Source organism: Glycine soja, chromosome 18 (genome assembly GCF_004193775.1).
Source record: "Glycine soja cultivar W05 chromosome 18, ASM419377v2, whole genome shotgun sequence".
Classification (NCBI taxonomy): Eukaryota; Viridiplantae; Streptophyta; class Magnoliopsida; order Fabales; family Fabaceae; genus Glycine; species Glycine soja.
This window is the reverse complement of record NC_041019.1, coordinates 45,541,841-45,597,775: the sequence shown is the minus strand read 5'-3', so window position 1 is coordinate 45,597,775 and position 55,935 is coordinate 45,541,841. Positions and strand designations below refer to the sequence as shown.

The 55,935-nt window shown below is 32.7% G+C and overlaps 2 protein-coding genes and 1 long non-coding RNA gene across 3 annotated transcripts; 1 reads left to right on the top strand and 2 right to left on the bottom strand.

The window, feature by feature from the left end:
* Positions 1-8,740: 8,740 nt before the first annotated feature.
* LOC114395375 lies at positions 8,741-9,686 on the bottom strand. The gene is made up of 2 exons (XM_028357136.1): positions 9,457-9,686; positions 8,741-9,082 (listed from the first exon to the last, which is right to left on the bottom strand). Exons 1-2 carry the CDS (start codon positions 9,560-9,562, stop codon positions 8,955-8,957), a joined length of 234 nt encoding a protein of 77 aa, XP_028212937.1. The 5' UTR covers positions 9,563-9,686; the 3' UTR covers positions 8,741-8,954.
* An 11,833-nt stretch (positions 9,687-21,519) lies between these two features.
* LOC114394930 lies at positions 21,520-25,110 on the top strand. Its single transcript, XR_003662881.1, has 8 exons — positions 21,520-21,772; positions 21,891-21,994; positions 22,205-22,407; positions 22,520-22,549; positions 22,726-22,900; positions 23,256-23,375; positions 23,571-23,633; positions 24,773-25,110. It is a non-coding gene; the product is annotated as an uncharacterized LOC114394930 (long non-coding RNA).
* Positions 25,111-40,562: 15,452 nt separating this feature from the next.
* Positions 40,563-47,133, bottom strand: LOC114395534 (BEL1-like homeodomain protein 9). Its single transcript, XM_028357339.1, has 4 exons — positions 45,837-47,133; positions 41,699-42,060; positions 41,430-41,490; positions 40,563-41,334 (listed from the first exon to the last, which is right to left on the bottom strand). The coding sequence occupies exons 1-4, from the start codon at positions 46,614-46,616 to the stop codon at positions 40,816-40,818; spliced, it is 1,722 nt and encodes a 573-aa protein (XP_028213140.1). The 5' UTR covers positions 46,617-47,133; the 3' UTR covers positions 40,563-40,815.
* Positions 47,134-55,935: the final 8,802 nt, after the last annotated feature.

Sequence of the window (55,935 nt, the reverse complement as noted above, 5' to 3'; positions counted from 1 at the left end):
CATTCCATCACAAGACTGTCCCGGGTAGTTGAAGACGTCCTGGTAAAAGTCTGCCAACTCACTTTTCCAGTGGACTTTGTAATCATGGACATTGAAAAAGATGTTGAGATCCCCTTGATTCTGGGTTGACCATTCTTGCTAACTGTGTAGTGTGTTGTGGACATGGGGAATGACAACTTAGAGATGAGTGTGGAGGACCAGAAAGCCACCTTCAACTTGTTTGAGGTGATTGAGCATCCCAATGATAACAATACTTGTTTTAAGGTGGAGGAAATTGAGCAAAAAGCTAACCTTGTTGGGTGACACCTGAATTCTGTGTTTCTAGAAGAAGATGAAGCTAAACCAATTAAGAATCCTTCAGACTCTTCCAGTGTCTGGGGCCAAAACAGGTCAGGGCTCGAGCCACTCTAGACATTCCACCAGCTCTTTCACCAGCGGTCCCTCCTCCAGACGTCTCTCCTCCACTTACCGACCATACTTGTCTTCTCTGTTGGAGCAGCTTCTCCCTATGCTGTATAGCCTCCACCATGGCCAGTACCTACTGATGTAGAGGCTTCACCATCTCTCCATCCAGCAAGCGGTCATGACACTTGAGGCATTCCTAGCCCAGGTCGCTTGGCCAGGAGTCCAACTTCCTTCTATTAAAGGGGGTGACACCTATGGTTTTACTGATGATGACGCCACAGATATCGAAGCTGATGATGATTATGTTGCGGACATCAGTGATGCTCATAGAGCTTGGGATCCTGGGCCCACACAGGATTAAGACCCAGTTTGACCAGGATTTTTTTTCTCTCTTTATTTTTCTTTTCTTTAATTTTTCTTTTTCTTTATTTTAATTTCAGCAATTGATTCAATTATTTTAATTTCATTCATTGAATAAAAAAAATTGCATGATAGAGACATATGAAATTAGTAAGTGGTTGTGACTTATTCTGAATGAATTGATGCATGAGATACATTGTGTACTAATGAGATAATTGTGAAAGTTCTGATTCTTGTGAGCAGACGTTATTGTGAAGTGATGAAGTATGAATCGAAAAACAAGAGTGAAGAGGTTAGCAAGTCTGAACGGAAATCATGGTATGGTAAGCCAAACACTTAATAAATGTCTGATGAGATGTGTGACCTTATAACTGTGAGAGAACGATTGTCCTTAATTTCTTGATTTTGCATGATTCTCAGACTGTTTGAGTACATACATAAGGTGAAAATGATCAAGGCCTTGTTTTGATTTTCTTAGCCACTAAGCCAAAAAGCCAACCTTTTACTAGAATGAATTCCTTGCACCCCATTGAACCTAATATAATAAATTGTTTTTGAAACCTGAGCCAAATGAAATTAATGACCACTTGATCTTATGTTGTAGCAGAGCACAAGTTAAGACAAATTTACCCCTAATTTGGGGGAGGAGGATTTTTGGTCTTGGGTGAAAAAGTTTGTTTCAAGAACATCACTAACAACACAAACTCAAATGTAAAGTGTGATAAGTTGCTACAGTACTGGTTTAATTTTGTATTTTTAAAAAAAACCCTTGTGTTTCAAATAAAGAGCTGATAGCAACTAAGTGCCAAATAAATTTTGTGTGCTGTTAGGAATAGAAGGCAGGAAAGTTGGGGGCTGTGAAATATAAAGTCATGAGTTATCAGAAAAACATGAGGTAGGTGCTCTCTTAGAACCTAACTTTGAATCCAAAGAAAAACAATGAGTTCCTTGTTAGCCCAACCAAGTTACAAGCCTAAAAAGCCCTTAGTGATCCACAATATGTATGTATGATTGCCTTTACTGAGAAGAAGTGCAAAGTTGGGAACATTAGTTCAATTTTTGAATTTAAAAACACTCTTAGCCAAGACACTTGTACGCTGAGAGAAACACTAGTCTTGTGAGGAATGAAGTGTTGTAATTCTGCTGTGATAAAGTTTTTATTAGCTAACCTTTTTCATCTCCATGAGCATTCGGTCATGCTTCCATCATAAGATCAAGACAAATGCAAGCTCAAGATCATTCACTGAAAGAATTGAAAGGATTTACAATTATCTCATGTGTTGATCCTTTTAGAACTTGTCTTTTGCTTGAGGACATGCAAATGTTTTAATTTGGGGGAGTTGATAACTGCGAAATCTGAGTTAATTTGATAGTCAATTTTTGGCTAATAATGATTGCAATTTCTTCACTTTACTATTATTTTTAATGAAATAATGAAGAAATTAGCATCTTTGCAATTTTTGATTAGTAGAAGTCAAAAGAAGAAGAATTCAAGTGCTTTAAAGGGAATTTGGTGCAAAAATTAGAAGAAAAAACCTTGAAGAAAAGTTGGAATAATTGGACAGTTTACTTAGCGCGCAATCCAGGTTGAGCGCACACTCTCGCTTAGTAGGCAAGTTCAAGCTGAGCGCGCACTCCAGGCTTAGCGCGAAGAAAGCCCACAACAAAGCCCAAAGGTGTTCTTACCGTGAAAGCCTGCGCTAAGCGCAAAGTTAGTGTGAAAAGTAAGCTACTTGGAGCCTATATAAGGGTGAGGAAGCAGAAGGGAAAGACACACCGAGCCTCAGAGCTATCCAAAGCCTGAGCCTATCCCTTAGGGGAAACCCTCCTTTTTTAGCCATTCCTCCCTTTCTTTCTTTTAGTCATCTAGCCCCTTCTTCCATCCACATTAGCCCCTAAAGTGTAAAGACTCTCATGAACATGAGAGGCTAAACCCCCATTGTTGGGAGCCTGGCAAGCCAACACCCTTGTAATCTAACTGTTCTTATTATCTATTAAATGTAATTTATGTTTCTATTGCTTTTTTTTTCTGCTCTCCATCTTTATTGTATGATCTAATCATCCATGCATCAGTGTTAGGGGTTATACATTGGGAAATGGTAATTTCTAAAGAATTGGGAAATGACATCTAAACAATTCATTGTTAGGGATAGAGTGACTTTGTTTTGCCTTTGCATACATCTCCATGCTTAATGTGATTTACTATTCAATCATTGCAAAGGGATTTGGGAGAGAGAATAGATAAATTAGACTCTTCATCATGAAGGATCAAGGTTGAGTATCTTAGTAGATGTGAGTGGAAATTGAGAAAACATTTAATCGAGAAAAACATTATTATTGCATCAAGGGTAGTTAGGCATGCTAGGCCCTAACATATTTAAATTCTGAAATTATCTTTTGCATTTACTCTTGTTTATTTTGTTACTCTTGTCTTTTTAATTTCAAATTCTTTCTTTTTTCTTATCTCTATCACAATTTCTTATCTCTTGCACAAATTGGGTATACATCAACTCAAGTACAAACAAAGTCCTCATGACAAATTGGTACATTTGCCAACCAGTTAACAGTACCCAAACTTTAAATTTCTTGATTTTATTGTCTCATATATTTTTATTTTTTTTTATTATATTATCTATCGTTAATTGATGATTTAACTAACTCAGAGTTTTGACATCAAAGTGCAAATCATTTAAAAGTTATTGACTTAGGATATCTTTTTCAAAAGTAAAAATTTGTCAAAAATCAAACAAAGATAAAGGTTAAGTGGAGTGTATTTAATTAGGATTTGGAAAGATTTTGAAAGTCTTTTTATTTGATAAAAACTTGTGTAATTGAATCAATAATTTTTTTTAACTTAAAAAAAGACTCCTTATCATTTATTTGTTATCTTTTTCATCGACTCTAATAATTTTAAATATTTTCTAAAAGTCCATATAGTCTTTTAAAATCTTATGAATACATAAAGTCCTTTTTTAATCATATGAATTCATATTTTATAAATCCATTAAATTATATTTAAACTATAAAATTTTAAAGTATGATATATAATTATTCAACTATTGTTAAGTCAAAAGACATTCATGTCTTAAAGACAAATCATGACTCCTAATTATTTTGATTAGATGCAACTAAATACAAATGATAAAAGTTATGTTTGGTGTGTTATCAGATCATGATCTATATTTTTATGTTTGAGTTTTCTGACGATACGTCAATACAAGATGTACGTTTTGGCATAACATTAAGTAGTGCACTTAAGACATTTAATACTTTGTGTTTGAGATTCTTTGTTGCAAAAAATATTCTCCTAGGATCTGTTGAATCCTATGAAGAATAAATAAAGTCCACAATCTGGCAATGTTGATCTTCATCAAAAGATGCGCTTTGCTAGTGCAAACTTGCTTTGATGGAATAAGTGACTTTTTTTTTTGTTGAAGTATTAGATATCAAAACCTATTAGCATGGACTTTGCATGAAGAAGGGACATGCATTTATTGCAAGAATTAAATGCTTCAACAACCAGAAGAATTCAGACGAAGGACATGGTAGAGAATCCATCCGTTGAGAGACAACAAATACTTAAAGATGAGGGCTATAAATAGAAGAAGCTTTGTAGATACAAAACACAAACAACTTATGTGATTTATTCTTTCATTCTTTCTTGTGAAAAACTCTTTGTAAATCTCTTTATAGATACTAAGCTCTCAAAACACCATGTAAATCTTTAGAGAAAAGACTAAAGTGTTCAATGATATATCCGTTTGTAAGACGATCACATATTAGTCATTGTGTAAACTTCCAATAAATCTTATTGATTTGTTTAGAGCCAATAGTGGCTTGGTAGAACAAAGAATACTGGGTCAAAGTCAAGCTTGGGATAAAGCTTATCTTTGTAAGAGGTAGAAGTGACAGTGAAGAATACTTGTAACTTTTGATAAGTTAGTGAAATCTTGGTAGGCTGCTAAGAACTGAACGTAGTCTCGGTGTAGAAAGTATAACTTCATGTGTGTTATTCTTTATTGTTTTTCTTTGTGTGTTGATTGACGAAGGATTTGAATTTTCTTTTTATATCTTATATTTGTTTTTGATCTGTTAAGAAAATTGTTTTCTCATTGTCTGATAAAGTCTTTCTTAAATATATCTTTTCTTTTATTTTAGTTAAATTTGCATGAGACGATAAAAGTGTTTTTAGTCTAAGAAAAATTTTAAAATTTCTAAAATTACAATTAAACCCCTTTTGTTGTGTTATTAGCTTCTACAACTATTAAGCTAATTGGTTTATATTTTCAAAAATTATAACAATTAAATCTATAATATGTATTGTGTGTGTGCTATATAATTATAAAAAAATGTAATGGTGGTGGGTATCTGTATGTTGGAGTTAGCCTTAATGATCAATTAATTTCAAACTATATTTGCATGAAGACCTTTGATTTATATATTTTATATATACATGATGCATGTCAATTATTATGTTATTAATTGTATAGCGTAATAATGTCTTTAGAATAAGTTTCATTGGCAGATCAAGTGAGACTTGATTGTGACTTTCATTAAATAGTGAAATGTTGTTCTAAAAGTATCTGTAGTCAAGTGTTATTGTTGATTAAGATGACAACAATGAATTAAGGCTATTGTATGAATAGATTGATGACCATGTCTCACAAGTGAGTGTTTGGCATCTAGCAATGCATCGCTACCACCCATCCCATGAGAAAATACAGTGATTCGATTTCAACCTTACTGGTTACTGCAAAATTTCCATCACGTAGCATTTTTCCCTTCATCCAAATGTCTTGATCGAACACGAGGCATAAGAATATCATCCTTGTTAGGTCGGATCATCGATTTCTCAATACTCGAGTGGATGTGTAAACACAAACAGGTCCAATGTCTCATATTAATCCATTTTCGTGTGGCCACACATATAGCGTGTCACACTCTATCTAGAGGCCCATAGTGAATCTATCCAGTATAAAAATCACTCCTAATATTTATACATGTGTGCCAACTATATATCTCATACCCATGACCTGTGAGACATGATCATCAGTCTATTCACACAATGGCCTAAATGCAATGTTGTCGTCCTAGTCAACAATAATACTTGACTATGGGTACTTTTAGAACAACATTTTATTATTTAATGAAAGTCACAATCAAGTCCTACTTGATTTGCCATTAAACGAATAGCTTATTCTAAGAATATTATTACGTCATACAATTAATAACATAATAATTGACATGACTCATGAATATACAAAATATATAAATCAAAGTCATGATACATTAAGTTTTTTAAATACATAATAGTTGTTATAATTTTTAAAAATGTAAATCATATAACTTAATAGTTAAATAATTAAATAAAAAACTTAAAGATTTTTCAATTTAGATATAATTTAATGGATTTATAAAATATGAATTTAGATAATTTTAAAGGACTTTATGTATTTATAAGATTTTAAAAGACTCTATAAATTTTTAGAAAACATTTAAAATGATTATATTTGATGAAAAAGATAACAAATAAATGATAAAGAGTCTTCTTTTAAGTTGAAAAAAAATCTTGATTGAATAATACAGTATTTTTTTTATCAAATAAAAAGTCTTTTAAAATCTTTTCAAATCCTAATTAAATATATCTTTCTTAACATTTATTTTTGTTTGATTTTATTATCTAATGACATTACATTCTTTTAGTCAAATCAGCCATTAACAATAAATAGTTAAATAAAATAAAAATAAAAATATATGAGATACTAAAATTGAAAAATTTAAAGTTTGGGTACCAAAATCAAAACAATCTATTTTACAGGTACTAAAAAACTATAAGCTTAACTTTAATGTTATGTAAAATATTTAACTTAATGTTGCATGCTCAAATAAATATTAAACATCTAATTTAACATAATCTATAGCTAATTAAAACTGATCAAATAATTTATAATTATTTTTAAGTGCAATTTAACATATTAGATAACATTTATAATTATTTAATTGGTTATTGAAGGGTGATAATTTAATGTTAATGGCCAGGAGAGCTTTCGCTCGGTGCAAAAGTTCTTTAGATTCCATCTAAACTTCCCTAGATGATGTAAGCCAGTGAAAGGGGCGAATTCTAGGGTACGAAAGTGAAACTACTTTCGCACCCAACGAAAGTTGCTGGAAAAAAAAAAGTAATTGCTATCGTCCGTGTTTAAAATAAGAAAATCAAACGGTGGAGATCGGTTAAACTACAATAGAATCGTTTACACCAGATAAAATAAAAAAAATATGAGATTTTTTCTTCTTTTCTCTCTCTCCTTCGAGCTTCTTCGAGCTGCCTTTGGTGTCCGACCACCTCTCTCTCTCTCCTCCGAGCTTCCCCCTTGTCAACCCCAAAGACATCGGCATCCTTGTCGTCAACTGCAGCCTCTTCAACCGCACCCCTTCCCTCTCCTCCATGATCGTCAACAAGTACAAGCTCTGCGGTAATGTCAAAAGCTTCAACCTTGGCGGCATGGGCTGCAGCGCCGACATCATCGCCGTTGAGCTCGCAAAAGACATGCTTTAGGTTCACCCCAACACCTACGCCGTCATCGTCAATACCAAGAACATAACCCAGAATTGGTACTTCGGGAACAACAAGGCCATGCTCATACCCAATTGCCTTTTCCGCGTTGGTGGGGCCGTGATTCTTCTCTCCAACAAAAGCTCCGACAGAGCAAGAGCCAAAGCTGGTGCATGTGGTTAGGACTCAGAAGGGGGCAGATGACAAGGCATTTAGGTGCGTGTACCAGGTACGAGCCGCGCAGCAGCGCGTGGGAGAGTTGGACCATGGGTAGAGGGGGAGGGGACGTCATAGATGGTGTCGGAGAAAGAGGGGTGATCGGAGGAGACGAAAGGCAGAAGCTCGGAGGCAGAAGCTCAAAGGAGAGAGAAAAGAAAAAAAATCTCATATTTTTTTATTTTATCTGGTGTAAACAATTCCATCGTAGCTTAATCGATCTTCACCGTTTAATTTGCTAATTTTAAAATCGGACGGACACGATACATTTTTTTTTAACCAAACTTGCGTTGGATGCGAAAGTAGTTTTACTTTGACACCTAGTAGCCGTCAGTGAAAGGAAAAGGAAAAAATTACTTGTTAATTCTGTCATATAACTCTATTTCAAGATATAGTCTTAATTCAGAGCCATTCAGGCTCGGAGCCTTATATGAATCATTCCTAGTCAAAAAACACTAGAACGCCATAGTTTTCACTTTCTGAGTTCGAACCGTGTTTCCTTACATTTCTTCATTTATTCATCAAAATTGGTTTCAAATACATCATTGACTGATGTTGACAAGCAATGTAGTAATTTGTTATGTATTTTTTGTGCTATTTTTTTTAATCACTACTGCAGTTTCCCTTAGGAATCTATGCTAACATTTAGCATAAACATTTATTACATGAATTTCAAAGTATAGCTCCAATGACTGGGGAACACTAAAAACGCGTAAAGAATGCATCTAAATTTTATCCCATTTAATTCACGTCTTCAATTCAATATGGACAAAAATTAAAGTCCTCTTTCCCAGGGAACAAGTGTGATCTAAAACATACTGAAAAAAATACTTCGTTATTTTCATTCAAACAAAAACAAACTAGAAACCAGCTCCAATGTTTGTTGATTTGCAAAAGAGCCAAATCAGAGATAACACGATGACCTGAAAAGAAAACATAAAACCCTTCTCATTTCAATGTAGCAAATTGAAACACCATTTGTTTTTTCCCCAGACAATTTTTTCTATGTTCACATGCCATGGTCAGTATAGTAAAATATCACTCATATCATCATTCAGTCAAAGCCTTCTTCTGTTATTATCCTATTAGGCTCTAAAAGTCATAGTCAACCACATTTTAAGAGTCTTCAACATCCCTTATCATCAATTAAAACTGATAACAACCCTTCACCTGTTTATTTTGAACAAAATTTTAAAGCACAAACTATACAACGGGTATGTGGTGATCATATATCCATATATTATTGTTATTGATTTGCCTCACATTATAAACCATGGATACTTCTCAAAGTTCATCACAAAGTCAAACTGTTCACATTACCCAGAACAGAACACCAACTACATAATTATACTATATATTATAATTTCAAAACTCAATATACAGCTGATGGAAGACAAGGAAAGATACAGAAAATAATTAACTAGTGTGATTTCCAAGGAAAACATTGTAGGTTATTGCAAGATTCTGTCCATTTACTAGTGCAGGCGCCTCCAACCCCATCACAACACTTGCATACAACTCCAAGCGTTGCAAAAATCTTCGAGTACCCTGCAATTACATCACATATATAAATCAATAAACAGCCAAAAAAGAATTTAAGTAGAATGAACTAATAAAATCATAGATTGTTATATATAGTAATAACTTTTTTATATGAAAAAATTTGTTGGAGATATTAAAAAATCTAACTAATCATTTTTAGTGGAATTTATTTCTAAACAGGTACCTTACTTCAGGGAATGAGAACTAATGACATATTGGTATACATAATAAGAGTATATTAATTTTTATGATAATTATTTTAAAAATTATATCTAAGAGAAATTCTAATTAGTTAATGGTATAATTATCTTTGTATTAAAAATTGGACACCGCAACAAAATCAACAAGCACTGAACAAATAAGAGAGGGAGTAAAATTACCTTGACCAGATATTAAGGAAAGTGCCCTTCCTTCTATAACTGATGGTTTCTCTGCAATTGAGACAACCATGATGATCAGCAGCATAAGCACGTGAGACTTAGTCATACCTATATGATATATCTATAGCCGAATTAAACTCTCTATTGTGCTTAGCTGAGCTTCTAAAACCTGAGAGGTTCAAGAGCCATGGATCACAAAGAAATTGGGAGATTTAAAGGACAAAACTTGGAGGAAAGGGAGTTGCGTAGAAAGTATGAGAGCCACATGATTGGTATTATTATAATTCCTAAAGTATGAAAAAAGAGAAGTAATAGTGGATGTGACGTGCATAGTGTTGTTATTGTAACGTTTAATATATGCAGTGTCTGGAAGAAAAGGTTGGCATTAGGTCTTCTTGGTGTATTGGCTGGGTTAGGAGCTTAATTAAGACGTTGAATTGGGCCCATTGGGATCCGAGAAGACGTATTCAAATCTTCCATCTTCTTACATTATAGTAGTATATGATATTTAATTCCAAAACAGTAATTTTAGAATATTTGTTAAAGAATTAAAAAAATAAAATATTTATTGTATAAACTATAGGAAAACATAAAAAGATTATCAACATCATAATTTTTCATCTTCCAATAATAGTATTTCTACTATAAATTTCTTAATCAATAGCCTTTAGGATTTACCATAAATTCATACATTTCAGATCTGGTTTTTCTGAAACGAATTAATGTATTTTACTAGTAATATAAGATAAGGTACAACAACAGTTATTAATTAAAAAAGTAATACATGCAATTTTAATAATTATATATATATATATATATATATATATATAATCATTTCACATCATGACTTACACGAAATTTATATTGTTAATATATGTTAATCATGTAATTTATAATATCTTAATAAATATACTAGCTTTAATATATTTTATTAGTTAACTATAATCAATAAATTATTTGAGACACACACTCACATATGTGTATATAATTTATTATAATTTCATCGGTTGATTTTTTAATAATGACTATAACTCATTTTATTATTTTGTATACTATATATTTGTTAATTTTATCTGGTTTCAAAATAAAAACATATATTTCGTGTGTACCGGGCAAAAGCTTCTTAATTATTTTAAAAATATATATTGTAAATATTTTTTCTATTACTAATCTTAGAAATTGACTTTTTCTAAAGAGATTATTAGTAAAATAATCTTATTCAATGATAAAATTAATAATTAATATTATAGTATATCAATTATTTGCTATCCATATATCTATAATTAATACCGATTTGATTTTCTCATTAATAATTAAAATTTATTATTTTATCATCTAAAATGAATTGTACAATACACTTTAGAAGACTCAAATACTTAGATATGTTTGATAAAACATTTTAGTAGTTTATAAATTACTTTTGGTTGTTGAAGGTTGAGTGTCAACTTAATTGGGATTGCTCTCTTCGATTGGCTTTAGTATATCTCTAAATTTCATGGAAAAAAAAGTGTTTAAAAAGACATTTTAATAATTTATAAGTTATTTTCTTTAGTTATTGACAAAATCTGTAATATATTATATCAATAACATGACAAATAAAAATATTAACTCTTGGGTTTTGTGGAAAGATATAGTAGTATTAATCAAGAAAGATATTATACCAACTTAAAAAAAAAATATAATCCCTCTATGTTAGTATTGATGGACTCTCTTAATTAAGTGTATTTTAAGAAGATTTTTTTATCTGTAGTGTATTTTAAGAAAATGTGGACAAGGAAAACAAATTCATTGAAAAGAAGAAGACAAAGGACGACAAAGGATTTGAATTGCCGGAAAGAAGACTCAGGGAGCATGTCACACGTTTTCCAGTTTGTTACATCTCCTGTGAGCTCGTCGTGACTGAGAAGGTGGATGCCACTTTCCTTGTAACCTTTTCGGTTTCAGTCCACATTAAGTCAAGTATTTCTTTTCACTCTTCAGTATAAGTGAAATGACAAAAGTTAATGGTGAAAGATTGCGATTATTTTTCACTTAGCACGACCACTTCAAACAAAATGGAACGTTTCTAACTTAAATTCTACTTTTTTTTTCCTGGTATATCCATTATTTTGCTACTGAATTGAATAAATGATACGAGAAAAATAAAAACCCATGAAATTATATAATTCCTTACTGATATTTTTTACTCGAATATTGCTTTTTTTCTTCGGATGTTTTACTCGGATATATTTTCAATCTTTTATAATTACGATTAACATGTTATTTTGATTGTTTGATAATTGTTCACGTCAACAAACACTCGGGAGAGAAGACCGTGAACTCTAGCTCAAAGGCAACATCAATTTCTTTTTTTCTTCGGGATTATTTACTCAAATATATTTTCAATCTTTTATAATTATGATTAAGATGTTGTTTTGATTGTTTGATAATTATTCACGTCAATGAACACCAGGGAGAGAGGATGGTGAACTCTAGCTCAAATTCAATATCAACGTCTTTCCCTAACTCTGTATAATCATAAGTTTGAGGTGAGTCATTTAGCTCACTTCCTATTTATACACGGTGTCCTCTGACAACATCATCCACGTGTTGTAGTCTTATTAGTTCCTTTTCTCCACGCCGCTGTGCGGCTTTAGTCTTGTCCCCCTTTTACACGGTACGAGGTGTGTGCTTGTGTGTGTTTGACATGTCAGTTCGTAGTGATAATCCTGCCGCCATGTCTCTAGGGTACCACACTGTATTGTACTTCCAATCGTTTCACCTTCTCGGCCATGGAGTGAGTCAAGCGCCGTTCCGACTGCTTGGTGTTATCAAGATGAATCAGTCATCCAGGAGTTCATTTTGGGGATGTACAAATCCACAAGCATTAAACTAGTGGCATAGACGCACAAGGGTGAGTCACTCCTTTTGCTAGAGTTGACACTCTTGAGATATTTATTCCGGACTGTGTACAACCCCTCAAGCGTTGAGGTTTATGGCGTAAATGCTTAAGGCCAAGTTATTTTCCAATAAAGTCGGCACTTCCGAGATATCTATCTTGGGCGATGTATAACCCCTCAAGCATTGAACCTTGTGACGTAAATGCTTAAGGCAATGTTATCTTCTCAATAGAATCGATCAAAACTTTATTGTTGCTGAAGTAAAAAATCAAGAATGTGATTGAACTTCCTAAGGCGTGACAGTCAATATCCTAAAAGGTTTATCCATGGTATCTCATGCAAACCTCCAAGGATACACTAGAAACGTCTTAGCAGAGCTACGGTTACATAACTTGCAAAGAAAAATGATTGACCCAGGAGTAAAGAGGGAAAGGGCTTAATAGATGCAAAGAGAAGCAAAGAAGAATCAAAGAAGAAGCAGAGAAGAAACAAAGAAGAAAAACTAAGAAAAAGCCAATGGCCTCATTTCCTTTTAAAATCATTTAAAAAAAAACTTCAGCCAATTATTTTTTTGTCCTTTATCACCAATTACGAGCCTATAATGTCATTGTCCCCCTCTTGATTTTCACTTTTATTGGCATTAATAGAAAAATTGAATTTCAAATTTGAATTTAAATGTCATAACTTGTCCATTTAATTAAATATTTTTTTAAGAAAATTCTTTTGAAAATATTAAAATTATAACAATCCCCCACATATTTCAAAAGAATAAATAACATTTAATGAATAAAAGAAAATTCCTGGGTCAACATGAGGTATAATGCATCGGACCTGGTATAGTAAGCTATATGAACCAGACCTAGACTGATAGGACTTAACACACAGTGTAGTTGGTGTAGCAAACTATATGAACCAAAGACACTTGGCGTGTGAGAGTGGTCTACTAATCACAAGACACCGCCATAATCTTTGCTGTTATTGTTGTGTTGTGCTACTAGGTCATGCGTGTGTCCGATATTCATGAGTGTTCTAGAGATCTCACCAATATCTCATGCAAGCGGCCCCACTTGACACTCATATAGGTGATTTCATCAAGTGCATGCTGCAAATCATACACCACTTATAAGAGATATGGAAATCATTAAAAACATTATAAGAAGTAAAGCTTTCTCTAACATATAAAGTTTATCCTCTCATTAATACAGCTCTAACAGTTTCTCACACCCTAGGAAGTAACTAAAAGCAAATTGATAGAAATCAATTTGAGTGTTAGCAGAATTGACAAGTAACTTGTTTTTACCCATATGAACCTTCTTCATAGGATCTCCAATAGAAAAGGTTAGGTTACCATTACTTGTTTGTTTTCAAGTGGCTTAAGTCCCATTCCCCTTGATGTTTCTAATATCATATTCCTCCCTAAGGGTTTTGTCAAAGGATCTGCCAAGTTTCCTTCTTACTTCACATAATTTATGGAAATTGTTCCATCTTTTAGCAGATGCTTAACCACATTATGTCTCAGTTGTATATGTCTATTTTTCCCATTGAATACTTTATTCTTAGCCACAACTATCGCTAACTGGGAATCACAATGCATAGATATTGATGGGTCTGTTTCATTCCCAAAGGAATGTTAACTAAGAAGTTTTTCAACCACTCAGCCTCACTACCAACCATTTCTAGAGCAACAAACTTTGACTCCATTGTTGATTTAGCAACAATAGTTTTTCTGGTTGATCTCCAAGCTACTACACCACCACCAAGAGTAAACACATAACTACTAATGGATTTTGTCTCATCTGAATCAGAGATCTAGTTAGCATTGCTATACCATTCAAGTATCGTGGGAAATCCACTGTATTCAATATCATAATCCATGATACCTCTCAAATATCTCACGAATATAAAAAGTGCATCCCAATGGTTCTGATTAGGACTATGGGTATATCTACTCAATCTTCCTACTGCATATGCAATATCAGGTCTAGAAAATTTCATCAAATGCAGTAAGCTCCTGATGCTTTGGGCATATTGAGTTTAAGCAATTGGTTATCCTCTATTTTTCTTTAATTGAGAGTTAGCATCATAAGGGGTACTCGCTGACTTAAAATCATAATATTTATACTTCCTAAGAAGTTTCTCAACATAATGCTCTTGGGATAGTAATATACTACCTCCTTTCCTTATAATTTTAACTCCCAAAATAACACTTGCTTCACCCATGTCTTTCATATCAAATTTAGATGCTAAGAAAGATTTAGTTTTAAAAACTATATCATTTCATGTACCAAAAATAAGCATGTCATCCACATACAAGCATATAATAACATGATCATTGTTCACAGACTTTGTATACACGCATTTATCAACATCACTACTAGAAAAACCACCAACAAGTAAAGTCTCATTAAATTTTTCATGCCATTGTTTAGGCATTTGTTTTAAACCATATAAGGATTTCAAAATTTTGCACACTTTGTTCTCTTGACCATCCACCACACACCCCTCAGGTTGAGTCATATATATCTCTTCCTCTAATCACCATTCAAGAAAGTAGTCTTAACATCCATCTGATGAATCACTAACTTAGGGATTGCAACTAAGGCTATTTGAATCCTAATGGAGGAAATCCTTGTAACAGGTGCAAAGGTATAAAAAAATCTATGTTAGGTTGATGAGTAAACCCTTTAGCAACCAACCTTGCCTTGTACTTATCTATAGATCCATCAGGGTTATACTTCCTCTTAAAGATCGATTTACATCCAACAGGATTTGCACCCTTAGGTAGATCTACTAAAGTCCATGTATTATTGTTTTTAATTGAGTCAATTTCAGTCCCAATGGCTTGCTCCCAAAGGTTTGCATATGAAGAACTAATAGCTTCTAAAAAACTTAAGGGATCATCCTTAATAAGATATGTATAAAAGTCATCTCCAAAATATTTTTCTGTCCTATGTCTTTTACTTCTCCTCAAATCCTCGCTTATAGGTTCACTATAGGTTTCAACTAGTTGTTCAAGACTATAAACAGTACTGGAACTAGCCTTAGACCTCAAAGGGAAAACATCCTCAAAGAATTCGACATTCTTAGTCTCCATAATGGTGTCACACTCAATCATATCACTCTTAAGAACTAGAAATCAATAGGTTTTGATGAGCCAATAATGCCATTGTCTCCTTCTTGATTATCACTTTTATTTATGAATCATGCAGGTTTTGATGATGTAAAAAAAATTCACTTGATAATGATTTTCATCATAAAAAAGGGGACGAATGTGAATGTATGAATACATGATTTTGATGATAGCAAAGAATAATCAAACAAGGTTGCATTCAAGATTACTTCAACAAACAAGCATTGCTTCAAGATTAATTCATGAACAAGCTTTGCCTCAAAACAAAGTGTTTCCAAGAAATCCAAGGCTCTGGTAATTGATTACCAGGCAGTGTAATTGATTACCAGAAGACAATATGAAAAATCAGTTTTTAAAAAGGATTTTGAATTTGAATTTTGAATCATGTAATCGATTTTCAGATGTTTGTAATCGATTACCAGCAATGACACTTTAGAAAACACTTTGAAAAGTTATGACCTTTCAAAATATAACTGTGCAATCGATTACTAGCAACTTGTAATCGATTACTAGTGAAGAATTTCAGAAAAAACTTTTCGAAAAGACACATCTCTTCAAACCATTTTGAAAAGGCACGAAGGGCCTATATATGTGTGTGTTGACTTCGAAAAAAAAGAGAGAGATATTCTAAGAGAACTTCATTTCCAAATGCTCTCTCAACAACTCTTGGGCAAACACTTACAAATCTATAGAGAGTTCATCCAGAAATTTCAAATTGTATTATCATCTCTAAAAGAGAGAAATTCCTCTAGAAACTTCAATTTGTATCATCCACTCTAAAGAAGAGAAATCTTTCTGTTCATCAGAAAGTTAGTTATAATCAAGAGACTGGTTGTCTCTTGAATTGTGAAGTTTCCTGAACACAAGGGAAAGGGATTCCTCGGGTGTTCAGAAGTTGTAAAAAGAATTTTTACAAAGTTAGTGAAAATCTCAAGTGGGTTGCTTGAGGACTGGACGTAGGCACGAGAAGTGGCCGAACCAATATAAATCGAGTCTGCATTTATCTCTTCCCTTATCTCATTTATGTTATTGCATTCAATTTTGTCTTGCATGTATAAAGAACATTATTAAATTAATTGTTGCTTCTTCTCCTGCATTTTGAGCCTATCATTTAGAAGGGGGTTAAAAGTTTGTAAGTGAAAAATTTTGAAACTTAATTCACCCCCCTCTTAAGTTATTGAGGCCACTTGTTTAACATTATTGACATTAATAAAAAAATTTAATTTAAATGTCATAACTTGTCCATTTAGTTAAATATTTTTTTAAAGAAAATTCTTTAGAAATAAATATTAAAACTACAACAAACTTATATTTTTTATCATTTTATTAAACTGTGCATGTGCACGGGTCCAACACTAGTTTTTATAATTGCTCAAGTCTTTCAATTAATTTCTTTTTGCAAATTACTCTAACATCTTATTTTGTGGTCAAATCATTTAAGGTATTGAATCAAATCATATATACAATGATTTAAAAGAATTAAAATGTTAGTGGTTATTGAAAGGAGAAGAAAGAAAGAGAAGAGGAAGAGGTCGCAGATTTGAATTCTCCCAACTAACATTTCTAACAAAATTAATATTTTTCTGTTAAAAAAAAGAATTAATACTAAAAAAATTCATAATTTTTTTTTACCTAGGGGGCATTTGTTTTATGGAATCTTGTAAGATTCTTGGGAATGTTTTTCATAGGAATATTAGATGGGAATAACATTCATATGTCTTTGAACAAAAATACGTTTGTTTAACTATTAAAATTAGTTGAAATCTTTTTTATATTCCCAAGAATATTTAAAAAATGTGTTTGGTTTATATTTTTTTCTAGGAATATATGTTATATTACTAAAATATACTTTTTGTATCAAAGAACTTATTATATGAACCTACACAACAAGACACAAGGCTATACACTGCAATTTGCAAATAACAGTGAAAAATCTTACCAAATTTTTCTAAACTTGGCTTATAAATCACCATGGGTGAATAAAATTTGATTTAAGTGGGAATATACATTAGCATGAAATTGTAGAGATTCCCATAAAAAAAATCGTAGACACATCGGATAATAGGTGTCATACCCTAATTTTGCCTGGACAAATTAAAAAAAACAAAAAAATGAAAAAAAGAAAACAAAAAAAGGAAAGAAAGAATAGAAAAAGAAAATAAAAAATAAAAAAGGAAAGAAAGAACAGAAAAAGAAAAAAAAAAGGAAAGAAAGTAAAAAAAAGAAAGAGAAAAGAAGAGGAAAGAAAAATAAAACGAAAAAAGAAAAAAAAAGGAAGAAAGAACAGGAAAAATAAAAAAATTAAAAAAAGGCAGATAGAAAATAAGGAAAAAATGAAAAAAGGAAAGGAAGAACAAAAATAAAACAAGAAAAAATAGGATTAAAAAGGGAAAGAATTATAAAGAAAGAAAGGAGAAAAAAAATTATAAAAGGAGAAGGTATGAACACAATTACACACAATTAGAGACAAAAAAGAATTACATGGAAACGCATAAAGAACATGTTGAAAATAAGAAGAGACACGAATCCGAAAGAGGCAAAAGAAGCTCATTGCATTGCATTGTTTGACACTACAATCAAGAAAGGGGGAGGAACCTCCTGGTATCCCCTTATTCCTTTCATCTCATCTATTTCTTTCTTTTTCTTTCATTCACTCTTCCTCCCCTCCCTCCTCTTTTTTTGTCTCTTGCTTGATTCATTTCAACTCCTAGGTGAACCCCTAGTCGCTTGTGAGACTTTTAGATTTTTATTTTTTGGTAAATATTTTTTGTCCATTTTTTTATAATAAAAAGAAAAAAAAATGAAAACAAAATAAAAATTGCTATTAACACCATCTTTTTCACATATACAACTTTTCTTTCATTTTGGGCCTGACTCATTTTTTCAAAAAAACAATTGCACATAAAATAAATACCATTAGTCACCCTTTCATTTATATGCACACCCCCACTCCTTTCAGGCATAGCCCAAATGAAGTAAAAACTTCTATTTACACCACCCTTTTTCTTATTTGGCTTTATTATTCTTTTTTTTTTATCTTTACAATTGTTTGGTTAGTTCATAGTGTATCGTAAATATTATGTCACTTATTTATTTTCCCCATGTTTTAACCCTGCACCCTTAATTACTAAGTGTATTTCCCGCTTCTATTCTATCCCTTTCTATTCTCATTCGATATATTTCTGCATGTCTCGTCTATTGTTTGCTTAACACTACGTTAATCATTTTGAAATTCTTTGTTAATACTCTCTAGTACATGCTTACATTTTGTGCACTCCATGCTGGGTCTTCGACTTGCTTGGTGGTGTTTTAATAAACGTGTGGGTAAATTTAACGAATGTCATGTTAGGTTTCCGACTTACTTGACTTCGCAAAATTTACCACAAACCTGAAGTCTTTTTTTCACATTCTGTGCCCTCCATGCTGGGTCTCCGACTTGCATGGTGGTGTTTTAATAATATGTGAGTAAAATTTCGTGAAAGTCATCCTAGGTCTCCGACTTGCTTGACTTTACAAAGTATACTTGAGATTCTTCCTTTTCTCCAAAAACAAATAATCACTCAATTCTCCTTTTTTTTCTCCACTAAATTTGCACATTACTCGAGATCGCTTCAAGGTCCAATGCCTTAAGGAATTATCTCCGTTGTTTTCTTAAAATTCAACGTCGTTTCAAGGTCCAATGTCTTAACGACTCTTTGCCACGCAATCAAAACAAATCTTTCAAAAAAAAAAATCAACCCAACACACAACTTGTTTTCTACTCAAAAGAATTACGTGAGTCTGATTTCCTTATTCAATCTGAGGATACGTAGGAGTGAGGGCAAACCCCTTGTCGACCTAAAAAACTTAAAAACATAAAATTCTCTTTTTTTTGCCTAAAAAAATAAATTTTGCTTTCTTATTCTAAATAAACAAAAAAATATAACAAACATAATTCATGTTCTCAAGGGAAAATATATAATTAAAGAGTCTCTTTATTTTTAGCACACTTAATTAAAGGTTTTTGTCTTCATGAAAGGTGCATGGGGTGCTAACACCTTTCCCGTGCGTAAACGAATCGTGAATCATTTTTCTCAAATCGTAGACCATTACTTATCTTTTTTGGTTCTCATGACCTTTTCCTTAAATAAACGTTGGTTGCGAGTCCCCTAGTTTTCCTTTTTGGAAGACCTCTTTTTATATTTTTTATCGTCAACCCGTCATGGCCCACATTGCGAAAATAGGTATTGATGTTAGGGGTATAATAGGGTTTTTACATAATTAATATGATTCCCACCACATAGGAATCCATATTCCCAAGAAAGTGAAGTTCACATGTGTATGCTGATTATGTATTGAATTAATTCGCATGAAACGAGGGTGGGAATATTTTCCAACTACAAGATACAACGAAATATTTTTCGATTAGTTTCAAACAAACATGATAATATATATATTCTCATTTCCACAATAACAAGAATCCTACAAGATTTTATGAAACTAACACCCCTAAGTTATAGGCGAAGATGATTTAAAATATTTCAATTACTTTAAATTGCAGAGAATAAGTACAAAATAAAAACATAACAATCTATTCCTTGATTTCTTCTACACTGTCAACCGAATGTTGTAAAAGAAGCCAAAGTCTTAAGTCATTTCAAATTGTCCTTTCATGATCACAACCAACAAATGCATGTCAATCAATTTATGGGTGAAATTCACAAAAAGAACAAGTAATTGGACATTGAACTCCCTTTGTTTGAATTCAATGCCCAGTGGGAAGACAACCTCTAGCTATTCTCCAAATTAACAACTTCATTTTTGTGGGATTTTATGGCACTAAATCAACAACCAATCACCATTTCACAATAAGTTTCATTGTCTCCATAATGTGATAGTAAGTGGATTTAACAAAAAAAATTGTCATCTTTTTATGATTCAAAAAATCACTTCATCCTCATCGTTGCTCAAGAAACTGGCAAGGAAGTTTTGGATGAAGCTAGGAGGAAGAAAAAAAAGTGTATGATCTTTAAAATGGACTTTGAAAAGGCATGTGATTCAGTATGTTGGAGCTTTCTTCTATATATGTTGAAAAGACTAGGATTCCATGACAAATGGATTCATTGGATCCATGAGTGTCTAGTCTCTAGCTCGGTATCCATCCTATTTAATGAAAGTATTTCTAAAGAATTCATGATGCAAAGAGGGCTTTGACAAGGTGATCCTCTAGCACCTTTTCTTTATTCTATTATAGCGGAAGGGTTAAGTGGGCTAATAAGGGGGGCAATAAGAAAAAACATATATAGAGGGTTCAAAGTGAAGGCTAAGGAGGTGGAGGTGAACTTGTTGCAATATATGGACGACACAATTTTTGTTGGAGAGTTCAACATGGACAATGTGGTTGTTGTAAAAAGTGTGTTGAGGTGCTTTGAACTTGTATCTAGATTGAAAGTCAATTTTCACAAAAGTAGATTTAGGGGTATTGGGGTGGATAGGGAAGATATTGAACGTTTTTCATCATTCTTGAATTGTAGAATATTATCTTTCTCATTTATCTACTTGGGAATTCCTATTGGTGCAAATCTGAGGAGGTTGGAAATGTGGGATCCCATCAAAGCTAAATTTGAATAGAAGCTTGCTTTGTGGAAGCATAAGCATCTCTCTTTTGCCAGAAATAATTGCTTAATCAACTCAGTACTTATCCTTTTACCAAAAGGTATTTCTAGGAAATTAAGTTGCATTCAGAGGAAATTTTTATGGGGTTATGATGATGGGAGAGAGAAGATTTCTAGGGTAGGGTGGGAAAAAATTTGTTCACTGAAGAAGCATGGAGGTTTAGGGCACTACTAAATAAAACATTTATTACGACGCGTGAATTACGACGGTCCACAAAAACCGTTTTAAAAAAATATCCAAAATAATATTATAATAAATTTATTAATAATAAAAATGGTTATTTAAAAAACCGTCATAATTCCTTTTATATTTACACTTTTTTTTGCTTTTTCTCTCTCATTACAGCTGTTAATTGGCTTTTTCTTGTTATTGTGATTTTCTCTCTCTCGCATCGGGCAGCGCACTGGTCATGCTTCTTCCCTCTCTCTCTCTGCTCTTCTCCGCCTCTTTGTCTTCCCTCTCTTTGCCTCTTCTCTGAGTCTTTCTCTTCCCTCTCTCTACCTCTTTCTCTTCTCTTCATTTCCGACGTTGCCTCAATTCTCAGTAAACGGAGTTGGTTGGTACCACACATACAAACGACGCATCCTTCTGTTTCTTTCGGCTTCGATTTCTCTCTCCTCTTCCTCCTCAACTTGATCCCAATTCCACTAGGGTTAGGGTTCCATCACCCTTTTCCCCTTCTCAATTCTTGCTTTCCTCTTTTATCCGCTATTGTTTTCATTTATTAATTGATCATTCTTTCTCGTTTTGTTCTTTTTTGGTGAATCCAGGATTCAATTCTGATGCGATTCCAAGCTTGTTAGATCCACGACAAGGTTTCATTTCCCAGATTTTTTTGTAAAAAAAATTCTTCCTCTGTCTCAACTTTCTTACGGTAAGTCATCAAACTCTCAATTTTTTGGTATATTCCACTGTCGCTTTCTCTTCACTCTCCTGAGAAGCTAAGTTTAGTGTCATTATCATAGTAGTGGAAAGTTGATAGTTGAAACCCCTTCATGGTTGCTGAAGTTCATTCAATAATCACCCAAGTGAGTTTAATAATAATTAATGTTATTGAAGCTATATGTTTCGTGTTCATTTACAGCATTTGGAGGAAGCAAAAAAGTGTTGGTAGTTGAAATTGACGCTCACAAGAACAAGACTTTGCCTTAAAATAAAGAATCAAACGCTTCCTGGATTGGGTTCTCGGAAAATTAGGATCTGTTGCTTCAGTGCTTCACTATTTTTTTTGTCTTGAGGAGCACTTGGTGCAACTTTTCTTGTTCTACACAAGATTGAAAACAAGAGGTTGGGCACTGTTTCCTTTGTGTGTGTGTGTGTGTTATGTGTAAATGTAATTGCTGGAATCATGCAGCATGGACTCTTAATGAATTTAATTTCGCTTATTGAAATCTTGTAGGTCCTCTGCTTCTTATCAATGTCTTTTGAGGTACTAATCAGATTTCTACTCCAAAGTAGAAGACATTTGATTTTATGAATTTAGTATTCTTACAAAATGCTATGAGCACCATGTGATGTGGCATTTTATTTGAGCTTAATTCCATCTGAATTATGAAGCTATTTTTGTAAGTCTAAATCATGGAATACTACGTTCTTCTGGAGCAGGGCTACGAATATAAAGAAAGCTCGGGGATCTTATTTTTCGGAGGAGGTAACTAATAAGGCTTTGTGTCCCATTCCTTGGTCTTCCATTTTCGGGGATCTTATATTTCGGGGATCTTATCAATAAAATAAATAGATCCTCCATTTCTCCACTGCCAATTGTTTACTCTTCCACACTGTAAGTAACTTGTTTTTACTTTTTAAATTGTGACAATGTTAAAAAAATTTTAATCATTAGCTTCAAGGGAAGTGTTTGAATTTATACAAAATATCTCAGAATATATTTAATGTGTCTTAAAATATTTTAGAATATCTCTAAATATTATGTAATCAAATAGACATCATACTAAGGAAGTAATCTTGAGACTTGTTTCATAATTTTATTATGTTTCCTTATTTAGTCATTGTAAGCAATTTTATTTTATTAGCTTGTGTTGTGTGCTTGGGCTTGTTCTAGCAGTGCTTGGGCTTGTTCTAGCAGTGCTTGGGCTTGTCTCTTGACTGTTTTTACATATATTGAAATTATTACTTAGACATGATAGTTCAAATGGCAAAAGGAAGATAGAAGAGAAGAACCTGGGATTTTTGGTGTGTATTGGGAGGGGCAAGGACTCAGAAAGCATTAATCTGGTTCACACGCTACTGCACCTGAAGTTAATATTTCTTATTCATTCTTTTATTATTATTATTATTATTATTATTATTATTATCATTATTATTATTATTATTATTATTATTATTATTATTATTATTATTATTATTATTATTATACTGTATTAAACTTTCCATATGTTATTTTATATTGATTATTGTATGTGAATTTTTGGTGGGTTGATGATTTATTTCAGTATTGGAAGCTAATGGTCCGAAAAATCCAAGGAATTTGTTTCAGAAATACGAGTGAATATGAGGTATGCTTCCAATTCTTCAATTTTTCATTTTTTATACCACTGTTGATGTTTTTAGCAATATCTTTGTTATTTATTTCAAACATGCTATTATATTAATCTATAATATTACTAGCTTAAGTGAGAGAATTGTTTAAAATCTATAGTATTAATCTAGCGTGGCAAATTAATTTATAATATTACTAGCTTATTAAGTTATTCTAGCATGGCAAATTAATCTATAGTATTTATTTTACACTCTCCAGGCCCACTAGCTTTAGTCTAGCCATTTCCACACAATTAAATCACGTTGACATTATATAAAAAAAAAATTCTTTTTTAGTTTTCTCTGATTTTTTTTAATCTTTTCAAACAATTTAAAACTAAAAGAATCTAAAATATGATTAAAATTAAAAGAGATTTTGAATAACTCTTCAAAAAAGTCAGTTTTTTATAAAACTATTTATTACTATATTATAATAAACACACATGGCTTATTATTTTACTAATAATATAAAGTATTTTGACTTATTTTTTATATTTAATTAAAATATTTAAAATAAACGAAAAGTTCAAGACATTAATTCAGTGTTGTTAATATAACCATACCTTTATTGAATATGTAATTATTTTTACAGTGTTAATAGTTGGTTTAGGACTTGTTTGGGTAAATAGTTCAATAAAATATTTATTTCTCAAGTTTTTGTCTAATAGGAATATATTTAATCTTTTATTGACAGACTTATTAGAATAAATTCAAAGAGAAGCTTGTTTTGATATAGATTTTTATAAACTTTTTAAATGAGTTTAAATGAAAGCCTATATAAAGACCATAAATCACTATAGTATTGAATATGCTCTTTTATATTTGTAGCTGATGTATACATGCATAGATAAAATAAAAATCCATATTTGCAGATAATTGCTTAAACAACACCCTTGATGTTTAAATATTTTAATGGATGTAGCTTTTACTTTTAAAATTTATCTCAACTTCCTCTCTAGTCATCAATATTTTATTTCACCATTAGCTGCATTGCTTCCATTTCTGATATCACGCGAGTGTGTATCCCCTTTTAGTTTTCAAGCGAAAACAAGTTAATGCAGTTTATCTATTTTTGACAACTTTCAAAATTCTAATCAAATATATGTAAACTTACCAGGTACCACTTGATTTCCCAATGCATTTGAAGAGCTTCGCCAAGAATTAGCCAAGGTTTATAGTCTCCAAGTTTGGCTGCCAAGTGCAATGCACTGTTTCCCTTGTTATCCACTTTTTCGAATATATTACTTTTCTTTAGATTTTTCTTGTTGAGCAAGAAGTTATATAAGTAAGTTTGTCTGTTCTCTACTGTCAATAGCACTATATTTTTTTTTCTTGGCATCCATATCATGAACAGCTACTAGAAACGAGTCAATGATTTTCTCTACCATTTCTGTCACACCGTTCTTTGCAGCTATTAATATCGGTGTCTCCAACACCTTCTTCTTTTTGGTGTTAATCTTTTCATTTTTCATTACAAAAAAATGTTTTCATTTTTCTCATCTTTTTTTGATGTACAATCACAACAACAAATATTGAACACCTTCTTAAAGCTTTTACCTCTTTATTATGAAGCATGCTTAACAAAAAAATATTACTAAAACAATTTTAAAGACGGTTCTCGGTAAACCGTCTTAAAAAATCTTTACATTTTAAGACGGTTATTACCGTCTTAAAATGTATAATTTTTTTAACACGGTTTCTAAAAAACCATCGTAAAAAATTTTAACTTTCTACGACATTGGCAACAAAGACGGTTTAAAACCGTCGTAAAAAATGCTTTAGAACCGATGTAAAATGATCTTTTTGTAGTAGTGGGGGTCAAGGATATCTTTGTTTAATTGTGCTTTACTTGTTGAATAGCGATGGAATTTGTATCATTGTAGAGGGGACTTATGGGAAATGGTGTTAGATTCAAAATATTTGGGTTGACAAGGTTTGTGTGAGGGTATTGTAAAAGCTAACAACTCCTTTTGGTGGAGAGACCTTATTTTGTGTGTTGGAGAGAGAGTAATAGTTGGTTTGAAGAAGCCATGGAGTGGAAAGTAGGTAATGGGTCACACACTAGATTATGGAAGGATAAGTGGCTTGGGGAAAAAGTCATCAAAATAAGTTACCAAGGTTGTTGCTCAAGTCGGAACAAAAAGATAAATGTGTGGATAAATTTGGTAGATGGGTTGATGGTAGGTAGGTTTAGGAATTCAAGTGGAGGAAAGGGTGGTTTGAGTGGGAAAAGGGTATGGTGGATGAACTTTTTTCTTTGATTAACAATGTTATAATTGAAAGTCAAGGCAATGATCATTGGCTTTAGTTGGTGGATCCTTCCCTTAACTTCTCGGTGAAGTCTACATATTTTGCACTGCACAACTTGAGGGTTGGAACATAAATGAACAAGGTTTATAAAACCTTATGGCACATTAAAATTCTTTACAAAGTATCATTTATGATTTGGCGTTTGTTTTATGATACCTACAAAGGTTAACCTACATAGTAGGAGCGTTCAATTACAGGAAGGAAGCATCTCTTGTGTGTTTTGTAATGAGAATGATGAAGATACATCTCATGTTTTCTTTTCATGCAAAATCGCACAAAGGATTTGGTGGATATGGTATAGGTAGCTGGGTATCTCAACGATATCTCCGATTACAGCTATTGAGCATTTTTGGCATAATTCTCATGGTCTTCTATGTGAAAAGGCTAATCGGTGGTGGCCTGTGGGGTGGTGCTCAATCGTTTGGAACTTATGGCAGTTCAGAAATCTGATGGCTTTTAAGGGACAACCTTATGATGAGGAAAAATTATTTTCAACCAGTGGGTGTGGCTAAAGACTTATCAAGGAGATTTCGCTCTCTCATTCCATCAATGGCAAGTGGATCCAGGGTGCTATATGTCTCTCAATTGAGGAGTTGCGGAAGTTTTTGTTGGTCATATGTATAAGTGTAGAGTTGAATCTCTTCTTATACAGGATTTAGCTGTATAAGTTAAGATTTGATGTTCTACAGGGTGGCTTTGCTTTGCGGTTTAGGTAATGATATTAGTAAGGGGGGAGTCTGGTCATGTAGTGTTATATGAATTGTTTTTACGGGATCGTTCTTCGATCTTCTCCCGAGAGCTAGGCTTTAGCCTTGATTCTATTGGTGTACATTTCTTCCTTATTTGCTCTCGGGGTTCCCTTCTGAACTTTGATGTAATTGTTTATGCACTTCTTGTGCGTTTAATATTTGCTTTTTGCTGATAAAAACAACAACTAGGTAAGGACATAATTTGTTGAGCAACAAGAATGTTAAAATATCATGAATAATGCTTGCACATCAAGTTCTAGTTGATTGGTTTATCAAATCATATACCTTTAAATTTTCCAAACCAACAGTAGGAATAGTTCGGACTTAGGGGGTATCATTTGCTCATGCAATGTGAAAGATTTGCTTGAGCAGCAAACTTTATGAGAACCTCTTTGCTAGCTTTAGATATATATTTTCCACACCAGTGATGAATCTTCCTCCAAATTCTATCTCTCAATTAATTAAAAATAGCATTCTTCTTCCTACTCATATAAGCCATGCCAAAAGAGTTTCCCGTTCCAAGACAATTAGTGACTCCCAAGATGGATGAAATATTGTCTTTGTTTCTTTGAGAAGTATTTTTTCTAAAATAAATCTCAGACTTCAAGAAGTTCATGCTAACCCAGAGGAATGTTCAAAGGCACTCAAGATGGCATGCATAACTTCAACCTCCTTATCATTAACCTAACAAAAAAGAAAACAATTGTGAGCAAAAAGTAAGTGTGTGAGGAGATGAACAATCTTATGCACACTTTGATGCCAATAATATTTATATTTTCTCCAGCTTTTTTCAAAAGAGTAGTAAAGCATTCTAGCATAAGATAAAGAGATAAGGTGATAGTGGGTCACCTTATCCAAGATCTATTCATGAAAAAATTGGGCCAACACCTTCATCATTAACCAAAATACTAAAATCTACTAATTCAACACATTCCCATCCACCTACCCATTTAGCATCAAAGCCCATCTTAAGTAAGAGGACACTTAAATACCTATTCAACTTTATCAAATGCTTTGTTCATATCAATTTTATGGGTAAACTTACAAAATGTACCTCTAGTCTTACATTTTGATTACTATTATAAATAGTAACTTTTGTCATAATTTATTCAATTTTAATTAAAAAGGTAATTTATATCATACTTAATTCAACTACTATTGAAAAGGATATATTGTATCGTAATTAAATTAATTTCAATTAAGAAAAGATAATTCATATGACCATCAATTTGATTAGTTTAAAAAAAAGTATGTATATAAAATGGAAACATGTTTTTGTTTTATATTGTGAAAATACAAAATGGAAACTCGTGTTGTGAACCAATACAAAATGAAAATGTTTGTTTTGAATAGGAAACACACACCATAATACAAAATGGAAATAGGTTTTCATGTGTTTTGTGATCAACAAAAATGCATTTCCGTTAGGTGTGTTTTTGTAAAAAATAAACTAAAGCAGGGTGGTGCACTTAGCGATATAGGTGTGCTAATAATAATTCCTAGAAAAGGAAAAGGAGAAGCTAACCCAATAAAACAGGCCCATGACCCTTACTTGGTTGCTAGCCCAAAAAGTCGTTCATTAAGGGTCTGTTTGGATATAAGGTATAAATGCTTTTGAGAGCTTCTTTACTGGAAATATAGAACTTTTTTCAATAGAGAAACTCCCAAAAGTTGGCAAAAGGACTTTTTAGTCTTGGATCCAAACAAACTCTAAGGAGTTACTATTGGTCCCATGATAATTGCTCTTGACCCTTATCTAGGGACTGTGACTTTTTTATTCTAGAAATACTCTACCCATGGAATCACGATTCCTTTATACAAAACACACAACTGAATCGTGATTATGTTACCAATCATTTTTCACCCCCCACCTCTCCTTATACACAACAAAATCGTGATTCCATTGTATTCATATACAACGGAATCATGATTTCGTTGTATTTTTTTCCACCCCAAACATAACAATGGAATCGTGATTGCGTTGTTATATTTTGGGGTACCCTCTAACAAAATGGAATTATGATTCTGTTGTGAATAATTTTTTTAACACAACGAAATCATGATTCCATTGGGATAAAAAATATCCACAACAGTATCTTGATTACGTTGTGATGTCTTTTGAAAAAAAGAAGAAAAAACACATTTGAGTGAAGCTTAAATGTGTTTTTTTTATTGAACACTGCAATGTTACATTTATTGACTAAGACTAAGACTGTTTTTTTTCCCGAAACATATTGATTGGACACCACTTTTTCCAAGAAATATTTAGTGAACAATCATTTTTCCCAATATGCATACCAACCCTATTAAATATAGATGCAATCTAAGTCCTTTATGTTTTTGGTGTCATCTAAACTATTGATATGATATGGGTCACGAGAAAAATAGATCATCTAATATAAATAGCAGTAGAGGTTTGATGTAACTCAACACTTTTGCTTGATATTCACCATACTGCATAAAACACCAAGATTGTATCTACTCATGTGTATTGTGATGGTGACATGATTCCATCATCTAAACGGATATTGTTTGAATGTCCTAGTGGTCCTCAAATTGTCACAATAAGTGACCACATGGCACTTGATGCCTAAAAGAAAACAATTATTGATGCCATCGGAGGTTGCAAAATTTTACTTGATCTTTTTTACCATCAACAAATTTATGTTGATGATGGTTGTGTTGAATACGAGAGTATGAAGCTTAAACATGAAGATGATGTGGGAAAAATATTTTTCATCTTTTTGGAATTTAGTAACAAAGTTCCAATTGAGTTTAATGCAAATTTTGGTCGGTTTTCAGATGAAATCCTAGCCCTGATACGCAAACTAATGAAACCAAGATCTGCTAAGGAAATCATTGCTCTGATGATTGTTAAATTTATGTAGTCATGTTTTTACATTATCAAAATCATATGTTTTTTGTTTTTTTTTTTTGAAAAAAAGTTTGTATTATTATTGTTTATTTAGTTGGTGTTTATCCATATGTTTGTTTTATGAATCAATTGAAGAGTTGTTGTTACTACTAGGCGTGTGTTGTTTAAACAGTTAACGAACACAAAAATTAAGTAAATAAAACACACCATCAACTAAAAAAATGTCAAAACAATAAAAATCTGTACAAATAATAATAATAATTAAAAAATTAATGACCTACCTCTGCCACCCTTCCTGTTGCCCTTGGCAGCCATCTTCCTTTGCCTTTATAAGCTGCACCCAACTTCGAAGCCCTCCTGCAGCAATTGGAGAGCTTGTTATATGGTCTGATGATGACTTGTGCCCTCTAGTATAGCTTTGAGGTTCAACAAGCTCTGCATTGCGCCTAGCACTATCTAGAATCGATCATGCAAAAACAATTTGAATTAGTAACTATTTTTAAAGTGAAAATTTAAGGGGAAAATTGAGAAAATCAATTTTGCTTTACCTAGCAAATGTAGTCTCCACTTGGTACATACTCTGCCAGTGGCTGCCCAAGCGGTAGCTACATTGGGATGGATAGTAAATGTACAAGAGGACATGGTGGCTCTCCCTCCTCTGGTGGAATGGCATAAAGGTGGGAAACCCAGTAAAACCAAGGCAAATAGTTAGGGGTGTAAGCCTAAGGACCCCAGGGTGGCACAACATCACCTAACCGAATGACATGTTGTTGCCACTCTGCCCACATCATTTCAAATGCCTCATACGTGAGATGTTGCAGTGGATTGCATGAGATGCGCTGAACATGACCAAACTACCTTAACACCTTCTCTGCAAGATAAAGCCACACCTCCCTCCCACACTTGATGAAGCAAGAGAAACGGGCTTGCTAAGGGAAAGGCCTGACACCCCTGTGGCGCTTATAAGGACATCAAACGAAAACATTCATCTAGAGCTCATCTAGCTTCTCCGTCATCAAATGAGTTGGTCTGATGCCTCGTGTTGGCTTCCATCTGGTGGCTATTGGGTTGTTCTGAGCAACGGTCCCAGGCTCAAAATAGCCAACACTGAGTAGATGCATAAATGCCCAAGATTATAAAAAAAACATGGTCAAACAAATTAATTATAGTAATAAAGAAAAAATACAAATAATCACAATTAAAAAGTTATTTACTTACCATGACTAACATCATGTAACCTCTAACCTGCTTTCCAGTGCACTAGCTCACATAGGATAGATGGTCATATAGGTACGCCAGTGCAACAACTCCCTAGGCATACTGGTGGCAGTCATCCAGGTTGTTGAGGTAGAGAAGGTAAGCGGTATAGACGTGAGTCGAGGACTTGGCGAAAAATATCATACTACCAACCAAGTGCAAAAGGTAAGTTATGGTAGCTCATATGTACGATCCTGATTGGACATACCAATGATATAGGTCTGCCAACCACGTTAACCTAACCCTAGCACTTGTAGTGGTCGCCGCTATAGCCTCTTCCTCTGTTGGAATGCCAAGGCGAGTCATGAGCAGAACCCTCATGGCCTCTTTAGTGATGGTGGAGAGGACATGATCAATGTCCCTGAATGTCACAGGTAGGTGTAGGAGACATGACACATCATCCAGAGTGATTGTTATCTCTCTGATAGGTAGGTGGAAGGACAAGGTCTCTTGGTGTCACTTTTCCACAAGGCCATTCACGAAGCCCTTGTTTGTCGTAACTAGGCCGATAACCTTCATTGCAACACATAAGTCTTCACTGTCGGCTCAGTGGGGAGTGGTAAGACCTGGCCACCGTGGCTGACCAGCTTCATCTTTGGTCACAACTATTGGACTTATACATGACCAACAAAGTGGTCCTATAAGATCGGATCAATGACACATCAACTGGGCCTCTTCCAAATGGAGGTACAATGATCCTATCATATGCATGTGTCACTGTTTGTGGCTTTGGCTCTAGCTCTGGCTCTATAGGTGGATGTTGATGGCCACGTGCTGACACAGTTAGCCTTCGATGCCTCTCCCTAGGATCCTTCCTTTCATGTGAGGGGCCCAGGCCATCTAAAATTAAAGGGAAAACAAATAAACTATTAGTATAAAAATAACAATATAAATTAATTATTAAACATAATAACAAAATAAAAAAACTTTAATAACAACAATAAAATCATGATTTCGTTGTGTGTTTTGACATGAACTACAATGAAATCGTGATTCTGGTTTGGGTTTTGCCAGAACACACAATAAAACCATGATTTCATTGTCGTTTTTGGTAAAACCCACAATGAAATTGCAATTTCATTGTGGTTCATGTTAGAACACACAACAAAATCGTGATTCCATTGTAGATTTCTCTCAACAGAATCGAGATTTCATTTGTCATTCAAAACCAAAAAAAGTAACGGAATCAGGATTCCATAGTAGATCTCTACAATGGAATCGCGATACTAAATCAGAGGTATGCGCATAAAAAAGGAGAAGGGAAGGGTTCATTCGTTTGGGTTGGGAAGAGAAGGTTTGTTGGGGAGGAGGAAGGAGAATGAGAAAGAGAAAGAAAAGGGAAAAAAGAAGGAAGGAGAAATGGAAGGAAAAAGGGGTGCCAAAAAGGGGAAGAGGAAGAGTGGGAAATTTTGAAGTTGGGATAAAAGAATAATTTCAAGAGAAAATAAGGGCCAATAACAATTTGGGTAAGAATCAATACTAACATCAATTTTTAAAAAGGAAAATTAAAAGAAAAGGTACATTAGTTTATTCAACTCGGATATGTACCCGTCTCAACCAAAAAGAAAAAGTTGTCACGGCATCCATCAATCATCATATGCATCTTACGTAATGATAAGCAGTATAAATCTGAGGTCTAAATAGGAATGCAGGGCTTTATCAAACTTGTTGCATATCAATCACCGAATATAACCAATACGCATAGTAACAAACTCGAAAATGAATCAATCTCCTCTAGCACTATCCCTCACGGCCTACTAGACATGCACAAAGCACAAAGACATTAATCAAATGTTGTTTCCAATCCAACATTTAACACAAATACTAAGGCCCAATATATTTAAGAGCAAATACTAATAAGTGTCTACACATTAATAAAAAATTTAAAGTAAAAATATTTTTATCGAAAGACTAAAAATTATGTTGTTCATAATCTTTTTTACATTCTCCTCTAATTTACAAAATAAATACTTTTCTTTTTTAATTCCTTAATCAATATCCTAAAAATACTAATTAACAATACCCTACATTTAACCATGCAAAAATACGGATACAAAGACAGCGCTACGATGCTGTTAGAGAAGTGTAAGAATAAAATAAAATAAAAACTATAAAGGCTCATAGTACTAACATGGATCACTAAGCTAGTGATTGATGGTGTATGCCCAAGATTACTTAGTAGAGAGTGATTATTTGTGGCAGTTGTTAAATACACCCCCATATTACTACTACACTCCCTCTTCCCCTTTCTTTAAAATTTTTCTCCAAAATACCCTTATAGATACATTTCCTTTCCTCACTTCCTCGCTTGGGTACGATCCCTTTTTTTTTTCAAGAAAAACCTAATCTACTCCATTCAATTGTTTCTGCAATGTCGGAGTGCACATTACTCCTCCCATCCTTGTTAGACTTCGTCAATTTCATATGTGAATAATTGTATATCGAGATGCTTGATGCTTTTTGATGTTCAACAGGAAGAGTTTGGCAAATCTTAACTATATACCAAGCCGCTCCAAGGACCCATAGAGGAAAAGGTTGCTCCAAAGACTTCAAATTATTATTGAATAAATACTAATAAATACAATAATGTCAACACATAAATATCATATATAACCTAAGATTTACATAAATCTAACATTTGCAAAATTTCTTAAACACTACTTAGTGCTTCATTTTTAAGTTTTAGAAAACATCTTGCCCACTAAATGTGAATTGCATTTATTCTCTCTGGTTCCAATGGTCTTGGATCAGTAAAATATTGTATGATATAATAAAACATAACTTAATCGGTGTAAATAATAACAACTATAACAAATGAAATTAGTTTTGAAGTAAACAATTACCGTTTCCCACTTATCCTTGAAATCTCCTAGGACTATGGTTGACATCCAATGCATGACGTAATAATCGCACTCAGTGTTTTCTCTTTGTTTATTACACTAAATTCAATAAGATATTCAAAGTTATCCCAAAATTAGTGTACACAGTATAAAATGTCATTTTGAAAAGATCAAACAATGTTTAAATGACTTACTCTCATTGGAATCCATTTAGAAGTTGCCTTGGATATACTTCCATGGTTATCATTTAATCTCTTCAAAGCACTGATTAAGAGAAACATGCATACATATTGTACAACTAAAATATTAATGTCAAATACTAATAATAAAGTAAATGTGTTACAAATTACAACTGACTTGTTAACCATTTCTTTTAAGTAGTTGTTGGGCTTATTGTGCAAGGAACAAAACTAGGCAACAACATTGTTCTTAGGACATACAACCATCGGTTGTCAATGTCCATTGAATTGGAGAACATTAACACTACTAAAAAAATGTATTCAACAACGCGAAAACGATGACGGTTCCAAAAAACCGTCTTAGAAGCTAAGGCGATGACAATTTTGTAAATAGAGACAATGCAAACCACAAGGGTTTTATGAAAAAACGTCTTGGAATGTTGGGTTCTACAACGGTTATACAAATAACCATCATAGAATGCAACGTTCCATGACATTTTTCGTAAAACCGTCGTGGTTTATGGATGCCCTCTATTTACAAAATTTCCATTATGCATTTGATTCCCTCCCTCACTACCCTGATGACCTAGTCTCCCTCACTCAACTCGTGCACATACACCCTCACTCACCTCTAGTCATTTTCTACCAGGATTTCTTTCGTAACTCATCAGCCTTCGAAGAATCGTCTCTTGTGTGTCTTGCCGCCATTGTGTGTCGCGTTTGTCGTACAGGTAAGAACCCGTCCTACTATATTTTCCAGTTAGAGAACCCTCATTTTCATCAGTTTTTTAAATTTGAATAAATACATTGAGTGAAGGTAAAGAATAGAGGAGAACATTTGAAAAAATAGATATCCAATGAATGCTTCAATTAGGAGATTGACATGAGTTTTACCAAATAAGAATCTGTTGAAGCTTTTATTGAACAATGCACAAAGGGTCTTCTTAGAATTTGAAAATTACCTTGTTAACCATCTGGCTTATGTTTATGCTTTGTTGTCTTATGTGAAACTGTGTATCCCAATCTATTGATTGGTATTTTCGGTTATAAATAGCAGCAGGATTTTTTTCATTTCTGTAGCGCCATTTTTTTCGTAAACTTTCTGTCACTTAATGTAATTTGTTTTCGTTAAGGGTAGTTTGGAAGTGTATTTGGTCTCTAGTGGTGTACGTGCGTTTGTTAGGAGTATATGGTAATTTTTTGCCAGTTTTTGTCATTGGAGAAGAAAAGGTAAGCAAAAAAAAAATGGCATGCACATACGGATCAACAATCTGTATGACCCATACAGATTGGAGGTCCAATACGAATTAGCAATCCGTAGGCCCAATATACGGATCACCAATAATGGTCCAAGAAGGGATCGAACTTGTGTCACCTACATGATTAATAGAACACTCAAAGCAACTGAACTAATAAACACATTATGTTATAAACAAATAGTGTCGCTATATATAACACTAAAATTTCTAGTTTATATATAAATTTACATAATAAATTTTGTGATGATTATTTTTTATATAATAACTAATTTGTTTACATATATAAATTATAAATAAAAATGATAGGTTTAATAAGTATTTACATATGTAAAAAAATATCAAATTTATTTAATTATCAATTGTTATAAAAAAAACATCTAAATACATCATTCAATTAAATATCATATTTATTTAATTTTTAATAATTATAATAAACATCTAAATACATCATTCAATTAGATATCAAATTTGTTTAATTATCAAATTTAGTAAATAAATTAAATGGATATAAAATTTCTAAAAAAATAATTTTAAAAAAATTAAAACATATGGATTCATAAATAAATTTTAAATCTTAAATTTTGGTTTCAATATTTTTTATAACTACCAAATTTAATATATTTTTAAATTTGATTTCACTCATTATCTTAAACTAACAAACTTATCATATTTTAAATTTTAAATTTTGGTTTCAATATTTTTTATAACTACAAAATCAAATATATTTTTAAATTTGATTTCAATCATTATCTAAAACTAACAATCTTATAATATTTTAAATTTTGGTTTCAATATTTTTATAACTACAAAATCAAATATATTTTTAAATTTAATTTCAATCATTACATTAAACTAATAATCTTATCATATTTTAAATTTTGGTTTCCATATTTCTTATAACTAACAAATTTAATATATTTTTAAATTTGATTTCCATCATTATCTTAAACTGAGAATCGTATCATATTTTAAATTTTAAATTTTGGTTTCAATATTTTTTATAACTACTAAATTAAATATATTTTTAAATTTGATTCCAATCATTATTTTAAACTAACAATCTTATCATATTTTAAATTTTGGTTTCAATATCTTTTATAACTACTAAATCAAATATATTTTTAAATTTGATATCAATCATTATCTTAAACTAAAAATCTTATCATATTTTAAATTTTAAATTTTGGTTTCATAATTTTTATAACTAACGGATTTATTGTACAATTAAAAATTATGTTTCAATATTTTTATGACAAATTTTAATTATTAAGAATTTTTGTTTAAATATTTATTGTAACTAAATTTTTTTAATTATTTTTAATTATGATTTCAATATTTTCATAAGTAACAAATTCAATATCTTTTAAATATTTGTTTCAAGTTTTTAAAAAATTTAGACAAATATAATATAACAACATTGAAAATTAATTGTTTCACCAATCTAATCTTAATTTTAGAAATCTAGTCTAATCTTAGTAATAACTAATATATTTTTGATAAATAAAATCAATACTTAACATATAAATCAAAAAAGATTATAAAATTTCATTAACATTACAAAATAACATTACACTACGAAACAATTTAAATAATAACTGACAAGTAAAAGATTTCCAAAAAAAAACAAATTTTGAAGAAGAAAAATTGGAAAAAAAATTTCAACAAAAAAAATCCATATGGGTCAACAATCCGTATGGGTCAAATTCGTATGACACATACAGATTGTCAATCCGTATGATTCATACGGATTGTTGATCCGTATGATTCATACGGATTGTTGATCCGTATGATTCATACGGATTGCCAATCCGTATGAACCATACAGATTGATGATCCATATGAGTTTTTTCCAGAAAAATGTCATTTTTTTTGTTGGAGACGATGAAGAAGAATCACAGCGGCGCGGGAAGCGGAGGAAGAAGAAGAACCGCAAGGAACAACCATGAACACAAACGGTGACAAGAAGAAGAAGCGCCGTAGGAAGAGGAAGACGAACAAGAAGCGAAAGAGGAAGAGGAAGAAGAAGATGAATGGGCCAGCGGTGGCCGTAGGAACAGGAACATGAAGAAGAAGGTCGTAGGAACAAGAAGAAGAAGGATGCGCATGCAGTGGCCGTAGGTACAGTAACAGGAGGAAGAAGAAGGTCGAACAACATTGTAGCTTTATTTATATTATTAGGGTGAAGGGCATTTTTGCCATTTCACCCTACGTGTTGGGTGCCCCAGCAAAAATGTTGAGTGCACCAAGTAACTCCCCGAACCTGGGAATAATACCTCCAATGCTTTTTAAGTATACCTTCCTTTTTATTTTATTTTTCCCAAAACACCTTTTTGTAACCACACCCATCAGAGATCGGCAACCTTAACCATTATTGGCTATGCATCATAAAGCCATTGTGCACTAGAGGTATGCACCCCATAACCACAAGTCATGCAACACCACCCATGGCATCCATCATAGTTAGAGAATGGATATACCCACCCAAGCCACCCTTACACATAGATAGCAAACTCTCTCTTAATTTTTTCATGGAAACATTAGAGAAAAGGAGCATAAGTATGCATTGATACAACATTTCTAGTGGCATTTTGAAGGCATTTCGCTTTCTTGAACTTTGCCTCACTCTCTTCTTCCTTTCATGGTTCCTCACATGCCTCCTTTTCGGCCTTTGACTCTTTATTGACTACCTTTGCAACCCTATCGTTGTCTTCACCGTTTCTAGAGTCATCATTGCTACCCTCCTCAGTCAGTCTTGTTGATTCACCCAATCCAATTTTGTTGTTTCTTCGATACCAGAGTACTACCAGATCAATGACACATGTACCAAAAATGATTCAAGCAGGTGCTGCAATAGCTGATTTATGATATTGTCGATGTTTGTTGGAGAGAAATGGCAAGGATAGGAATAAGACATAGATGGGGAATGACATGGGTTGTGTTGCATTCATCTTCAAAGGTCATATTTATGTTCAACAATAAAAAAAAATATATGATCAGTTCAATGTTTTTCTTATCATGTAATCATATTACATTGGTTATCAATGGATGCCATGGTGGTGTTATGTGACTCATGGTTGTGGCGCATGCCTCTTGTGGATGCCAATGATGGTTGTGGTTTCTGGCATGTGATGGACATGGTTGCAAAAGGGTATTTTTGAAAATAAAAATAAAAGGTGAGGTATACATAATTTTTAGGGTATATTTAACAATTGCCCATAAAATACTCTACTATAAATCTTTTTCTGATTTAAGGTTCATAATCATATTATATTATTGAAAGAGGATTGTCTCCTATAGTATAGTCCTACTAGATTCAAACAAGATTGTCTTAGATGGAGGATACCTGTGGTTCAGAAAAACAATTATTATAAAAAAAAGTTCTTCTCCCTAAACCCTTTTTTATATCTTTTTATATCTTAAACCCTTTTTAGTTTTCATTCTATTCTTTGCTACTAAAACTTTAATTTGTGTTTCGATAAGGAATTTAGAATGTTTAGAATTTGAATTGTTTTTATTTTAGTTTTCTTCATTTTCCAAATGCCTTATTTGGATAAATCAATTAAAATTTCTTAAATTTTAAATTCTTTATTTGGATATGACAATTCAATTTTCTTCATATGCAAAATTTCATTTTTATATTTCAAATAGATTAAGTTTTAATATTAAATTTTATAGAAAATAAACATTATCTAATTTTGAAATATTTAATTAAAAAATATTTTTAAATATTTAATAATTTAAAAACACAAATATCAATAATTTTGACTAAGTTTTCTCGACTGACCACAATCAATGATGGTTTTAGACCGACATCAATCGGGATTATTTTTCAACTGATGTCGACTAGGTTTATTTTACCAAAGTATGTTAGAAATATTTTTCAGCTGATGTGGGTTGGGGCTATTTTTCAGCCGACATCATTCGAGACTATTTTTTTGCTAACGTAATCAAGGTTTTCCAACAAATGTCAGTCATTGATGTTTTTCAATCGACATCGATAAAAAAAATAGCTTGTGCTAGACGACTCCGGCCAAAAAATCCCTACCCAACGTTGGCCGAAAAAATAATCCTGGTCAATGTCGACTAAAAAGCCCTAATCATCATCAATCAAAAAAATTCTAGTTAATGTCGGCTAAAAAATAGACCTAGTTGATGTCGGAAAAAAAAAACATAATTGGCATCAGCCGAATAAACCGTAACCAACGTCAATAAAAAAATTACTATAGAGCGTCAGCTAGAAAATAGCCTTAGCCGATGTTGGTCCAAAAAACCTAGCCGACATTGATAAAAAAATATCATTGGACGATGTCAATCAAAAAAACCAGAACAACATCGCCCAAAAAAAATCCTTGGTCGATATTGGCAAAAAATTCCCATCACCAATGATAGTGAGAAAATAACCTTGATCAATGTTGGTTGAAAAAAATTCTAGCCAACATCAATCAAAAAATAGCCTTGATCATCGTCATATGAAAAAAATACTAAAAGAAAAAATCTTGATCAACATCAATGAAACATAGCTAACAAGGTCGATGTTGACCATAAAAACGTTGGAAATAGGTACTTGTGTGTGAGAGAATGTGAAAGTGAAAGTGAGAACAAGAGTCTCTAATTTATTTTTTTTGAAAGAATTTAAAATTTCATTATTTTAATTAATCAAAATGGTTCCTAAAAATATTAAGATTTCAATTTACTTTCAAAAATTCTATCAAAATAAGTTATTTTTATCATGAATCATTTAAATTTTCTTAAAAATAATGAATTCTCGAACTCTATTGTTCCATTGAAACACATTAATGTATTCTATACCTAAATCCTTTTTGTTCTAGAGGTATTTCAATTGGGTGAATTCCAAGGTGAAGTACTAATTTTTCTGCCTCATCAGTGAAACGTCAAAATTTATCGTAGGATATAATATTAAAAAATTAGACGGATCAAATTTATTACTGGAACCGATTAGTAATTTTACTTCCATTTATGAATTTAATTTGTTTATAATTTGCAACAGTTACAATTACAATTTGATAACTAGTTAGTAATATCAATTTATCGTTAAAAGAATACTTATTTCTATTTTTTCAACAAAAATATTAAAAGATGTTTGCTTAGAATTACGTTAATTTTAGAATATTTTACGGTATTTCCTTAAAAAATCATGGGATTTATAGAAATTGAATAAATCATTTAGACTATTCAAGCTAATTCATTACTTCCCTGATTAAAATTTATTGTATTAATTATTTACGAAAATTATTAACAAAATTTTTATTTTTTACAAAAAGAAACTAAAAATACTGATATATGTGTGCCATTTTGTGTGCCAAATTTAACATATTTTAGAAAATATAACTTAAAAAGGTTGACCTGATGGTAAAAAAAAAGTTGTCCGTTCAAATTTTACAAACAAAATTAACAAACTAACTACTTTGAGGATAATAAAAATAAAAACTTCGGCACAATATTTCTCCCCCTAAAATGAATTTACAATGACTTTACAGTCTTGTTGGCTTAATAATTATAAGACCACTTAATCACAAACTTAGTAGCACCATCGAAGGCCAATATTTCAATCACTTTCCTTTTTCCTAATTTCCGATGATTGATTACAGCAACAACAGAAATATGGTTAGTATAATATAATATCACCGAATCAAATGATGTCCAAGCAAGGTGAGTAGATTGAAGACATCTTCAGCATGCAAAATCATGCAACAATTGCCCTCCTCCAATAACATCTCTTCCAAAATGTCGATTTTGTGATTCAAAACTACTAAGAACATAGCCCTCAGGCTGAAGGGCAACGCCAAAACGTTGAGCTGCACTCATTCCAAAGGGCTCAAACAACCCAATACCGTGATGATTTTGGTGAAGACCAAGTGTGAGAGACACCCCATTATTGCTCACTCCAACACCCATGACTTGCTGATTGCCTGTGTTGGTCTGATTCAGCTGCTCCTGACTCCTCACTTGCTTGTTAGCAAGTTCATTTCTAGGGTGTTTATAAGGGGCATCATGAAACTTCTCCATGGAGGTGGATGGATTCTCAGTAACAACAGAGTTGTGATCTGAAGGTAAATGATCACTTAGGTTTTTCTTACTTCTTTCTTCCCAATGTGACCTCTTTTGACCTTGTTGTGATTCTAGCATATGTATTTCCTCCACCATTGGTTTCCAAAGCCTTACTCTTGCATTAATAAACCAATTAGACACCTGTTAAAAAGATATAGTCAAGAAACAATTGTAGAATCCATCAACAAGTACATTTGAGATTTACAAGAGATGGATCATTTATCTTGAATCTTCACCTGGTTGCGAGATAGACCGGTTTGTTTAGCCAACATTAACTTGTCAGTATCAGTAGGATAACTGTATCAAGAGAACAATAATTGAGTAACATAGACACCTTAGTCTCATGAAATTAAGGGTGGGGGGGTCCATATGCATGTAAGCATTCATGTATTAGTTGTTTAGGTGAGGAATGAAGGAAACAGTGAAAAACCAACATGTCCATGAAGTTTATATCAAACACAAGGCATTACTCGATTCGTGTTAATAAAATTTAAATAGTACTTACGGGTGCAGAAAGTGTTCAAACAACCAGGCTCGGAGAACACTCACAGCTCGCTCAGGGAGTCCTCTTTGAGGTCGCCAAACTGGTTGTTGGTGCTCAAGAAACCCTGGCCTTTGGCTGTGAGTGCCCCTATCACTGCTGTGGAACCTTGGAGATTCATCCTTTCTGTTGCTTATCTGAAAAGGAGCCTTGTTGATGAACTGAAGCTGGTCAGTAATAGCATTCTTCAAGCATCTAAATGGTTTCGACATGGCATTTATAGCCAAACTTGCGTACGGGGCCACATTACCAAGGCCTGCAACATACTCAAATGAAGTTATCACTGCATGCATCTGTTGATAATACTGCCTGTACCTCCTGTGAACCTGTTTGTGATTAACAAAAAAGATTTCATATAATTAAGATCAAATACTGAGATTCTCTGCACTTGTATCAGTAGCAGCAGGGACTACTTAATTACCAACTATATAATGTTGAAGGACTTAGGCAATGAAGTTCTGTAATTAATCATAGAATTCCCCAACTTTTAACATCTAATTGGGCTCTATACATTCAGGTTTCAGATAATCCATCACAACGGTAAGGGAAGAATAGAGCAATTTTATGCACCATCCAATGAAAAATGAGAACTAAGATTGTGTTCCATTACCATAAACCTATACATTCTTAAGATAGAGATGGAGTACAAGACTTGTGATAGTCATACATGAAACTCCACAGAAATCCTTATTCATCGTAGCATCTTACATTAATAGATTTACAAACAAATTCAAGAATATAAAAATAGCAAGCAAATAAATTTGAACTTTCTACGCAACCTCACATTCTATACCTTGAATCCAATAAATTTGAACTTCAAAGCGATAACATAATCATGGGTTGATGTCCAGGTGTTTTGTACAACAGCGAGATAGGTAGAAGTCCCCATCTTGTGTCCAGTAAAATTTTAATTCTGTGAACTTTGCAATTTTATATATTAGGAAAATTTAAATTCAGAAGTTAGAGTTTGCTGGAAGTGCTTGGTGCATTAAGGGTAAGAAAATCTTCCTCCCATGCGCAAATTTACAACACTGAGAGAAAAAAAATGAATCAAGCAAGCTACAGTTCAAATTGTCAAATGATAAGAAACAAAATAAAACCGCAACGGATAACTAGAGTTTAATTAGCAAGATCAATTTGGAAGGAATCACTATGATGACAACTATAAAATTCAAATAAGGAGTAAAGTGAATATCAACAACTGCGCGCTTAATAAAACCACTAAAAAGAAAGAAAAATAATACTCAGTATAACTTGATTTCATTGTAATTTGTAAACAATTTCTTCCACCTCAAAATGTATAAATATAATTATAGTTGTATTAGTTTTAGTTTACATGGTGTAACGTTTTCATGTTATATATATATATATATATATATATATATATATATATATATATATATATATATATATATATATATATATATATATATATATATTAATATTTAGAGTTATAAGTTGTGCACATCATTTTAATTTACATAAGATTTTACAACAATTCAATCATTGCACAAGAGCAAGGACCCACAGGTATGTATGTTGGTCTTCCACAGGAACCAATCCCTGTCCAGGAACTGTGGTAAAAGAAATATAGGGACCAAACAGTGTTCAGGAAACATTTTCCTTGTAGCTTATAAAGAAAATACAGTATTTGAACTAGTGAACATTCTTATTCCATTTCCCTTCTATTCTTTCACTTTTCAATCATGTTTTCTTTACTCTTTTAACAAAAGATTAAAACCAATATATTGATTTACGCACGTCAGACTGCTTACAAGGTTTACACACATATAATTGAGGAATTGACCTGACCAAATAGGTATTGGTTATATTCCACCGTTGATTCCACCCCCTCTCCCCATGTTCCCAAAGGTTTGCCACTAGGTTCAATGCTTTTGAAAGGAAATACAAGGCGTGGATTTTTTATTTTTTTTTATATCAACTTCAATAAATATCTATTTAAGGGGTTAAAAACATGTCCATGCCTTGTATTTCCTTCCAAAAAATTGAACTCTGGTATAAATGACTGCTTAAGCAAGAATAGGTTCCACCTAAAGAAAAATCATAAAGCATACTCAAACATGACAACTACCAAATGGTACAACATACACCACCAATCTTAATGACAAGTCACATACTCTAATGCCACATAGATAGTACCATTTTATTATTCATCGCCTTTTTCACTTTTCAAGGCTATATTTATTCTCTGAAGGAACTGATTGGGGCACAATGCATGTGTATATTGATGCCCTACATTTGACAATATAAGACCACTGAGCGCTCACATAGTACGTCTGTGCCTACGGGCATTATGATTGTTTAGAAGAGGCATATTTGTGGCATTGCATGGTATTACAATAATTTTATACTGCAGCTAGCTTACTAAGAAAAGTAAAAGTTAATTCATAATGAATGTAAAATTAATATTTAGTATCCACTATAAAATATATAAGATTTGCATCCTAATCTTTTATAATTAAACATAACAAGCCATGTATCGGCTAAATATGCATGGCCTATCAGAAATTATTAGTACCAATTTCATGTGAGAAGATCAGTTTCATTTCATAGAACCAATCTGCAACTAATAATTGTCAAACATAAAGTGAAAAATTATATTCTATCATGACATGACATGCAACTACTATAGCATCCAGAATTTTAATAGTTTTGTTGTCAGAGTAAAACCCCAATAACACAATCATAGTTACTTTAATCCCAATCTAAAGCCAATCCTAGATAAAGGTAAAAAAAAAACCCTTGTCATATGTAAGTTTCTTTAATCCTAGAACAACAAGATCATATCAAATACTCACTTTTTCGGAGTATAAATCTTTTCCAATGGATTCCTTCAATCACTTTATATGCACATTAATTACCCAAACCAATCTGGATGACGTCCCTTACTAGAAAATATTTCTATACATGTCAGACACTTTACACTCCCAATCTTGCTGTGCATATATTCCCTCCCAATAACTTTTCCAAAAAGACAACCAAGTTCACCAAGGCCACCAATATCTCACCGAATACAGGCATCATCTTTAAGCAAATAAAATATACTACCTTTTTCCCTCCTATTTATAAGATCCAAAATTTTAAATTTATTTAATCTTTTATAAAAGACTAAATCTGTATTAAGTATTTTTAAATTAAAAATATTCTCAATTAAATAAAAGAGAAAGAGATTATATTAGCAAGCAAGAGAAACATTATTAACAATGACATTTTAAAAATAATATATAAATTTAAGATAAATTTATTATTATTAATTGCATTAACTATTTTTAAAATCTTAATGAATTAGGTAATTAATTGGTCTTAGTAAATAAAAGCCTATGCCCACACGTACAAACTAAAAAAAAAAAAACTACGCGATTCCTTCATGTAATCCAAAATATGGAATGCTAGTTCAGAAGTGACTAGCAAACCCCTTAATGCAATCATTAAGTACACATTGATGATAACTTAGGACTTAATTTTTAAGGCCAGAAAGAAAACCCTGACAAACTAAAATCAAGAATCCACTCCTGCACAAAATTTATCTAAAATAGTGTAACACCACTGAGACTTATCAGAATGAAACACACAATTCACACACACACACAAAAAACAAAAACAAAAAAATTATATGAATTACTCTCTGCTCTATTTAATCATTCGACCTCATTTATTTAATTTTAATTTTGTTTTTAATCACTCCATTTTATTCATGATAAAAAATTCTAATGAAAGGGTCGTTTTCCCTAAAATTTTACGTAAATTTCTTTGAGATAAATAATCTTTTCCGGGCAATTCAAAATGTGAAGTAAGTCTTCGTAATTTAAATATTGGTAAATTTGAATATTTGAAATTCAATCGATCCCAATTTTTTTTTTTGTAAAATAACAGGTATAAAATCATAAAAAAGTTTCATTTTAAAAATAAATTTATTTTTTAGTTGAGATTAAAAAATAAAATAATATCAGCTAACTTAAACTTTCTTAATTAAGATGAAATTAGTTATTATTTTATCTTATATAATCATGAAACCCCATTACATGAAATCTTTAATTTACCATAACTCAGATCCGAAATGAAAAAAAAAAAAAAAACATACCTCGTCAAGCATGGTTAATAGTCTACACTTCTTCATCCTACCATAATTTTGATATTCCCCAAGTGGATCATCCCCACCAACAACTTCACTAGCACTAAAACCCTCACGAGGAGGTTCCATCAACGATGCATCAGGAGCAATAATCTTCTCGGTGGTGTAAATTCCACGAACCCCAACATCACATAACTCTTCCAATAATTGCTGTGCGGGTTTCAAGAACCTCGATCCCTTCAATATCGAAGCATACCCCGTAAAGGGTCCAAGTGGAACAGAATTCCTCGAAACCTCACTGTTACCTCCAACCAAACCCGGATTAACAGCCCCATATTGCTGAAGATTCAGTTCCAGAGGGTAATGATGAGTGCTGTTACTGTGGGAAGACAAGGACAAAGACAAAGGCTCAGGCTTGAACACCATCATTTCACTCCCATCATTGTAGGTGTCACCATATTCCCTAAGGTTCTGAAGCTGGTATAAAGGGTTGTTGTTGTTGATGATGACTTGAATTGCATCACCATTCACAACCGCTCCTTTAACAAACCCCATCATCAAATTGGAACCTTCTTGTTCCTTAGCAGCAGCACCACCACCACCTTGTTGGGTGGCACAAGCTAACAAATCAGAAGGAATAATAAGCGAAGGATCGTAGAGAGAGGCTAAAGTAGGGCAAGTGGAGGAAGATTCAACGAAACAATAAGGTTGGTGCTCAGGGAAAACTCTCAGCTTGTTCCTTCTACTTTGTTGTGGGACATGGTAGTGCTCAAAACCCTCCTCAGCCATAGTGCAGAAAAGAAAAGTGAGCCGTTTTGATGATGAAGAGAGAAAGAGAGTGGAAGAGCAGAAGAGCTGCAGAGAAGAACAGTGGAAGTGATAGTGACTGTGAAAGGAAAGGATATAATAATTATGATCATGATCTTATGCAGAGAAAGTGGCGCAGGTTGTCACAGAGATACGTGAACTGAACTGGTTTTAGGAGAAGTTGGTGTGTGGTCTCTACACGCATCTGAACTGAAACCACTGCACACCAACTCACAAGAAAACACGGTGTTTTTTTTTCCTCTCTCTCTCTCTCTGTATGAACTATGAAGTGTTGTTTTCTACAGTTAATAACTGTGGCTTGTTCACTTCTCTTTCTCTTTTCTCTCTTGAAAATTGAAACTCCAAAGGGAAGGGTGCAAGGTGCTCATGATACACCTTGGGGCTCGAAAAGAGACCGGCTATTTCCGGTAATAATCGAACAGCGCTGCTTCTGTGTGTTGCAGATACTATTTCTGACAACTGGGTTTTGAGTCCTGTCGTTTTGTGAACCCTCTTGTGTCGTGTGTCTTTGTGAGCTTTAGTATTTTATATTATTTACTGAACACTAAGATTAGAAAATTATTTAAAATTATAATTTTATAGAGTATATAATAAAGTAAAATGAAATAGAATACAAGTAATTTAAGTTAAAAGTTTTAAATTAAAATAAAATATAAAAGTGTGATTTTTTATCGTGTTTTATTGCTTATTTTATTATTTTTAGTTTCATTTCTTATAATATTTCGTCGTATTTAAATTGTCTGTGAAACAGTGAAAGATTTTATTCGTCGCTGGATGACAATTGTACTTTAAATCATCTCGTAGGGCTAAATTGCAAACAAACACAAAGTTAATCTTTATATTTTATGTGATTAATTTATATTTTTATATAATTGAAAATTATAATAAATTTAGTTTTAATTAAAAGTTTTAATGAATAAATATAAATTGTATTTAGGATTATAAATGATAATTTAAATTATTATATAAAGCTATTATTAATTATTCACAATTTTATAATTATTGAAATTTAATTTAAAAAATAAAAAATTGAAAATAATAATAATAATAATAAATGAAAATATTAAATATAAAAAAGTAATAATAAAAATAAAAGACTAACTTTTTTATACATACCTTCTAGTCCCAAAATATAAGAAAAAATATAATTTTTATAAATAAGAAAATTTAAATAATTAATTTTATCTTATTTAATATTATCATTTCTAAAATATGTTTAATTGAGATTTTAGTTTTAATAATTCTTTTTTATTGCTAATAAAATATAAGTTGAGAAAAATTAGTATTTAATTAAAATTGATATAATTAAATATGATTAACTAAATTTTTTTTAATTAGTGTTAAACAATTTTTTTCTGTGAGACCAAAAAATAGAATTATAAGAATCAATTTCATAAAAACATCAAATAATTTATACATATTTTAAAATCAATTAGTCTCTTTGAAAATAAAAGATGAGTATAAAAATAAGTATAATAGAGCTTAAAATAGTAGGAAAAAAATGTTAATAATATTTAATTGAAAAAATAAAATAAAATATCAATCTTTATGAATTTTAATTTATAAGAAAAATATATAAAATAAAATGACTTTGTTTATAGTATTTAATAGTAGTAATAATGATAATATGATTTAAGTATATAAGTAATTAACAAAAGTTATGGTGGATTGGTGGTGATAGATACTTACGGTGATAGGGTGACGCACATGAGAACAGAGGAACAGAGCGGTGAATGAAAGAAAGGTTTTTGTCGTTCTCAACACTCATCTCCTCTCTCTTTACGAGGTTTATTAATTAATTAATGGCCTCCTCTTTTGGTACTCCTATTTTTTTTTAGAGAATTTTTCAATTAACGGTACTTCGATGGAACAAGAAACGGGATTAAAGAAACAAAGTGGATTCTAAGTAATTGAAGTTAAAATAAGAAAGATTATTCTTTTGTTAAAAAAAAATTATTCATCCGCATTATAAAATGTATCGACGGATATATTTAATTATCTTTTTTTTATCTAAATCAAATAATGAAAATAATATAATTGAGTTAGATAATTGTAAATTTTTATTTGCACCTATAAAATAAATGTAAATTTAATGGGGATGACATACGGTTGAAATCGTTATAAATGTGATTAAGTTTGTCATGGGCCACGAATGTTTTTTTTTCCAGAACACACAAGTAAAATTTTTTTTTTTACCAAAGCATACCACTTCTCCCAATATTTACACAAACATAATAAATGCTATTCATAGTGAACATTCGGATGGGGGAATCCAAATTTCCATTGTGATTTGTAAATTTTTTTTTTTTTGAAAAACCAGTTGAGAATTCAGGTTCATCTATCTCGAATTCTCAACGTGGTTTTTGTTAATTTTAAAAAAATAATTTTTAAGATATTTTTTAAAAATATAAATAAAGAAAATTAATAAAATTAGAGAAGATTATGAAGTTAAAGAAAATTAGTTAAAAATAGTGCATTGTAAATTAGTTTGGAAGATCTACATTAGTTAAAAATAATACAGTTAAATAATGATTTTGAATTTATGAATGATGTGAAATGAAATACATTAATAGGAAAAAATAATAATTTTCTTGACTAGAACTTTCGGGATGGTGGAGGTACCTATTTTTTGAATGACCAATTAGCTTGTAGATTGAACAACGTTTTGGTTGACCTTTTTTCTCTCTCATCCATATTAGTTCGTATTCTTGTAGATTTTGGTCAACCTTTTTTGTTTCTCCTCATGGCTAGATTGACACATAATTGTGGTCCTTCATATGGTGGTCAATATTCATGATGACGCATGTCTGATAACGGGACTTTGTAGACACTTGACACATAATCCAATGTGTATATTGAACTAACATATTGCAAATAATCTATATTGATGTGCTTACATGTAGCAATGACATGTACACATGACATATGTAGCTTTTGAGGCTCCCTACAATCACATGTTCTTTGATCCATCCTGATAGTGAATTTCCTTATTCGACGCCTCTTTCTCGTATTCACTCTTTCCTCAACTTGAAATTGAAATCTTTGGCGGTCAAACTATTGAACGAAGTGAGTGTTGGACTTAGTTTCTTCTTCGATGATGAACTTCACTACAATGAGTGTGTAAACTTGTCCTGAGGCGATCATTGCATCAGCCAGATTCTCACGATCAACAAAATATTTGTTTAACTTCTCATACGTGGCTCTGACCAAAGTAGTGATTGGAAAATTTTGAATTTTTTTTAGCACCGAGTTTAGTGACTCTACCAAATTAGTGGTCATGTGTCCCCACCGTTTTCCCTCATCCCATGCTAAGGTCTATTGCTCCCTTGGTATTTGATCAACCTAGGTAGTGTCGTGTGGGTTGTCTCCTTGTAACTCCTGGTAGTGACGAAAAAACTTTGGTTGAGTCATGACATACCCTGTAGTTTGAAAAAAAATGTAAATCTGAATGTTAGTTTAATGATAAATAATAAAATATTGTGAATTAGAATATAAACAAGATATCTTACCCATACTCAAGACGCTTTTTCTTTCGTCCTCATTTTTGAATTGTTTTTTATAATTTTGACCAATGTGTCGAATACAGAACACATGTGACAAGTTGTCTACTGTCCACCCATTGTCAGGTCGTCTGTATGCACTTTTGATTGACTCATACCTGTCAGAGATTAAGCATATACCATGTTGTGGTGTCACATGTGTTCTCAAGTTTTGCAAAAAAAAAAAAAAAAGAAGTGTCAACCATCTGCTGTCTCACCCTCGACAATGGCAAATACCAATGGAAATATGTTTTTAGCCTCATCTTATGTAACTGCAATTAATAGCATCCCTTTGTATCTTCCATATAACCATGTTCCATCGATTTGCACAATGGGTTTACAAAATGCAAACGCATCAATGCATGCCTTCAATGACCAAAAAAGTCAATGGAATATGACCTTGTTTGGAATTGGTTGGTTCGACTCGTCCAGTGCAGGAATAGTTTGAATCCTGACAATTGTGCTAGGGACGAAAAGTTGCAAAGCTTGTAGGTATTTGGGAAGTATGTTGTATGACTCTTCCCAATTACCATATACTTGCTTGAGGGCCCATTGTTTTGCTAGTCATGCTTTACGATATGTGATGGTCTATCCAAACTCTTGTCCAACGAATGTGATGAATGTAGGAATGTTAGTTGCTCATTTTCTTCAACCATCGCAAGGATATTTTTGCCTACAAGTTTCAATTCCATCTTATTGTGATCTTGTGAAATGGTCGACATAACGCATGTGTGAGGCCCTTTTATCATTCTAATTTCCCAAACTTTTAGATTTTTTCTTTCAAACGCTCTAAGTTTCCATTGACACCCCTCAATTGGGAAACATAAGACCCATGTATCCTTTGCACACCTCTTGTGTTTGAAAGTGACATGGTTCTTAATGTGTCACATTTTTACTGCGTGTTTGAGGTCCTCCAATTAACAGAATCACTGACCAACATACAACTCACCATCCTGTGAGTTAGATTTTTGTTGTTGGTCCAAAAAATGTCTATAGTCGGGGTTGTCAGCCACTTAGTTGTCACCAACATCAATGCTATTTGGATATGGACAATAGACATTTTCAGTTGATGTTGGTTGGAAAGGGAATTGTATGCCATTATCGTTGTTGTCGTTAATGTTGTTGTTGTTCACCAAAATTTTGTCTTCGTCGTCACTGAAGTCACCAACTACTTCATCCGGCAACCCATTTTGAGCATGATAGTCATGTGACATTTCATTGCTTTGAGACTGAGCAACATGGATATCAATAGTTGGCTCGACATTTAGGTGGGAAGACTCATTTAGTTGAGGAGTCATCTCACAGTAGTTTGACGATCCACTAAGCAGTTGTGTGTATGAGCTAATGTGGGTATCAAATTCAATGGGTTCAAAATAAGGGATGTAATAATCATTTGTGAGCCTATATGGGATTGGTGTGTAGAAAATGGGCCTTCATGGTAGGTTTAAGTATGGTAGTTAGTGTATGGTATTTTGTGAATTATGGTGATTGAATGATTGTTTCGACATTGGTGGTAGAAGAAGGTTGTTGTTCGTATTGTACGAGCAACTGAAAGCCACTTAAGCATTGATGTCAGTTATAGACATCGAATATGCCATCAATATCCTCATCGTCACTGATGGTAACAACCTAGTAATTTAACATGTCAGACCTAACAAAAACGTGGTATTGATAAATGACTGCGGTTATGGTTTGACCTCAGTTTAGGCCCATCTTACGTTGGATTTTTGTTTTCAAGGCATTGAGGGTCATGCCTCTCTTCATTGAAACAAGTATATTGTTTCCTCCCTTAAGCTTTACGCCATCATCATAGTCGGCTACATAGGCATCATAGTAGACTACGATAGGGACGTTTTCGTTTATGCTTGCCATGGTGATAATATGGTGTGTTGTATATGAATAAGGTTTGGAGACGGAGAGTGATTTGAAACTTCTGTCGTGAAGTGTTTTCTGTGTGTAAAAGAATACATTTGGAGACTAATTTATAGTGTTGTGGTATGAGAATTTGTTAGGGATAGATCCAATGGTCATCATCGCACAACAATTTTAACAGTCAAGATTGCCTCTACAATGACATGAACAGTGCACCAACATTTTTGCAGTGAAAATTGTGGGAATAGTCCCGTGAACAATGCACCGACAATTTTTGCAGTAAAAAATGGGTCTACATTAACGTGAACAATAATTGAACAGTATACTGACACGCACAGTGACATGAACAATGTCTCTACAGGATTCATGATGCATCAATGACGTGTACAGTGACATGAACAATATACTGACATGCACAATGATGTGGCAGTGTGTTTGTAGGATTCCTAACACACATAGTGATGTGAACATTATTGCTAACGCGTACAATGACGCTGCAGGATTCCTGATGTGAATAGTGACACGCGCAATTTTTCCACACCTATAAAAACCATCTCAAATGGCTTATTCCATACAGCTTATCACACACACCTGTTCTTTTTTAATATTAACAACTAAATTTTCAATCATTTGATTGTGAAAAAGGAGAATGGAGGCGGCAACATTATTATGGAAACAAGATTGTCGCCGAGCTTCAAAGATACAAAACATGGTAAGTACTAATTAAATAATATTATAACCTTTTATTGTCCTGACAATTATAAAATAATAACTTGTTTTATAGGGACAACCACCAATAATCATTTTCTATTGTCATTTGATGTCCCTCCTCCTCCTTTAATTGAGTCGTTGCTTGCTCATATTGGGTTTGTTGATGTTGCAAAATTACGCACTTCAAAATTGATCACCATCTAGTGACTGCACTTGTTGAGCGATGGAGACCAAAGACTCTCACACTTTTCATCTTCCTGTTTGAGAATGCATAATTACACTGGAGGATGTAGCACTACAGCTTGACATAAGGGTGGACGGTAGGCCAGTCACTGGTGCAACGTACTATGATTGGGAGGAAATGTGTGAACAATATTTGGGTGTGGTTCAACCAAAGGGAGAATCAATAGTAGGCTTTGCCATTAAGCTTAAGTGGTTGCAAGAAAATATGTCGCTGCTTCTCGCAAAACCAATACAACAAAAGTTAGAAACACATTGTAGAGCTTACATTTTACAACTAATTGGTGGGGTTTTAATGCCAGACAAGATGAGAAATTGCGTTCATTTGATGTACCTCATTGTGTTGGCTGATCTCGAATGAGTCAAACACTATAGTTAGGGCTCTGCTTGTCTAGCAATGCTATACAGGGAAATGTGTAGGTCCACTAACCCTGATGCCAAAACCATGGGCGGCTATAAGTCATTGTTGCAATCTTGGGCATGGTATTACATGCTCTTCATTGCAACAAGAGTTAATCAGATAGCATTGTATCCATTGGTTATGAGGTAATATGAATCTCAAATTCATTGTTATATGATTAGCATAGTATGTATTAAATTAATAATTTTTCATTTATTAGATGGAGTGGCGGTGGATTAAGCTTTTCTGGTACACCACATGGAGATGTCATCAGTTATAGAATGAGATTAGACCATATGACAGCTGAACAGGTAATAAATAAACTATGGGTTACGTAAAAATAATGTTGAGTTTTGTGTTTTTAATAATTAATTATTCCTTTTTTATTATTTCAATTCTTGTGGAATCCATATCTCTACTTTTTGGATGCTTTGGAGTGGACAACTTTCATAGACTCCTCTATATGGACAGCTTGCACCCCTCTAATTTATTTCTCGATAGTAGAATGTTACCAAGAGGATAGAGTTAAACTTCAATTCGACCTCCAACAAGGCATACCATATCCCCCAAAAAACACGGACAAACTTCACAAAATCGACATGCGAGGTCGAACTGACACAAATTGGGCAGAAAAACATGCAAAGTGGATAAGGTATTGACAACAATGTCAATCAATGGTTTTATAGGGACAACCGATTATAGGGCATGCAAAGCATTCTTAGGAATACATGGTGTGGTATCAAAGTAATACTATTATTTTTTTAAATATGCAACTGCCAAGTGGATCGTCAATGAATTTTGAAACTAGTCAATCCTCAAGGGCAACAAACATCGTGCAACCATAATGTAATCCTACATACACACCAACTCCCCCCATGACATATTACGTTCCACCCACATAAACACTGATTCCTCCCATGACAAATTACATTTTTCCTAGTCCTTCAAACATAGACTGCACTCCACCAATTGTCCAACCAAATGATTTCCCGAGCAATGTTTTTGGAACTGATTGTGGCACACCAACATCAGCTCGTGAATACATGCATAGCTTACAGAATGAAGTGGGTAACTTTACTCCATTAAGTTTCAATTTTATGTTTAGCCAAAATGTTGAAGAGAATAATCCACCATTGCATGATATACTAGATCAACACCCATGTCGAAATTCAGGACGTAATAGGAAACACCCTCCTTGTGGAACATGACACCATTATGGGGATTAAGTAGTCAAATCTAATATATGATGAAAATATCATTCTTCAATTAACTTATGTTGCACTTTTTGACTTAATCTTCATGTTCCTTTAATTTTACAATTTATTTAAGTACCCTCATGACAAATGAAAATGACAACTGAACAACATCGTACAAACACATTAAACAAACATCAAATACATAATAAAAACTAACAACTAATTAAAAGCAATACAATAACAACATATGTTAAATAGTTTATTCTAATTTCATTGAACTATTCAACTTCTGCTCCATCTCCGTCCAAATTAAGTCATTAGCGTGAGACAATGATGGTGAAGTATGAACTTCAACTCTAAGTTCCATACATATTACACTTGGCATGCTTGTGAATGTATTAAACATGCAACCAAACATCTTCTTCATGAGTAATTGGACATGCCATATACTCAACATGTCCATTCATTTCGTGTATAGGACAACGATACCAAATTGAAGTAATTGCAGATGAAACATCAACATCTGTAATTGATGATTGTATTACACTGGTTATGTCGGCCAGCGTCATTGTAGGATACAACAACATCGATTTTGTGTTGTCACTGGTGAAAATTGTGTTTCCACTTAAATTACGGGTGATCTCACCATTGACATAAACAAACACACAAATTGGGGCTAAACTCTTTTTTTTTTGCACTATTCTTTTTTGGCTCATTGACACTTTGATGTAATTATGCAAAGTATAGGGTGATATCATGCAATTAAATATATAATCAATCACAGGATAATGGTAGGCGTGCTTTGGAAGCTAGAGGCATGACAATAAGATAGTCGTGCAGAGGGGTTTTGGAATATCGAGGCATTACAGTAAGACTATCTTTTTAATGGAAATTGGAATCACGAGGCATGACAGTAAAATGGTTTTTTTAATGGCCTTTAGAATCTCGAGGCCTCACATCCAGACAAAAGCCATGTGCAAGACAACATCGCATGTCAAGTATCATTGCATGTGACCTCATAGTGAACAATCGCACACAATCAACAAACCATGTGCGACTGATTAAAGGTGTTTTTTATTAATACGGGTCACCGCACTTTATCAGTGCATGTGATTGAACAATGAATGCCTGCATGCAACGGACAAAATCCCAATTAATTATGATTTGGACCCTTGAAACAATGTTTAAGTGACCATGTTATGCATGTTTTTAAAATTATGTCCAATACATTAGTAATATCCATGAAACATTTTTTCCTTAATTTAAACGTCAAAGAATCCAAAAAATATATATCGTGCACCAGTTCCATGGACAACGACCTC

What these genes read in the sequence shown, in the direction of transcription:
- LOC114395375 (XM_028357136.1), bottom strand. Translation starts at nt 9,562, where the DNA reads ATGACTAAGTCTCACGTGCTTATGCTGCTGATCATCATGGTTGTCTCA. An exon ending in TTCCTTAATATCTGGTCAAG is followed by an intron (nt 9,083 to 9,456) that starts GTAATTTTACTC and finishes ATGTAATTGCAG; the next exon opens with GGTACTCGAAGATTTTTGCA.
- LOC114395534 (XM_028357339.1), bottom strand. Translation starts at nt 46,616, where the DNA reads ATGGCTGAGGAGGGTTTTGAGCACTACCATGTCCCACAACAAAGTAGA. An exon ending in TTTGAACACTTTCTGCACCC is followed by an intron (nt 41,491 to 41,698) that starts GTAAGTACTATT and finishes CTCTTGATACAG; the next exon opens with TTATCCTACTGATACTGACA. An exon ending in CCGGTCTATCTCGCAACCAG is followed by an intron (nt 41,335 to 41,429) that starts GTGAAGATTCAA and finishes TCTTTTTAACAG; the next exon opens with GTGTCTAATTGGTTTATTAA.